This window comes from Rattus norvegicus, chromosome 15 (assembly GCF_036323735.1).
Source record: "Rattus norvegicus strain BN/NHsdMcwi chromosome 15, GRCr8, whole genome shotgun sequence".
Lineage (NCBI taxonomy): Eukaryota > Metazoa > Chordata > Mammalia > Rodentia > Muridae > Rattus > Rattus norvegicus.
This window is the reverse complement of record NC_086033.1, coordinates 12,624,909-12,696,997: the sequence shown is the minus strand read 5'-3', so window position 1 is coordinate 12,696,997 and position 72,089 is coordinate 12,624,909. Positions and strand designations below refer to the sequence as shown.

Genomic DNA, 72,089 nt, shown 5'->3' with positions numbered 1-72,089 from the left:
GTAGGGTCCCCCAGGTAGCGAACAGCCTGCTGACAGCTGACAAAGGGAGCCACCATTTTGCACTGAGCTCAAGGCTTTCTGGTAACCTTAGCATCACGATCTTCTGATAAATGTCTAGTCTGTTGTTCATGCCTAGTTCTTTTTCTCTTTGCGCTGGATGCCTCCAGATACCTCTAGAAATTTTCTTTACAGCTATTTCCTCTCATACTTACAGTTAAAGCCTTCCCCTTAATTGTACCTGAGCAGTCCTTCATTAGTTTACACACAAACCCCAGAGACACCAACATTTAGAAAAATGAGCACCATCCTGGATAGCCAGATTCTAAACACATTGCTTATGAAGGTGATAGTTGTCTAAGTTAATTAGCAAGCTGATTCTTTATCAGTATTATTCTCAGGAATTGTTGGGAGAAATTTTCACTTGGAAATGACAGAAGATAAATAGGACGGAGAGAGCACAATCAATCATGTCACAATTTGAGAGTTAAGCAGAACACCCCAGACCTTTGTTCTCTAAGACCGACATTTCCTTCATAGCTCTGTCTGTTTAATCAGTTTTCTTGCTGCCACCTAGGTTGCAGTAGGTGTTGCCACTCTGAATTTGTTCAGTCAACTGAGATACTCTAGAATCATATGTGAGCCACTCCAATGTGCATGAGACTCCAAGCTAGACATAGGGGCAAGCATTTGAGAAAATACTTTTGAGACAGGCTGACTCCATGATGGGCTTCAAATTGGTAGTTAAGGCTTAAATCTCTGTTTCCAAGAACTGGGCAATTCTAAGCAAGTCCAGGCCTCAGAAGTTACCTTACCACCTGGCCTGAGGCAAGGACAATGGATCAGTGGCAGATTCCAGACTTCCTCAGTTACTTCCTTAGTAAGTTTCCAGCAGACATGGAGCAAGATAAAGGTCACCTGCCCCAGAATTTCCTAATGTGCTTTCAATCAGGCCTGCAAGGTCGCTTGGTTGTCTCTCAATTTTGGTAATGGTGGACCCCAGCGTGCTGGACTTCTGCAGAATAAAACACTCTTTGCGATTACATACTATTTGAGTACGGGGCATCATTCTCTGGCGAATCATGGACCCTTATACTTTCTGTAGGACTTTATGAAGAAGAGAGTTTTTCATTCATTCATTCATTTGTTCACTCATGTATTCATTCACTAGTTAATTCATATTTTCATTAATTCTTAATCTATCCATCTGTGTACCTTTCCATTATTCATTTAAATTTTGCCGCAGGAGTAGTCATTGGCAAGGAGTCATAGATTCTTTCATTTGGAAGTAAAGGTCATGAAGCAGAGAGGGGAGGATTTTTATTTTCCTGTCAGAGTTTTCTGAACCACCAAGGATGTGTGGATTTCAGATCTTCTTTGTGAGGGGAAGAGGCTGCTGTGAACCACAGTAGAGACTGATATGCTCTTCCGACTACTGGGGACATGAAAGAGGTGAACAGCTGCTCCTGGGAAGGGCAGCAACCAGGGAAAACGTCCCCAAATTCTAGGTTCTCAGCATGCAGCTTTAGGGGTTCTGCATTGGACACAGATCCCCAGGATTTCTTTATACTGGCCTCCTACTGAATATTCTTCTAGGATTAGATCCTAGTGTAATGCAATGCAAAGTCAACACACACTCCTGGAAACTATGAATGTGCCTATCTAAAGTCAAAGCCAGTTACCTACAATGTCGCACACCTGAGACTTCAATCTTTATTTCCTCAAACTAAAGCATTTATGAAATCCATACTTTTATTCAGGGTATAATGGATTTATATTTATCTTGCCCAAAGGCCAGTCCTTTGCTGACCTGGTGCCAGTTGACTTGGGCTCCTTGCATGGCCTTCTTGGATGGATACGTTGTGAGTCACCTTGCAAACACCTCAGAAATAAAAAAGTAAACTCAAAAGTTCATTGTCCAGTCAGCCAAAGCATTTGGGCACTGGGAAAGGCAATAAGTAAGTCTAGCCTGAATTCAGTGGGAGCCAGGTGTGATTCCATTTACCTGAGCAACAGGAAATTCAAAGGAGAGGAGGAGACTTGGATGGTATTGGGCTTTCTAATGTAGCTGGCCATCTGCAGTCATGTCACTCCCTTCTGAAGGTAACATAGTTAGGGTATCTGCCATTTCTGTTGAGCAAGGAGCTGTCCCAGATTCTCAGGTTTCTGATATGTGGAGTTGTGTATGCAGGTAGGACAAGAAGCCTCAATGTTCTGTTATGGCTTCTTGCTCCAAGATACCATGAAACACAAGGTTTGGAGTCTCTGTCAGCCCAGATTCATCAGCCTAGGAGGGTAGCCCATCGTGTTTATCCAGTGCGGTGGAAGTGTCCATGCTCACTCTCACCAATTCCTGGACTCCCACAGTGGTTAAGAATATTTTCTGTTATTACTGATTCCCACATGCCTGCTTCAGCAGAAACATCCTCTCGTAAGATAGTTTCCAGGAAAACATCCCATGACACAACTGAGTCTCCAAAGAAACCAGAAATTTCCACTTCAGATAATTGCTTACATGAAGCAGTCAACCCAATTTTGAGTCTCAGCATGAAATCAATCCATGCTAGTTACTGTGTATATTTTGCCTCTTCGTGACATGATCTTTCTTTGTGCAAATCCTGGAATTAAAAACTCTAGGGACTGCAAGAAGAGAAATATTTTCAAAGCCACCCATGGAGGTGAGCACTTATACGGAGTGTCTGCTTTCTCTTGACTTACCTATCACAATTAGGTTACCTTCATGGTATTTAGGAACTTCAAACTCCAAGAAACAACACACTCAATGGACTGCTTATGGACTGGGACAGATACTCTTGCTCTCTTAGTGTTCCTTACACCATCATCCTTCAAGGACAGGTACTATCCCTATATGAATATATATATATATATATATATATATATATATATATATATATATATATATATATATATATATATATATCCCTATATGAATGTATCTCGTTATATCATCCTGGCTCTTCCTCTGGTTTCAACTCTAGCCTCTGTATCTTCTCTTTTAAGGTTCCCTCAAGGCAGACTGTGTATAACAGGCTCAGCCTCTGAGCTGCTCAGGGAGGACAGCTCTGAAAGGATTATCTCCTTTCCCAGAGAAGTTGCCTGGGCTGAGGGACAGCCTGTGCCATGTTTTCGGGAGTGATTCTGCATGAGCTTCCTTTTCTCATCTGGAGCATACCTTACAATAAACTTTCCTTTGAAAAAGCAGCCCAGGAAAGAGCATTCATTAACAACCTGGTTCCTCTTGCTTTTGTCTCCTTAGGCAATCACTGAAGAGAGGAGAGACAGAGCAATGTGGTTTGTTTTGTTCTTCTTTTTTATTTTATTTACTTTTATCTGATTCAAGAAAAGGTTTTAATATGGATGTCAATGTGGGCACTGATAAAACAGGAGTTAGAATCTAAGAAAAGGACATTAACTTGCTTCTAGACTGGCTGTGGCTTCTGAAGAAAAAGTCATTCTCGTGTCTTAAAACTGGTTTTTGCTAATGAGGAAGGCTTTGTGCAGCCAGGTATAAGGTCAGTTATGGTTTCAGTAGAACTATGTTTGAGCATTCCTGGTGGGTGCAGTGCTTCATGGGAAACCAAGATTATGGAGCAGGAGAAACCTAAATCTCATGGTTGGGCTGACCATGAGGTAGGTCTCCAACATAACCTTGAGCTCTTCCATTGTAATTGGAAAGCAACCATGGACATGGAAGGAGGATAAGGAGGATGGCTGTCATCCCAGGAAAGCACTATCTAAAGATCAGTCAGGAGATGGCCTGGGGCTAGTGTGTGTGTGTGTGTGTGTGTGTGTGTGTGTGTATGTGTATATATATATATGTATGTATATATATAAATATATATGAATATTTGAATATTCCAAGCTTTTTGTGTGTGTGTGCATGATGGCAGATAAATGGATATTCATATAGAGAACAATAAGTAGTAAAAATAGTAAAAATGGGTATTTATATTGTTCAACTTATCTGAACACTTCATTGAATTATGTATCTTTTTTGTTCTTTTCTATTACATATAAACTTGTGCAAAGTCCTTCTGTACAAAGGCAAATTTGTACATTTCTCATCGTATCCTTGGTAACATTTAGCTTTGAGTGTTTTGCAGGCTACACCATTAAGTAGAATGTTAAGCTTATATCAAACTAGAAAATCAAATCTTTTATTATATTAAAGTTGCCTATCACGTCAGATAATGCTTGCATTGAAATCTTTATTTTTAGATATTAAGTAACATCAAGTTGTGTGACTGTATTTGATTGGTTTACAATTCCATGTACTGAACTTCCTTTTCTGATACCTGTAGCACCCCATCATTCCTTCAGCACCCCTTTATACCTGCAGCACCCTATTATACCTGAAACACCCCATTATTCTATTTTCTATATCACATATGAGTAACATACAATGGAAGCTTTAGGGGGGCTAGAGAGATAGTTGAGAGTACTGGTTGCTTTTCCAGAGGTCCTGAGTTCAATTTCCAGCAACCATATGGTGACCCTCAACCATCTGTTTTGTTTTTTTTTTTCCGGAGGTGGGGACCGAACCCAGGGCCTTGCGCATGCTAGGCAAGCGCTCTACCACTGAGCTAAATCCCCAACCCCAATGGAAGCTTTAAAAATCAGTACAGACCTGTAAAATTCTCTAGCATGTGTATGCTTCATGTTACTATTGATGTACCTGGGGTGAAATATATCATTTTATTTTGTACTTTAAAAAATAACTTTATGTATGTACATATGTACCTGACAGGTTTATGTTTTTTTTCATATGTATGTCTGGGTACATTGTGCAAATGTTTATGTGCAGGTAGTGGCAGAAGACACCCTTGGGTGTTGGTCTTCAGAAACCATCTACTCTAGATTTTTCTTTATAACTAGACAGCATCTTTCACTGGCTCAGAGCTTGCAAAGCTGGCACTGCTTACTGACCAGCAATCCACAGGGATCTGTCTGCCTCTGGCTCACTAGATTGCAGGGGTGTGCTGCCATGCTCAGGTCCTCGTATGTTGAGTGCAGTCCAGGTCATCAGGTTGATGATAGCGAACTTTCATTTTCTGAACTGCCTTCATGCCAGGCAGAGTCAGCTTGTTTGGGAATCAGAAGTCTTAACTTGTACAGGAGCACCGTAGCCTTCAGGGAAGCAAAAGTAGATTTGCATAGCAATTAACGTTTAGAACTTTAGAAGGCAATCTCATAATACCCCTAAAGGATGTTGACAACTATTTTTGCAGATGGAGGACCCCAGAGCTAGCTTGCTTAGGCTACTGTGGATCGCAGTACAGGGAATCACACCACAGTACCCGGAACGTCTTTATTTTATTGTATGTGTTGGAGTGTTTCTACCTACTTGCATTCATGGGTGCCACGGGCGCCCAGTGCCTAGAGAAGTTAGAAGAGGGTGTTAAATCTGGAATGGGAGTTAGAAATGGTTATAAGCCACCACATGGGTGTGTCCGGGGGACAGATCCCATATCCTTTATAACAGTAGCAAGTGCTTTTAGCCACTGAGCAATCCTTCCAACTCCATCCCGTATTCATAAAGAGGGGTCTGATCCAAAGGAAAAGCCAGCATCCAAGTTGCTGCTGTTGTAGTTTAAGAACACTGCTAGGCCAGGCGCTTTGCCTATTTTTATGAATTTGACCTTGACCAACATCACTTTTGGAGTTAGGAAAACTCTAAGATTTCTTGCTGAACACACCTCTCCCTCATTACTTCTCCCTCCAACCTGCCTTTTCTCTCCCTCCCTTTTCCCCCTCACCCCTGTCCCTTCCGCTTCCCTTCCTCCCCCCACCCTTTCATTCATTCTTTCCCTCTATTCCTCTTTCCCATGAGTCAAGAGCTGTCAGTCTGGCTCCAAAATGTGTATGGACACATTTGCCTGTGTGTGGTGGTGCTCAAGCTTCTGAGTTTATTCAGAACTGTAGCATTGAGCAACACTCATCCGTTCCACATTCAGCTGCATCAACTCTGTCTGTCTTTGGAACTATTCAGTGAAACAGTAACAATTTCACTTCCTAAATGTTACCCTGGAGCCTTTTGAACACCAAAAATCCCATTTGAAATTTGGTCTCCAAGACTTCTTCCAGCCGAAAGCCTACCACGCCTTCAAGGCACAACTAGAAGCTGATCCATGTCATCCTCACACAGGACACCATTTGTAATGATAGCTCAACTTATTGGGGACTTGGAATGTTCTGGGCCTGATGCTATGAACATTTTGCTAAATAGTATTCTTTCTTTGCTTACAAATGGGGGTTGTTCATGTGCCTGTGCATATGAGGGAATGTGTGTGTATGTGGAGGCCTGAAATTGAAACAGATATTGGTGCCTTCCTTTATCATTCTGTACTTTGTTTATTGAGACAGAGTCTTTGGCTGAAGCAGAAGTTCATCATTCCCAAATAGAGTAACTAGACAGCCTGCCTCGAGGACCCTCTCCCTGCGTCTTGAGTACAAGGATTAGAAGCAGGCACCATGCCATGCTTGCCCAGCTTTTACATGGAGTCTGGAGACCCAAAACCTCATTCTTCATGTTTGTAAATGCTATCTATTGAGCCACTTCTGTAGAATGTGGCAAATATTTAAACTCTAATGTTTCAAGATTTTTAGAAAGACTTGGATTAATAATAGCCTTAGAAATAAAAAAAAGACAATCTCCCCAATGTAATAGGACTTTCTTAGGTCCATAAAGTCTAAGTAGCTTGCAGATAAGCAGACATATATGGTGTTGCAGTCATGGCGTTTCCATCTTATAAATCCATGCCTTCAAGATGAAGCCTCAGAGTGGATGGGCGCACTGTTCACTGAGAACACACAGACCCTCTGCACCAGTGATGACACATGGGAAGCTCCTGCTGGCTCCTGCTCATTGTCTAAGTGGAATCATAGAGCTGTATAACATCAACAAACTCGTGCCAAGGAAGCTGACCTGGGAAAATTTAGAAGTCCTTGCTGTAAAGATATACCTCCACAGTCATGCTCAATGTGCCCCTTCAGAGTAATATGTTCGAACTTAAACCCAACCTGAAAGGAATCTGCAGCAAGGATATTTTAGATGACTAGGCCATGAGGTGTAGAACTCCCCTGAGTAAGATTACTATCCTCACCAAGGAGGCCTTAGAGCTCCCTCACCCATGCTTACACGTGAGGTGCAAGAGGCCATGGCTTGTGAAGCAGAAAGCAGACACTCACCAGGCAGTGGCCTTCACACAGGGAGAAGTAAGTCCCTCATTTATAGGACACTAATCCACAGCCATGCTATAACTGTCTGAAAGGAATAAAACCATAATTAAAGAGGAAGGTCAATGCTGAGCTGTCCCTAAGCCCTGGCTCCTGAGCACAGATAGAAGCCCAGTGTTCTGCTGTGTTCTGAGGAAAGCTCACATCCCCAGGGTTTGCAGACTTTGGCTGGCTCTTGGTGTAAGCAGCATATTATCCTGCCTACTCTCTCTCCTGAGAAAAGGTTGACCTCAGAGTGGATGGGCACACAGTGGGCACACAGATCCTCTGCACCTGCTCTGTCCATCATCCCACTCCTGAGGTTCTTCTAATGCCACTTACTGTTGAGAGCTTGCAGATCTGGGGGCATCTTCTTCCCCTGGCCATAGTATGTTCCTCCCTCTTCAGGGACATTTTACAATAAAGTTACTTCCTATGGATGTCTGTACTTGCTTCTTATTTACTCACAGAGCTTTAGACCCAGTTTGTACATGAACTCACCTTCATATTGCCTGTATGGGGCCCTTAGGTCTTTCCAGTGGAGCAGCTGTGCCGGGACTCAGCTACCTCATAAGATACTGTGCTTTTAGCTCCTTGACTTTAAAAAGTGCTTGTGGACGTAGGATGTCATTACAGGCAAAACGCTACAAGTGTCTACTGTGCCTTTTCCCTGTGGTTCTCTCAAGGGAACTTGGAAGATGCCAGCATAATAAGTGGAAAGCACTTGAGGTCATTGCTTCAAGAGGAGGCATCCCAAATAGCCACTTGTGCAGACAAATGAATGCACCAAGCAAACAAAAGGACATAAATAGCAACCAAGTGTGCTGTAGTGTGACCTGGGCGGTGTGCACTCCCTACACGGGTACCTTCGTGCTGTGAGCCTCCTTCTTAGCACCTGATGAGTCCTGTATGGCAACTTAGGTTTATTGCCGTTTGCTCTTGTTTCTTCAAGATAAATCCAAGTTATCAGTGTTCAAGACTGAGCAATTTCTAGCATGTGGAATGAGCTGACTGTTCAGACTGAATGAAAGATCAGTCTTATTTTCAAAACATTTTTTTTTCACATAGGGAGGACAGATTTATTTCCCATGGTCATGTCTGAAGCATTTTGGAAAATTAGGCTTATCATTACTTTAAATCTCTCATCACTTTCCTTGTAACATTTGTATATTTTATGTTAAAATTTCTATTCGTATTTACAGCCTTAGTATAGATGCATTTTGCTAGTTCGCAATTTAATTTTATAAGATGGTAATTTTTGCTTGCTGTCATTTTGTCTCATAACCATTGTTTTTAATCCTCTTTATTCAAGTAGAAATGGCGTGATTGATCTGTTTGTTTTGATGTGTGCTGTTAGATATAGCCACAGTAAAAACCTCAATGCATACAGTATTTCTAGGCACTTCTTCATATCCTCTCTTTGGAATTAATTTTCAAGTATAATATGACTACACCAAAGAGTGTGAGGATTTTCACTGCTGCTGATAGATGTTACCAAATTCTTTCCAGAAGATTTGTACCTGCCGACAAAGAAATGCTGTATTCTTGCTAACATGATTAAGAATGGAACACCTTTACTTCAACTTACATAAAATATTGCCTTGTTTTACATCACATTTTGCATTACTCTGATGAGAGATGCCTTTATATTTCTTCAGTTATATCTCCTCTTGTGGATTTTCTATTTCTATCCATTTTAATCATTGCTGTACTCAAGAAGATTTACTGTGCCAAGCAGTGTGGTAGAAGATCCAGCAGAAAACAAGAAAAAGATGGCTCTGAGGGGGATAAATGTTCGGAGAGTAGAGAGAGGGAAAGCCATTGAGCAAACAAGGAAAGGACAGTGAGACTTGCCTCCATCTCAGGTGTTTTAGGTGGCCCACAAATACTCCCTGAGAGTAAGATTTAGCTGTGACCCGAACATTGTCATTGCTACTGAAGCCCTGCAGTATATGGGGTGAAGATTCTGAGTGAAGAGACAAGGAAGTATGAGGATGCTGGATTGTGGTCAGTCCTGGTGTATTTCGGAGGATTGCTGCAGTAGCTGGAACATTGTGAAAGCTAGAAATCAACTGAGATGTGCAAGAGAGGGTGTTGTGCTGGGCTAAGATAGGTCCTCATGAAGATGTGCAGAAGGGGCTGTAGTGCTGGGATGAGATGGGGCATCAAAGTTCCATAGGCCTTGGTAATAAATGATTGTTTTAGTATAGAAAGAAACAACTGAAGACTTTTAAATTCGGTGACAGAATCACACTGAATGCTGGGTGGAGAATAAAATTTGAGGGAAAACATATTAGGAGGCCACTGAAGCATCCTTACCAAGAGATGATTTCTTGTGGATTAGGATGATGATGGTGATGATGGTGATGATGGTGATGATGGTGGTGGTGATGATGTGATGATGATGATGATGATGATGATGATGATGATGATGATGATAAGAAGCAGGAGGAGGGGGGAGAGAAGGAGGAGGAGAAAAAAGGGGATCTATTTTCCTTTGGGTCATACAAGGACCAGAGACAGAGACAAGAGATAAGATTCAGAGGTAGATAACTCCCAGAGAAGGTGGCCCTAGCAAGTGAAATGGACAGCACAAGAAGAGAGGTGGGAGGATGGAGAGTCCAGAAGGATGCTTCAAATCACAGCTACAGGCTGTTCTTAATGTTTTCTGGGTCTAGGACACCTCCCATGGCTGCCTATCCAAATACTGTAGTTGATATCCTTCTTACCTGACTTCAGAGCTCAAATGGTTCTTGAAATGCCCATGTGCATCTGACATACCATAGTGAGTAGAATTGTAAAGCTTTGGGGGAAAGCCAGAGGTGAAAAATGTGGACCGAGGCAGCTGACAGTTGAGATGACACACTGCTAAGAAGATGCAGATAGCTGTCCATCATAGAGGGCTGTTAAACTGAACCTGGCCCAGTGCATCCACATGTGACACTGGAGAGACCTATACATACATAGGATATGAAAGCTTTTGACAGCAAAATTTTTTCATCATTAGGAGTAGAAATTGTTAAGAGAATCTATCTGCTTGGTGTCAAGATACTGAATTACTGTAAAATGTTCAAAGAATATTTATATTTTGTATTAAAATATTTAGTATATAATTAAACTTTTCTCCATGTTTGAAATTTTTTGTAAAGATTATATTAGTAAAAAATTCTCAAACATAAAGATCTGTAGTTCCACTGAAGACCCCTTGGAGAAGGTAAATTAATCATTTATGTAATAGTTTGATCTTTGTTATTCTAAATAGTTTTCCTTATGCAAACTTGAATCATTGATCACCCACATGAAGGCACTTGCAAAAGCAAGCCATTAGGCAAGGACTTTGCTTGATATCTGTGGCATTGGGACAGTGGTCTCTCAATGATGTCTGTCTTGAGCCCTGATGTTTGCAAGTGTGCTACCTTACACAGAAGAAAATCAGTGTAGATGCCATTGTATGATGTATTGTGGACTGGGGGATCATTCCACGTCAGTGTGGAATCATAGGGTCCTTATGGAGTGGAGGGGAGAGCATCCATCACTAAAGATGTGATGAGGTCTGACAATTGGAGATAGGGCAAGGGTTGACTGGGGAGGGGAGTAGGTTTTCCTCTCAGGCCCCTGGGAGTAAAGCCCTTGGTTTTAGCTTAGTGACACATGTGTCAGATCATCAGATGTGTCATGGGATAAATATATGCCATTTGAAGCCAGTCAGCCTTTATAATCTACAAGAAGTGGAACTGGTCCTGTCATCAGAATTCCAAAGCACTGTGGGGACAGTAAAACTGAGTGGTATAGACAATGCTTGTTGATTGTATTTTAGAGAGACTCTGGACTAAATCTATGGGCAAGGTTATGATGTAAGTTTTGGTGAATTAATTTTAATGTATAGATAAAAAAGAAAACATGGGTCTTAGCTACACCTGATGGAAACCCAGTAGCAGCTTGATATCCAGGCATTGTGGGAGCACCTCTGTGCTGGATAGTTAAATGTCAACTTGACTTCTGAGCAGTGGGAACCTCAGTGGAGAAAAGGCCTCTATAAGATCGGCCTGTAGGCAAGCCTGTAAGACATTTTCTGAATTAGTGATTGATGGAGGAGGTCCCAGCTCATCGTGAGTGGTGCCACCTCTAGCCTGGTGGCCCTGAGTTCTATTAGAGAGTAGGCTCCCTGTGGTTACAGTAAGCAAGCCAGTAAGCAACATCCCTTCAAAACCTCTGTGTCACCCTGGCTTCTGGGTTCCTGTCCTCTTTGAGTTCCTGTCCTGACTTCCTTCAATGATGGACTACAATGTGGAAGTGAAAACCAAATAAACCCTTTTTTTCTTGTGTACTTGCTTTTTGATGATGGTGTTTTATTGTAGCAACAGAGATTCCAACCAAGACAATTCCCATCAGAGGAGATTGGGGCCTATGGAATCGTGGAGCTGGATATCACTCAGCGTTCAGGGAACCATAAAGACCACACCTGACATCACCAGCAGGGCCTAACTTAGTACGCTTTTCCTATACTCTAGATTATGTCTGCCCTCCTCTTCGATGCACAGACCTTCCCACTGGCCACAATGAATTTTCATTCAGTGATCTCACCAGATGCTATAGACAGGGTGGTTCAGCTTACAAGTGGCCTTGTCCACCAGTTCTTTAGTTTCTGTTGTCTGTCCCTATAATTCTTGTTTCTCCAGGCTTCTGACATCTGCTACTCTTGTTTCTTTATAATGTTAGCCCACATAATTCCCTGTTAGTTCAGGTTTTAAGTGTGATTTTTTTAAAGTTTTCTTTGACTCCTAAGTTCTTGATTTTCAAATTGCTCTGTTGATTTCTAGAAACAAGATTCTGGTTGATTAAGTCGATCTTTGTTTGGGAAGAGCCTTCTGTTCGAAAAAAAAAATTATAACCCAAAGACTCAGTAGCTTTGGAACAGGATCTCATTTCTGGTTTGATACAAAGAATAAATAATTTGGAGAGGGGCAAGAACCTGGGGGAGCTGGGACAACATCTGTCACACCTGGCTTAGGCTTCAATGCTAGTGGGTATGTTTATATGCATAGTTTGCTCCTGTTTAATGAATATTTGGGAAAGTAAAAGCAAAATTGGAGCAAGCATATGTGCTGATGAAATCAAGCCAAAAATATGAATAGAACAATCGAAGGTGACCTCAAGGGACCAACCAGAAAAGAGCACACATTATTAAACTACTGTGTCAGTTCAGTTGCTTGATTAGAAAGGGATGTGTTTGTATGCTTCCTGGTACCCCAAAAAAGTAAGATTAAAATGTAGGCTTTGTTAGAGGAAAGGAAATGATGGCATTTCTCAGTTTGCTGGTTAGCAGCAACATTAAATAAGCCTTTGCTCCAGTTCCTGCCAGCAGAAAGACTTATTTAGAAAATATCTGTCAAGATCAGAAACTTGAAATGCTTATAGCTCAACCATCATATCAGTAAGGATTCTCTGAAGTCACAGAACCAATACTGTGTGTGTGTGTGTGTGTGTGTGTGTGTGTGCATGAGAGAGAGAGAGAAAGAGAGAGACAGAAAGAGACAGAGAGAGACACAGAGTGAGAAAGAGACAGAGAGACAGAGAGAGGGAGAGAGGGAGAGAGAGGAAGAGAGAGAGAGAGAGAGAGAGAGAGAGAGAGAGAGAGAGAGAGAGAGAGAGAGAGACTGTGGTTTTAGGAGTCCATCAATGGGAAGGCTGAGAGTCAGGTAGTTCAGTTGTTCAGTTATGAGATGAGGCTGGGTGTCTTAGTTGTCCTAGTGCTGGAGTCCTGGATGCTTCCTAGAGAGATGATGGTCTTCAGTCTATACTAAAGCACAATGTTTCTAACACAGGTGAGAGGATGCCTCAGCAACAGGGTGGCTGAGCTTTCCAGAGAGAGTGATGGCAAGCAGGCGAATCGCCAAGTTTCCTTCTGCATCCTTTTATGTGGGCAGCTACTAGAAGGTGTGGCCAAGATTAAGGGGATACACATCTTCCTGTATCAAATAATCTAAGAAAACCTCCCCAAAGGCATGCCTAACAGTTTGAGCTTCAATTGGCTCCAGTAGTACATTTATAACAAGCTAGATGTTTAATTCATTTTCTTATAACTTAAAACAAGATCCCCAGGCAAACAAGTTCTTAATAATGTGATATTAAGTGTTTGCTCTACTTGAATATACTAACACCTATGTACATAAGCTGCTCCTATCAAGCTGAGTAACCCTGCATGGAGTGACTCATTGCCTGGAATGACCGGGCCGGCCATCATGCCCTTCTCCACACAAACCCCACTTCAAGATCTTATGCAGTTCAGATCATCCTAACTTACGTAAGCAGCCAGCTCTGATGTAAGGAAAGCTCAAATGCCTCCTGTGTTTATTAACTGCCCCACGTCCAGGATCGGTGATGGGAAGACTATGCTTGTTGTGCCACAAAAAGTTTGTCAACCGCCAAAAGACCAGCAAGGAGCTGATTCCAATGCAATCTCATTAGGGTCTCTTTATTTAAACTCAAGCTTGGGTCACACCACCATTTCTGATTCAGGAGAACGGAGTGGGGGTGCTGAGCCTAGTTTTAGGCAAGCATTTATAGAGGCATGAACGTGGGGTATTTAGTCTGGTACAGATCTGATTAGGGGGACATTATGCCCTTTAACATAATTGGCTGGTGCCGGACCCAAACCATAAACTTAACTTCTGCTTTCCTCCTGATTGATGGTGGTTAGGAAGTTAAGGGTGATGCAACCTGGAGTTAAATTAAGGCTTGTTACCTGGAGGTGTAGATTTGTTGGGGAATAACCTGGAAACTGGTATTGGACACAGGTCTTGTCAGGGGTAACCTGGGAACTGGAGCTAGGTATTGGTCTGTTAGTTAACTTGAATTCAACCTTAGGTCAAGTTCTCGAAGATGGAGTCTGAACCCAGAAGATTTGGCTCTCATGCTAACTTGAGAGTCAGGGCTGTGGGATTCAGCTCCTTAGTGAGCCTTGGTGACTCTGGTTTCTCTTGTTATGATGTTGAGGAGCATGAAGACTGTATCCCTGTTTCATAAGGCATTTACTTATAAAGACACAGATTCAAAGCCTGCACTCCAGACCTAAGTCAGGCTCACTGTGAATGATATTTGTTTCTGCATTTTTAACAGATCCTGGGGTAGTTATAATCATTATTCAATATTTCAGCCATAATCTCAACTCTCTATATTTTCAGGATACATTGTAATCTTCACATGCTGCTCTCTGACTCCCATTCAAGTCTGAAGATCTTTGGTGACCTGCTAGATTCTGTCCAGCTCAATCTTATGTGAACCACGTTTCTGATGTTGTCTTTCCTCCTGGCAGAATTTTCCAACTACGCAATGCCAGAAATGGTTGCAGGGTTAAAGAGTTAAAATGGATTTTCCTGCTTATTTAGATGTATGGCCAATTCATTTTGTACATTACTTCCTCTTGAATCTCCAGGTAGCTTTTGCATTGTTCTGTTAGATAGCTACCATAATGAAATAGCTCCTGTTTGAAATATTGATCCAGTGAGTAGCTAGAGGCTTGTTACAAGGGAGCTGTGAGGTGATAAAAAGGGAGTTGTTGCCAAAAACATTTTAAAACGAGCTTCTGATATCAACCTAAACATCCACAAGAGCCATCTTGTTACATTTTGACACACACGGGTGAACATAGCACAGTGCTCCTGAGGTCATGCTTCCTTCTGCAAGCTGGAAGTCACAACCTAAAGGGATGATGACCAATGTTTCCATATACTGTTTTGTCTTCAAAATAAAAGATACACATGATCAAATGCATCAAGTACATAATAAAACTAAGAAAATGCATGGCCTACCTCTAGAGGTTTGCCCAGGTTATTGGGCATACTGTAGTAAACAAAACTTGCTTTTCTAATTTAGTTAATATTCTTTAAATCATGTGAGTACTTAGGTTTTTTTCCTTCAAAGACACAAGCATCTATGGAAAACACTGAAGAACACTGTATTACATAATTTTAATTTGTAAATACTGTAATGTTTTTTTAGCATCCACTGATGTCCTTAGTGCAGATTGAACAATAGGCAGAGGCAATGATTACAAGAACAATGTTGGGTGCTCACTGAGGACAGTCTTTCTGAGATGTGTTCACCAGAAAGCCAGTTTGTGTTGGAACTGAATACATGCAGAGTTTTCTCTTCTCTAACTGCCAGGAGATAGTTAATAGCCCAGTTCAGCATTGGAAGACAAAGCCTGTCTTCCAAGTGTGGATCTAACCTCTGAAGAAATCTGTTGTCACCACCAGCCCTGAGTCAGGCCCTGCATCATTCCTCCCCCACCTCGAGGGAACGAGAGGTGTACCTGTAGGATTTTATCTCTTTTTAGTAACAAACTGGCTTATTGTCTAAGCTTTAAAAATCCAATCCCATCTTTCATAAAGAGGATAGGGAATGAATCACAATTCGTGTAGCAGATGGGATTCCAGGCACTAAAATGTGGTGTGGAGGACTTTTCAGGATGGAATGAGTTTTCTGGTTTTCCTCAGTAAGGGTCTCCTTGGGCTCAAGTATAATTTGGGTAGAACTCTTGCGAATGAGTGAATGGATGCAGACACACCACGTGCAGCCCCAGAGGTGTCATTTTGCTCCTTTGCTGAGGTTTTAGCCTTAGCTGCAGAAGTAGGTTATGGTCACTGTTGTGTGGGTCAAGCCAAAGGAACACAATCTGCCTGTGAAAGGTGACCACCATCTCATTACTACCCTAAGCAGAGTCAATTAGAGGTAAGCACACATCCATCATTCTAGCACCCCACAAAGCTCTTCAGTAGAAAGCACTCGGCCATCTTCATGGTTTCTTCTTAGAGAATGAGATAACCATAAAACGAGAAATGGTGAATTAAAATTTCTGATGTCTAAATTGACCCCATAAAGGAAATGAGGAGATAGAGTATAATTTGAGAGAAAATACTTGATATAAAGTGAATTCCTCTAAGTTAATACCAAAATAATTATCTCCCCAGTTTAGAAAAAGGGGCAAAATATTTGAACAGTAGCAAGTTTCTCAAATGGAAACACTATTATTAGCCACCAGAAAAAGAAAAGAAAATCAAAAGTATAATGAGATTGTACTGCACTTCTCAGGCTAAAATGGAAAGATTCATAAAAGTGGATGAGTACTCGGGTGGATCATAGCCTCATGATTTTCACTGGTGAGGCTGTAAAGTGGTACAACTTTTATTAGAGAAGGTCTGATGTTTATTATAGAAGTAAGCATGCACCTCCTAACCTAGCAATCCCACGCCTATGTATTTTCCAGATTAATGCAATTATAACTCACAGAATACTTCCAAGGCAATATTCGTATTAGATTTAGGGTAGGCAGACATTCCACCCCACTTCCAAGGGAAGAGGGAACTTCATTTCTATGACAATCCTATGGCAATGGCCCTGTTTCTGTTGAAACAAAGCCCAGGAACAGGAGGAAGGGGTCTGAGTTGCCCTACCTTGTTTTTAGGTGCATTGCAATAAATAAAAATAACAAAAAGCAAATGATCTCTTTGGACAAAGCCCTTTATTTACCACCCTATGCTTCTGCAGAATTAAGTATATATAAATTAAAACCAGGTACATCATAAGAACAGAAATGCACTGCGACTAAAATTTACATAATCCAAGGTTGTCCATCAAAACAGTGAACTCCCCACATATATACCCCTTCCGACCTCCTTCTCTTTGAGCCAGTAAAGAGAGGCCCTTAGGTATACCAATGCTGTTGAGGACGGCGTGTCCAAGAGCCTACTGATCACTGTAGTGCATCTGACCTACACTGTTGCTTCGCTTTTTTTTTTTTTTTTTTTATTAACTTGAGTATTTCTTATATACATTTCGAGTGTTATTCCCTTTCCCGGTATCCGGGCAAACATCCCCCTCCCCCCTCCCCTTCCTTATGGGTGTTCCCCTCCCAACCCTCCCCCCATTGCCGCCCTCCCCCCATAGACTAGTTCACTGGGGGTTCAGTCTTAGCAGGACCCAGGGCTTCCCCTTCCACTGGTGCTCTTACTAGGATATTCATTGCTACCTACGGGGTCAGAGTCCAGGGTCAGTCCATGTATAGTCTTTAGGTAGTGGCTTAGTCCCTGGAAGCTCTGGTTGCTTGGCATTGTTGTACTTTTGGGGTCTCGAGCCCCTTCAAGCTCTTCCAGTTCTTTCTCTGATTCCTTCAATAGGGGACCTATTCTCAGTTCAGTGGTTTGCTGCTGGCATTCGCCTCTGTATTTGCTGTATTCTGGCTGTGTCTCTCAGGAGCGATCTACATCCGGCTCCTGTCAGTCTGCACTTCTTTGCTTCATCCATCTTGTCTAATTGGGTGGCTGTATATGTATGGGCCACATGTGGGGCAGGCTCTGAATGGGTGTTCCTTCAGTCTCTGTTTTAATCTTTGCCTCTCCCTTCCCTGCCAAGGGTATTCTTTTTCCTCATTTAAAGAAGGAGTGAAGCATTCACATTTTGATCATCCGTCTTGAGTTTCGTTTGTTCTAGGCATCTAGGGTAATTCAAGCATTTGGGCTAATAGCCGCTTATCAATGAGTGCATACCATGTATGTCTTTCTGTGATTGGGTTAGCTCACTCAGGATGATATTTTCCAGTTCCAACCATTTGCCTACGAATTTCATAAACTCGTTGTTTTTGATAGCTGAGTAGTATTCCATTGTGTAGATGTACCACATTTTCTGTATCCATTCCTCTGTTGAAGGGCATCTGTTCTTTCCATTTTCTGGCTATTATAAATAAGGCTGCGATGAACATAGTGGAGCACGTGTCTCTTTTATATGTTGAGGCATCTTTTGGGTATATGCCCAAGAGAGGTATAGCTGGATCCTCAGGCAGTTCAATGTCCAATTTTCTGAGGAACCTCCAGACTGATTTCCAGAATGGTTTTACCAGTCTGCAATCCCACCAACAATGGAGGAGTGTTCCTCTTTCTCCACATCCTCGCCAGCATCTGCTGTCACCTGAGTTTTTGATCTTAGCCAATCGCACTGGTGTGAGGTGAAATCTCAGGGTTGTTTTGATTTGCATTTCCCTTATGACTAAAGATGTTGAACATTTCTTTAGGTGTTTCTCAGCCATTCGGCATTCCTCAGCTGTGAATTCTTTGTTTAGCTCTGAACCCCATTTTTTAATAGGGTTATTTGTTTCCCTGCGGTCTAACTTCTTGAGTTCTTTGTATATTTTGGATATAAGGCCTCTATCTGTTGTAGGATTGGTAAAGATCTTTTCCCAATCTGTTGGTTGCCGTTTTGTCCTAACCACAGTGTCCTTTGCCTTACAGAAGCTTTGCAGTTTTATGAGATCCCATTTGTCGATTCTTGATCTTAGAGCATAAGCCATTGGTGTTTTGTTCAGGAAATTTTTTCCAGTGCCCATGTGTTCCAGATGCTTCCCTAGTTTTTCTTCTATTAGTTTGAGTGTGTCTGGTTTGATGTGGAGGTCCTTGATCCACTTGGACTTAAGCTTTGTACAGGGTGATAAGCATGGATCGATCTGCATTCTTCTACATGTTGACCTCCAGTTGAACCAGCACCATTTGCTGAAAATGCTATCTTTTTTCCATTGGATGGTTTTGGCTCCTTTGTCAAAAATCAAGTGACCATAGGTGTGTGGGTTCATTTCTGGGTCTTCAATTCTATTCCATTGGTCTATCTGTCTGTCTCTGTACCAATACCATGCAGTTTTTATCACTATTGCTCTGTAATACTGCTTGAGTTCAGGGATAGTGATTCCCCCTGAAGTCCTTTTATTGTTGAGGATAGCTTTAGCTATCCTGGGTTTTTTGTTATTCCAGATGAATTTGCAAATTGTTCTGTCTAACTCTTTGAAGAATTGGATTGGTATTTTGATGGGGATTGCATTGAATCTGTAGATTGCTTTTGGTAAAATGGCCATTTTTACTATATTAATCCTGCCAATCCATGAGCATGGGAGATCTTTCCATCTTCTGAGGTCTTCTTCAATTTCTTTCCTCAGTGTCTTGAAGTTCTTATTGTACAGATCTTTTACTTGCTTGGTTAAAGTCACACCGAGGTACTTTATATTATTTGGGTCTATTATGAAGGGTGTCGTTTCCCTAATTTCTTTCTTGGCTTGTTTCTCTTTTGTATAGAGGAAGGCAACTGATTTATTTGAGTTAATTTTATACCCAGCCACTTTGCTGAAGTTGTTTATCAGCTTTAGTAGTTCTCTGGTGGAACTTTTGGGATCACTTAAATATACTATCATGTCATCTGCAAATAGTGATATTTTGACCTCTTCTTTTCCGATCTGTATCCCTTTGATCTCCTTTTGTTGTCTGATTGCTCTGGCTAGAACTTCAAGAACTATATTGAATAAGTAGGGAGAGAGTGGGCAGCCTTGTCTAGTCCCTGATTTTAGTGGGATTGCTTCAAGTTTCTCTCCATTTAGTTTAATGTTAGCAACTGGTTTGCTGTATATGGCTTTTACTATGTTTAGGTATGGGCCTTGAATTCCTATTCTTTCCAGGACTTTTATCATGAAGGGGTGTTGAATTTTGTCAAATGCTTTCTCAGCATCTAATGAAATGATCATGTGGTTCTGTTCTTTCAGTTTGTTTATATAATGGATCACGTTGATGGTTTTCCGTATATTAAACCATCCCTGCATGCCTGGGATGAAGCCTACTTGATCATGGTGGATGATTGTTTTGATGTGCTCTTGAATTCGGTTTGCCAGAATTTTATTGAGTATTTTTGCGTCGATATTCATAAGGGAAATTGGTCTGAAGTTCTCTTTCTTTGTTGTGTCTTTGTGTGGTTTAGGTATAAGAGTAATTGTGGCTTCGTAGAAGGAATTCGGTAGGGCTCCATCTGTTTCAATTTTGTGGAATAGTTTGGATAATATTGGTATGAGGTCTTCTATGAAGGTTTGATAGAATTCTGCACTAAACCCGTCTGGACCTGGGCTCTTTTTGGTTGGGAGACCTTTAATGACTGCTTCTATTTCCTTAGGAGTTATGGGGTTGTTTAACTGGTTTATCTGTTCCTGATTTAACTTCGATACCTGGTATCTGTCTAGGAAATTGTCCATTTCCTGAAGATTTTCAAATTTTGTTGAATATAGGTTTTTATAGTAAGATCTGATGATTTTTTGAATTTCCTCTGAATCTGTAGTTATGTCTCCCTTTTCATTTCTGATTTTGTTAATTTGGACGCACTCTCTGTGTCCTCTCGTTAGTCTGGCTAAGGGTTTATCTATCTTGTTGATTTTCTCAAAGAACCAACTTTTGGTTCTGTTGATTCTTTCTATGGTCCTTTTTGTTTCTACTTGGTTGATTTCAGTTCTGAGTTTGATTATTTCCTGCCTTCTACTCCTCCTGGGTGTATTTGCTTCTTTTTGTTCTAGAGCTTTTAGGTGTGCTGTCAAGCTGCCGACATATGCTCTTTCCTGTTTCTTTCTGCAGGCACTCAGCGCTATGAGTTTTCCTCTTAGCACAGCTTTCATTGTGTCCCATAAGTTTGAGTGTGTTGTATCTTCATTTTCATTAAATTCTAAAAAGTTTTTAATTTCTTTCTTTATTTCTTCCTTGACCAGGTTATCATTGAGTAGAGCATTGTTCAATTTCCACGTATATGTGGGCATTCTTCCCTTATTGTTATTGAAGACCAGTTTTAGGCCGTGGTGGTCCGATAGCACGCATGTGATTATTTCTATCTTTCTGTACCTGTTGAGGCCCGTTTTTTGACCAATTATATGGTCAATTTTGGAGAAAGTACCATGAGGAGCTGAGAAGAAGGTATATCCTTTTGCTTTAGGATAGAATGTTCTATAAATATCCGTTAAGTCCATTTGGCTCATGACTTCTCTTAGTCTGTCGACATCACTGTTTAATTTCTGTTTCCATGATCTGTCCATTGATGAGAGGGGGGTGTTGAAATCTCCCACTATTATTGTGTGAGGTGCAATGTGTGTTTTGAGCTTTAGTAAGGTTTCTTTTACGTATGTAGGTGCCCTTGTATTTGGGGCATAGATATTTAGGATTGAGAGTTCATCTTGGTGGATTTTTCCTTTGATGAATATGAAGTGTCCTTCCTTATCTTTTTTGATGACTTTTAGTTGGAAATTGATTTTATTTGATATTAGAATGGCTACTCCAGCTCGCTTCTTCTGACCCTTTGCTTGGAAAGTTGTTTTCCAGCCTTTCACTCTGAGGTAGTGTCTGTCTTTGTCTCTGAGGTGTGTTTCCTGTAGGCAGCAGAATGCAGGGTCCTCGTTGCGTATCCAGTTTGTTAATCTATGTCTTTTTATTGGGGAGTTGAGGCCATTGATATTGAGAGATATTAAGGAATAGTGATTATTGTTTCCCTTTATATTCATATTTGGATGTGAGGATATGTTTGTGTGCTTTCATTCTCTTTGTTCTGTTGCCAAGACGATTAGTTTCTTGCTTCTTCTAGGGTATAGCTTGCCTCCTTATGTTGGGCTTTACCATTTATTATCCTTTGTAGTGCTGGATTTGTAGAAAGATATTGTGTAAATTTGGTTTTGTCATGGAATATCTTGGTTTCTCCATCAATGTTAATTTAGAGTTTTGCTGGATACAGTAACCTGGGCTGGCATTTGTGTTCTCTTAGGGTCTGTATGACATCAGTCCAGGATCTTTTGGCCTTCATAGTTTCTGGCGAGAAGTCTGGTGTGATTCTGATAGGTCTCCCTTTATATGTTACTTGACCTTTTTCCCTTACTGCTTTTAATATTCTTTCTTTATTTTGTGCGTTTGGTGTTTTGACAATTATATGATGGGAGGTGTTTCTTTTCTGGTCCAATCTATTTGGAGTTCTGTAGGCTTCTTGTATGTCTATGGGTATCTCTTTTTTTAGGTTAGGGAAGTTTTCTTCTATGATTTTGTTGAAGATATTTACTGGTCCTTTGAGCTGGGAGTCTTCACTCTCTTCTATACCTATTATCCTTAGGTTTGATCTTCTCATTGAGTCCTGGATTTCCTGTATGTTTTGGACCAGTAGCTTTTTCCGCTTTACATTATCTTTGACAGTTGAGTCAATGATTTCTATGGAATCTTCTGCTCCTGAGATTCTCTCTTCCATCTCTTGTATTCTGTTGGTGAAGCTTGTATCTACAGCTCCTTGTCTCTTCTTTTGGTTTTCTATATCCAGGGTTGTTTCCATGTGTTCTTTCTTGATTGCTTCTATTTCCATTTTTAATTCCTTCAACTGTTTGATTGTGTTTTCCTGGAATTCTTTCAGGGATTTTTGTGATTCCTCTCTGTAGGCTTCTACTTGTTTATTAATGTTTTCCTGTGTTTCCCTAAGTGTGTTCATGTCTTTCTTGAAGTCCTCCAGCATCATGATCAAATATGATTTTGAAACTAGATCTTGCTTTTCTGGTGTGTTTGGATATTCCATGTTTGTTTTGGTGGGAGAATTGGGCTCCGATGATGGCTTGTAGTCTTGGTTTCTGTTGCTTGGGTTCCTGCGCTTGCCTCTCGCCATCAGATTATCTCTAGTGTTACTTTGTTCTGCTATTTCTGACAGTGGCTAGACTGTCCTATAAGCCTGTGTGTCAGGAGTGCTGTAGACCTGTTTTCCTCTCTTTCAGTCAGTTATGGGGACAGAGTGTTCTGCTTTCGGGCGTGTAGTTTTTCCTCTCTACAGGTCTTCAGCTGTTCCTGTGGGCCTGTGTCTTGAGTTCACCAGGCAGCTTTCTTGCAGCAGAAAATTTGGTCTTACCTGTGGTCCTGAGGCTCAAGTTCGCTCGTGGGGTGCTGCCCAGGGGCTCTCTGCAGCGGCAGCAACCAGGAAGACCTGTGCCACCCCTTCCGGGAGCTTCAGTGCACCAGGGTTCCAGATGGTCTTTGGCTTTTTCCTCTGGCGTCCGAGATGTGTGTGCAGGGAGCAGTCTCTTCTGGTTTCCCAGGCTTGTCTGCCTCTCTGAAGGTTTAGCTCTCCCTCCCACGGGATTTGGGTGCAGAGAACTGTTTATCCGGTCTGTTTCTTTCAGGTTCCGGTGGTGTCTCAGGCAGGTGTCCTGCCGCTCCTGGGCCCTCCCCCACGGGAGCCCAGAGGCCTTATACAGTTTCCTCTTGGGCCAGGGATGTGGGCAGGGGTGAGCAGTGTTGGTGGTCTCTTCTGCTCTGCAGCCTCAGGAATGCCCACCTGACCAGGCGGTTGGGTCTCTCCTGCTTTGCTTTTTAATATAGATTCGTTGCCACTTTGCAGTCTTGTGTGCCTTTTTAGTTCTGTGACCAAGACACCAAGAACCTGGAAACACCCAGTGCAGACAGTGACCCCTGGGTAATAGATTTGTTTACAGTGATTTAAACCAGAAGCCATCTAAAAACATCCATCAACAAGCCACTGTATGGTTCAGCTTTGCAGTGGGATGCTTTACAGCCATGAACAGAAACAAACCATGAACACATGTGAAAATATGGATGAATCCCCAAAACGTTTGGCTGAATGAAAGAAATCTTGCACAAATGAATAGGTGGCATAAGACCTCATTTTTGTGAAACTCTAAAAGGGCAAGCGAAAGGCATGCTGGACAGGTTCACAACAATGGCTGTTGCCAGTGTGTGTGTGTGTGTGTGTGTGTGTGTGTGTGTGTGTGTGTGTGACTGTGTATGTGTGGGAATGTCTTTGTGTATTGGTGTTTGTCAGGTAGTAGGATTCCTGTGTGTAGGATGGTGGTGCCTATGTGTTTGTGTGGGTGCCTGTGTGGGGATAACTCTGTGTCTGTATGTGTGTGGTGCCAGTGTGTTTGTATGTGCCTGTGTGTGTGTGTGTGTGTGTGTGTGGTGTGTATATAGGTGAGTATTTGTGGTGAAACACTGATATTATAGTTTACATTGAAATTTATAGAAGACAGGATATTGTGCTTATAGTGAGCTAAGGATAAAAGTAGACATTTGATAAGGTAAGCACGATGCATTTTTCATTTTTATTCTGTTGGTTTTATACATGCATGTAGTGAATTTCAGTGATTTTTGCCTTCCCACAATCCTATTTTATCTCCCTTCTTTTCCCACTGAAGCCCTTCTTCCTTCTAATAAGTCCTTCTACTTTTATTCTCCGCCTCTGTGTGGTGTGGTATGATGTGGTGTGGTGTGGTGTGGTGTGTGTGTGTGTGTGTGTGTGTGTGTGTGTGTGTCTGTGGTTTTTATTGGCGTTACCCACATGAGCACAGGTGAGATGCTATTTACTGGAACATGGGCAATTTCTCAGTAGCTGCAACACTGAAAAAAACTGACACACTTCCCCCCAAGTAAACCTTAACAATCTGCAGCCCCTCAAATAGGGGGCGTGGCTTCATGAGCCTTCTTCCATGATGAAAGGCTGACAGATCCAATTGTGTGCAGGCCTTGTGTAACCACAGCTGCAATGAGTTCACGTGGGCTAAAACCATGTCAAGTCCAAAAGACTTCTGCTTACAATGGACTTCCCATCCTTTTCTTTCCTCTTTCTCTCTCTTCCTATTTCTTCTCCCTCGATGTTCCCCAACCTTACAGGGATGGTATGGGTGACTCACTAGAAACTGAGACTCCACCTTATTCTTCGCTTTTCAACAAGTTGAGTCTTTTCTATAACTGCTACTACCACCCACTGCAACACGAAGCTTCTCTGACAAGGGAGCAAGCGGCACTTGTTTGGGTACAAACCCAAGGATTTAGAAAGTAGTTCAGCCACATGTCCATGTATGAGTTTCCTCTCTGGTCTGTGAATCCAAACCGAAATCAATTCATTGCCCACTTAATATCTATGCTGCTGTTGCACCAATAGGCAAAACTTGATATGTCAGTTATTAATGCTCACAGGATTCAGAGTTGGGTAAGACCATAGATCTAGCACCTTCCAATATTTTGAAAACTCACCAGCAGGGAGAAATCATGGTAAAGCTTAATTGTAGATTGAAGGGAAGAGCATATGGTATTCAATCCAATATCTTTTAGTTTTTCTATAGGCTTGAAATTTTTAATAGAAAATGAGAGGTGAAACGCTAAGTTTATTAAAGCTGAATATTTAAATACTTAGTTTTCGTTAGCACTTTTAGTTTGGTTTTTAAATATTTATTGTTAAATGTTGTTGATTAAAAATCCCATTCAAAAGGGGCTTTGTATGACTACTGTAGTGAGGGTAGGCTCTGTTACGTTGCAGTAACAAATAAGCCCCCAACCTCTAGCACAGTGGTTCTCAACCTTCCTAGTGCTTTGATATACTTTCTCATGTTGGAGTGACCCCCAGCCAATAAAATTATTTTGTTGCTACTGCATACCTATAATTTTAACTGTTATGAATCAATGTAAATATTTGATATGCAGAATATCTGACGTGCGTCTCCTGTGAAAGGGTTGTTTGATGAGACCCACAAATTGAGAACTGCTGCTCTAGTCTGACAATGACAGAGCTGCAATTTTTACAGCTGTTTTAGCCTGCGACAAGACAGATGGCTTTCCTGTTCACGCCCTGTGCCAGGTTGAATACCAGACCTCAGCTACTTTCTTCTGGCTATTTCAGAGTACCTTGCTTCAATTCCGAGCCTTAGCCATCGTATGACAAATGGAACATTCCTGGAGGCAAAAGCCAACACCAGGATCCCGTCTCAAACTCATTACTAGTAAGTTGGGAAATAAAAACTCCCTGAGTGTGTATGAAAAAGCAATATCATAGTAAGCATATATTATGGCAAATTTTTTAAATTCTCTTAATTAAACATGTTTAAATATTTTAAACTGAATCTATGCATTTAATATACACTATGTTCTCTTAAGTACCTCAGTTAAGTATTTAAGATATTCTTAGGAATTCAATAACTTAAATTTCTATGTATTATGACTCTCAAATGTTATCTAGTAATCTAATAGCTCAGAATAGTTTAGTAAGATCTTAATTTATAATTATTGGTTTATGAGTATATTAATAAAATCTTAATATTTCTTCCTGGGAATGAAAAACAAGGTTGGAGTAAAGAATAAGAAGATTGGGAGAATATTATTTGTTAACATATTTATTTAGTCAGGTAGAAGCTATCATTTTTATAAAAAATAAAATTTGCAAGCCAATAAATTACATATTAATTTTTTAGTTAAAATGACAAGTCAAAGTTATTACTTTAATACACCAAAATCTGTTCATTGTAAATTCTCATATATATCAAATATGTAAATTAAGAAATAATATTGAGTTTTGTTTTCTTAAATCTTTCTGCATTTAATTCCATTTCTTCTCTATGTTGAAAGATGCAACCAGCCAATGACATAATTATGCTAGAAGAAAATATTTAGGATAGTTCTTTCAAATAATTCTTGCGGTTACGCTTGGGCTGGCTGAGGTCTTTGATGAACGTTTCTATCTGGGCACTCAGGTGGGTGTGTTCCAGACTTCTGTGGCCTGCTGAGCTGGTTTGCACTGGTTCTCCAGTTCACCCTCCTTCCAGATTCACTACCACTATGTCTCCTTTTGTTGTCCTCACGGTGCTGCCTGCCACTTAGACTCAACCAATTCACTGCCTATCCTTCACTCTTTCTATGTGGTAGTGACCCAGAACCCTGGTGTTTAAGTTCTCCACACTTAGTTCACTCATGTAGCTTCCATGTTGAGCAATATGATGAGGTGATTACCAGTGCCGTGCAGATTCTAGATACAGACTGTATAATCCCACCTAGTTCATTTATCCTTACCAAGAACCATACTTCATCCAATATTCTTACTTAAAAGGAATACCTACTTTTCAAGGTTGTTGAGATGGCTGAGTTTACAAATATTTTCATGGTCATTGTTATTAACATTACCATTTGTATGATCTTATGTAAGTAGCACTCAGAGACTGGAGAGCAGAATCTCTCATCCATTTTTGTTTGTTTACTTGCTGCATTGTTTTAAGACCTTCCTGGCCTAGAACTTGGTTAGTAGAACAGGCTGGCTCTAGACTCACAGAAATCTGCCTACCTCTCTTTCTGTCACCCCGGTGCTAGGATTAGAGGCATTTACCACTATGCCATGCTTGACCCATCAGTTTATATCGTATTACAGTTATCTCTCAGACTTTGTGGGAGATGAGCCCTGGCAGAACCAGAAATCCACGGATCTGAAGTCTTACACTGTAAAACAGCATGGATTCTGCACACAGCTCACATCCCTGGCTGTACTCTAGCTCCTCTCTGAGCGAATTTAACAATGGCCATGAGAATGTAAATGCTTAACAGGTTTTGAATTGTTAGAGAATAATGGCAGATAGGCAAGTCTACCGCTCATCTCTGGTGCATTCTCCCCTCTGTTCATGATCCATGGCCTCATTGTGTCTGTGGACACCGAGCACACAGATAAAGAGGTCTTCCTGTGTCCTGTCCTCTTAGTTCTCAGTGTCTAAACCAGGTCCATGTGTGCTTATCATGGTTCTAGTGCTTATGCTCGATTCGGGAACACATTTGACGGGGAGAAAAAGTTCACAGAATCTTCAGCTCCTAGCCAAAGCTCCTGAAGTGCTGCCACTGTCTAGTCTACCTGCCTGCTCTCACGGAAATGTTCTGGAAAGCGCCACTGAGTAATTCCTGCAGCCACTGCTCAGCTTCTGGAAGGGGCACTCATCTTCAGCACAGACAGACACCTGGAAACTCCCCAGGTTGGTCTGGAGCCATGTGCAGACAGAGTAGGAAAGCTAGGGTGAACATGTCTCCCATTCCTAGCCAGGAGGAAATGCTAAGATAGCCTGCCTTCTGTGGGGAATCCAGCTCCCAGTCTTTGATTGGACATAAGACATTTCCAAGTTACAGTGCTTTTCTTCCCAAAACAAAACAACATCTTTAACCCAGCCCTTAGGAGGCCTTACCCAATGAATGAAGTCAGTAGTTTGAAAGTCAGTTGTTTATTTGCTTAAAAATACTATTTTGCAATTTTAGTACCTTAGAGACAGATTATTTAAAATTATTACATAATGTATTTTATATAAACTTAGAATTTTTTTCGTGAATAACCTTTGAGATATGTGATGTGTATTATTAAAAATTCCCACAATTTCTGAGAGAATTAGGTAAGACATGGCTGAACAGCTGCCTCTTCTTAACATTCCATGAGTGTCACTTGACATCACTGGTGCATCTTTTTACTCTTTGTTTTTTCTCAGAGGAAAGTTTGGCACAAGCACAGTGGCTGAACATGAACCTCACACTTCTTCACCCTGAAGACTCCAACAAGGTCTCACTGGTAGACCTAATAGATCTGTCCCCAGTTTGGGTTTCAGGAGAGACTACATTCATTCATTCGTTTGCTTCTGCAGTTCGCAGGTGCTGCCTGTAGCTATGGGTACTGTGATCCTTTCTGTATCCTCAAAGCAATACAGTGGCATTCATCTGATAATCCTGTGCACGTTTCTCTTTAGACAGGAAAGGGTCTTCATTCTCCCCATAACTTGGTTAGATATGGCCCACCTGGGTAAAGCAGATAATTTTCATTTCAGTACCATCAAATACACTATCAAATTTTCTATTCCCTTGGTCTCATGTTATAGGAATCTGTCCCATCGTGAGGCCTTACTCTGCTGACTGTAATATACATTGAAATTTGTAATCAAGAATATTAAAGAAATATCTTTTAGGGCTTTATTTAGGCTGAAGGAATGATTCCAAGTTACCTTGGAGGCAGGCATTCTTGTTTCTAGGTCTGCCCAGCTTGACTGTCACCATGGAGCTACTGTGTTCTGTGACTGTCACCATAGAGCTACTATGGTCTGTGACTATCACCGTGGAGCTACTGTGTTCTGTTATTGTCACCATGGTGCTACCATATTCTGGTCCTACTCTCCAGAGGGCAGTGGTGGATTTCTGGCTGGCTTCAGAGGCATTTGGTGCAGGGACAGAGTGTTCTGCTGCACCAATTCAAATTCATAGGCAGACTGGGAGTTGACAGTTTCACTGTCTGTTCTCAAATTAGCATTCTCATTTCTGAACGTGTTTTGTAATCTTTATCTGCTGACACTCCCGAGGATTGGAACATCAGGGGAATGCTGACAGGATATGAATTTTCTAGCTTCTAAGCCAGGTAAATGATAAACCATGAAGCACAGCAAATGATTTTTTAAAATGTTCTTTATAGAAATTGTTTCTCAATGGGCCCTCCATATGGTATTGTATAGGATTTTTCTAAATGACTATAATGGTTAGTTTTAGATAACACCCACTTGCTATAACCCAGAATCACTTGCCGATAGAGCCTCAGCTAGGAAATTATTTCGGTTGGGTTTGCTTGTGTACATGTCTGTGGGGTGTTGTCTTGGTTGTTAATTGATATAGGAAGACCCACCCTGGTGTGGGTAGCACCGTTTCCTGAATCACGTTTGACAGAAAAGAACTGGGTGATGTCAGCAGGCAGCATGGTCCATTCCTTTCTCTCTGCTTTTCTCTGTGGTTGTAGCTGCTTTGGCTTTCTACTTTAATTTCCATCCAATCATGGACAGTGCATAGACTTGGAGTTGAATAAACTCTTTCTTCATCAAGTTGCTTCTTGTCATCAGAGTATCTTGTCATAATAACAGAAAAAAACTAGACTAATGTCCCATAGACACACTTTTTAAACATTAAAAGCACTCATTTAACATGTATTACAAAAACGAAACTAACACATAATGTCTCCTTTCATCGATGTTGGGATTTAGTTTGCAGTGTTTTAAAAGGGTGGATTATTTCAATAAAAAATCAAATCAGCAAATGAATGGCATGTGAATGAGTGGCATATGAATGACTGGCATGTGGATGAAGGAAAGGCATGTGGAAGTGACAAAAGCAAGGAGAAGCAAATCCATGGCAGAAGCTCTTGGGTGCCGGACAGGGTGACACTAAGTGCTGATGAGATGGTGGCCTCAAGGCTTACGTATTGAAGCAAAGAAGGAAAAGGGCAGATACCAGCATTTGTGTATGTACCTATCTAATTAGTGTATCATTTTAGGAATTAGGTGTGAGTTTAATGTTAGGGAGAATGATCAAAAGGGACCACACTAGTCTTCTGTTACTAACAATGAATTTGATTGGAGCTAGTTAGATGGGTTAATTTTGTGAAAATCCATGAACATGGACACCTTACTGCTACAATTTAGATATGATGTTCCCATGAATTCAGTTGCAGAATCTTAATTCCCCATTCAGAGACAGAGAGAAATAGTGGACCCTTTAGAAGGCGTGTCTTAAAGCAAAGTAATGTGCTCATTGGGTGTAGCTCTTGGCATGCATCAACATTAATCTCAAGCATCAGATTAGCTCTTTCTCATGAAGGTTGTTGCAAGGCAAGGCTACTCCATGTGCTTGGCTCCATCCATGTGTTGTTATATCCCTTTTAGTTTCTTTACCATTGTGTGACCCAGTGAGGGGTCCCCAAGTCCAAGACTGAACAGATGGAATGAGCCAGTCTTAAAGTGTAAGATACAACAAGTACTAGTGGATGTGATGCCCTTTCCTGACCATCATTGGTGCCAGTCATAGACATGGTCAACAGACATGCATGTGAGTAAAGCACTCATAAATGAAACAAACAAAAACCTAAAAAAAAAAAAATTAAGAAAAAATAAAAGCAAATGAAGAAAACTTGCAAGTGGATTCCTGTTTTACCTGGCACATTAATTACTTTTCTCATTACTGTGAATACATTCCTGAGAAGCAATAACTAGAGAAAATGGGAGTCTAGAGTATAGTTTAAGGGGAGAATTCATCCTGGCAGGGAGGCCATGACAACAGGGACATGAGGCAGGTGGTCAACCCGCATGTACAGTCAGACTGAACAGAGAGAGATGAATGCTGGTGCCCAGCTTGCTTTCTACTTTCTATTCATTCTGAGATTCCAGACCACAGGATGGTGCCATCCATATTTGGGGTGGGCCTTCTCACCTCAGTTAAATCATATGCCAGATGTATGTCTCTTCGGTGATTGTGATGATAATGTTAGCTTTCAACTTAACAGACTCTAGAATCACCTGGGAGAAGGGTTGCTGGGCAAGCCTGTGGGGGGTTGTTCTCTTGATTGTGCTAATTAGGAAGACTGTCCACCGAGGGTGGTATAATTCCCTGGCTTGAGACCCAGGCCTGTGTAGGAAGAGAACTTAATAGCAGCTCCCAAGTTATCACTCTATGTTTTTGTCTGTGATTATGATGTGACTATTTATGTCATGCTCCTGCCAATATGACTTCCCATCATAACAAACTGTACCCTTAACTGCTATCCAGAGGAAATGCAGTGTCTCTTACGTTGCATTTGCAATAGTGTTTTATTGGCAACAGGAGAAGAAACTAAGATAGTAAAGAGATTCCAAATCCAATCACCACACCCAGCAGACATGGGCATCTCCTTACAAATATTAGTTTAGATTTTTCTCTGTCAAAAACTTTTTAATATTTGGGAACTTTTAAACACTTAAAATGTGGTCTTACTTTTATAGAGGAAGGAAAACTAAGCCAGGAGCATGCTAACTGTATTAAAGTTCAAGAAGGAAACTCTTCTTGGAGTACTGTTGAACTAGACTGTCTTGGGATATCCTTATGCCAAAAGCAAGTATAAGTTTTGAAAGTCAAGGTAACCTTATCTTTCTCAGCCCTCAAGATGATTGCTCCAAAGAAGAAGACCATGGAGAAACTGAGCAGAGTGTTTGACAGACTCTTGGAGACAAAAAGAAAAAACGAACATTTCGGGCCTATCCTAGGGAAAATAACAGATGTTTTAAAGACTTTATTTGGAATTCCCAAGGGTTTTCTTCAAAAGTTAGGAGAAGTAAACACCAGAGCTGAAAGTGATCAAGTCACTACTGGTCTGATTTGATTCACTCAGTTTCCCTGTAGCTGCCAAACAGAGCAGGGGGCTTTGCTGGAGGAACATAGTTGACAGACTTCTAATTTCTTTGTACATCATAATGTAGTTCAAAACCCAACCAAAAATAAATAACCAGGGGCACATGGAAACCAGGTGACAGCAAAGGAAGCAGAAACCGAACCAGGTATGAGTAGGTGACATGTAACTCCTTGTGAGCATTAACTGTGATCACGGTTCACTGAACACACACTGCATCTCAGCTGAAAATTTGAATATGATAAGAATACAAAATATGGTATAGAATACATTTGAGAAGTAAAATTGTCTAAGTGGAAACTTACAAATTCAAACATAGGCTTTAATGCAAGAACCACAGATAAGAAAAAGTTAACTAGAAGAGAGATTGTTGCCAACAGTGAGGAGAGGGTCTTTCTCAAGGAAACAGGAGCAGGTAAGTAACTTATTTGTGTTTGGGCCTGAGGTGATGTAACATAGGGTTAGAGAATCACACACACTGGGCCCCAGCACTGTAACACCGAACTGTAATGGAGAATTGTAACACAGCACTGTAACATAGTATTGTAATGCAGCACTGTAACACAACATTGTAACCCAGCACTGTAACGCAACACTGTAACATACCACTGTGATGGCTTCCGTTTTGCTGTTTGATATGGATAACTGATATGACAAGCACACTTCCTTAAACTGCCTAGACTCCAGCATTCTTGTGAGCTACCAATTACAGGACCTGAAGAAAACACATTTAATGAACCGGCTGAGCTCCAAGTTCGATCTGATCCTAACTAGATTCATTCCACTCCTACACACCAAAGGGGCTTTGAGCCCTTGCCACAGGGCTCCTGATGACGAGAAAGTGGATTTTGGATTTTGAGGGCTGGAATTAAATCTCAGCTGCAGAGTGTATAATTTCCTTAGGAAAATCAATCTTCTGGAATTTAACTCATACAGAACAGGCGACTTGGGGAAATCAATTAAAAGATTGCATTTGAACCCACAACGTGTGTCCTCTGGATAATGACTCTTCCATTTTCTTTTCTTTGTGGGGCTGTGGAGTGTATACCTTTTTTGCCTCAGAGAGAGCATATGTTCTATACATTTTGACTCACATACCTGTCACTAAATCAAGGTCCAGTTGCTTGCTTCACAGAGGCTAGCAGATGTGCCTGAGATGAAAATAAAGAACTAAGTGTGTTGCACATGTGACACTCTTCCCAGAGGCTGAGGTAAATGACAGACACCAAACACTGCAGAATGCCATGAAATGATGGTTCTGTACTGCCATCATTTTCTAGAAGAATTGGGATGTGCTGAATTTTAGATCATTTTCTCTGAGTAATAATTGTATGCAAGCTATTCAAGGTCATTTTCTTTTTTGGTAAGAGCAAAGCACTCCAAAACAATATAAAGGAACTGTTGCTTCAAGATAGAGCACCAAACACAGGTACCCATCTCCCCACATTAAAATAACGGAAAGGGGATTTGAAACTGAAGTAGCCTCACCCAGTGGAAGCTGTTAATGACTTCTCAGGTCTTGGTAGGCACAGAGTGCCTGCCCTCCTCTGCTGTGAAGGCTACTGGGGTTACTGTCTGGACTGTCCAGGTTATTGGTGCTTTATTCAAAGGATGAGAAAGTGCTCACAGAAGGAAAAGTGACAACATTGAAAAGCAAAGCCATAGTGAAGATGAAACACCTTGGAAGCACCACCGTCAGGGGTGGTGGTGGTGGTGGTGGTGTCTCCCTTTATGGGGAGGAGCTAATTGTCAGAGGTGTAGCTTAGTTGGTTCTCTATTTGATTGACAGGTTAGGTAAGTTTTTCTCTACTGCATGTCATTGTTAGTTCCTATCATGTATCTGATTTTAGTCATATGTGTGCCCTATTAATCTACAAGAATAAGAAGGCAAATAAGGAATTGTGGTGGCTTGAATGAGACATGTCTCCCATAGGTTTGGGTGTTTGAACACTTGATAACTAGCTGGTGAGAAGGTGTAAATGGTCCAGTCTTGCAGGAGGAAGTAAATTATGGGTGGTGGGCTTTGAGATTATATAACCTCACCCCACTTCCAGTTCTCCAGTTCCCTCTCTCAGCTTGATGCTTGACGTTGAAGATGTGATCTCCCAGCTTCCTGCTCCAGCTGTCTTGCTGCTGGTATGACAAGCCTCACCATTATGGACTCTCTAGTTCTCTAAGCCAGAATCAACTCTTTCTTTGAAAGGCAACAAACAAGCTACATTTGCTCACAGTGTTTATCATAGCAAGAGAAAAAGTCAAGAGCACGTGGGTCTTTATCTCCTTCAGAGAGCAATTTGCTTTACAACACATGGACCCCAAACGAGTCAAGACTCTAGATGCTCATCGTCCTTATACCTAGGACATATTCTGGAACTATATATGTTAATTCTGAGAAAAAAACATTTCCACTATTTGAGCCAAATTTGAAGGAAGCTTTTAAGTAAATACTGTCAAGAAGAGAAGAGTGGGCTTTGGTCAGGGTCAAGGTTACTCCTTGGAATTCCCAAATAAGTGGCCTCCAATATGTTTTGTCTGTTTGATTCATTTTGGGGTTTTGGTTTTGTTTGTTTGTAGGAGCCTCCCACCCCTCACACCTTTTCCCTTATACTCAGTCTGTGGCCTCAGCTCATGAGCTGCAACCACCCAGACTCTGATGATATTTTTACTGTATTTAATTCTCTCTGGAAATATCCTCCCAGAGGGTATTCTAGATCCAGTCAAGTTGACAATTGTAATTACTCATGTTTTCTTAGGTCATCAGTGGATGACAGCTTCTAATAAGGTTCTCAAAACAGAAAGTAAATTAATAAACCAAGGCAGTTGAAGCCAGCCCCAAAGAGAGAGATTCTGGGTCTCAATATTCCCTGGAGAGGAGTTGTGAGAGGAAAATTCTCACTTGAAAGAACTGAGTGAGTGGTACTCCATTCCCATCGAACTTTCCACCTGTAGCATCCACAGAATTAGGGATATTTGCATTTCTGCCTGGTCAAAAACCACAGGGTTTCACCAGAAACAGGATCCTTCACATAAGACCCAGCCCAAGCTTCCTTGCTCCTTGCCTGGCTGGCAGCTGCTTCCTGTCAATTCTTGATTATGCTAGTAACTGAGTCCTTTACTTTTAGACATGATTGTACAAAGATCATCAGACATCAAAATGAGCCAGTAAATAAGTGTAAAATATGACTACAAGAAAATAATTGGAGCAGTAACGTTGGTCCCTCCTGGGCCCCCATGTTGTTTACCCTCTGCTGAGCCTTACTGATGCATGTGAAAGTCTTTGTTCTTTAGAAAGGAACATCCTGGCCTTTCTATTTGGCTGATGGGAGGTAACACCTGGGCGGTAACATCATTGAGTCAGTTCCTGTTTTTTGTTCCTGTTTTTTCTTGAGGGCCTAATCTTATTTTTCAACTGTGCTGGAAAACCCGGTGGATTTGGGGTATATGTACTGTGAACCTCAGTAAAGCTTTGACATTCTCTTAGCATAAATGACCCAAGTCTCTGTCTTTTCTTAAATCCCTCAGGCCTACGCCCAGTTCTCAGTACTCAGCACCATCACAGTGGAAACAGAACAAAACCTGTCTTCAGTATGTGCAGACGAAAGGATCTGTTGGATATAGTAAACAAATAGTATAGTATCGAGGGATAGCATCTAACATTTTCCACCTAAAGGTAGCAGCAATACAACAAAAATATTTGAGTGACTTCAAGTGATTACAAAAATAAAACAATCAGAAGGATGCATGGAAAGCAAACCTTTGATGGTTTTCTAAGTGTGAAAAGAGGACAAAATTCATGAAGAGGAAGCTACAGTTTGTGTCTGTGCCAAATGCATCTCATACAAATATGGGGTCATCCCTCAAAATACTTCAATTTTAGAATATTTGTCAAAATTTAAAGCTTTAATACAAAACTTAGAACAGAAAATATATTATTTTATATTAAGTGGTGACATAATATCTTGGATAAAATTATTTTAAAAAACAATGTATTAAAATGACATGCCATTAAAATTATTTTTGCTCCCCTCATTTTGCATGATGAAATATGTTTATAATCCCAGTAGTGGGGGGACAGAGACAGAAGTTTGAGCTTGGCCTGGACTACGTAGAAGCTCCTGTCTCAATAATCCAGAAGAAGAACAGAGCAAAGGAAAATTTGAAATTCCATATGCAACTCACACTTGTGGTCCACATCATTTTCCTTTGGAAATCATTGAGGGAGGGATAGGGAGGAGGCAATTGCATAAGTGGTAAAAGGCAAGTTTCTCGGGCTAATTTAAACTATCACATTGGAAAGTTAAAAGGTCTTGCTGTGGAGGGGTTATTAAAATACCGGCTTCTTATCAAGCAAGAGACAGGCAACACCAGCACAACCACAATAGAAAAAAACCAGTTGCAATGGCTTCAGCCTCGCTTCCTTCTAGAGCCTGACAGAAGAGGAACCACCAATTTCAAGTCACAGAGAAAATTCAGTGAAACTTTAAAAATTGCCTAACAGTATGTCAAAAATGAGAAGACGAAAGATGTGCTTAGACATGACAAAGGTTCAGGAAGTTTCTCACTTCAGGTGATTTCCCAGGGAGCTATGTAAAGATAGATGTAACCAAGCCAAGAAAGGAGAAGATCTCCCATGATAGAGAGGTGTGGGAAAAGAAGAGCTATGGAATCAGATCAGAAGCCCACTTGATGCAGCTGTGAGCCTCTAAGTTAGGACATGGGACATAACACTGAAGTAAAAGAGTAGATTATCTCCGAGGCGTTAGGGACCAGGAATTGGCTCACAAACCACACAAACACTGATCTCAGTCAGACAGGATAGTTGATTGAGCATTTGTCCCAGGACTGGTCAGCCAGGGCCACGGTCCAGATATAGGAACTGAATCATGACCCCGAGTTGAGACCCTACAGGGTATTTAAGCCCCAAATCCACAAATATCTGTGCTAAGTTATTTCACCAATCAGGATTTAAGGGTAGGGGATTTCTTTAGTAACATGTCTTTGTTGTACATTTATCCTGCTCCCATTGTTTGGGGTATTCAATTATGGCAGGGGACTTGCCTTGTCTAACATTTATAGCTTAACTTGTCAACCAGGATGTCAGTTACTGATGCACAGGTCTCCTTCTGCCAAGTAGGATGTCAATTCCCAGGAAGGTCTTGAGAACTTAAACTTTACTCAATCACTACTCAAAATGGAAGTCTTATTCCAAATAGTTTCTTATATTGGTACCAGTGTCTCTCTCTCATGTTGGGTCCATCCCATGGGCACCTTGTACCATAAAAGCTTCTACACAGGTGCAGAAGTGCTGTTTGGGTCCAAGCTAATTGTGGGTAACTACACAAAATAGTCCTACTGATTTCTACCATGGTTGTTTTCCAGGGGCAAAGAATATAACAGAATATATAATCCATCTTGGCATTAGAAAGGTTCCTAGTAACAGCAGAAACATATGAGAAAGTTTTATTATAATGGCAGGCTATCTAGGTAACAGTTAGGCCTTAGCATTCCACCTAGGCCTTAATATTTTATCTAGGCCTTAACAGAGGAAGATCAGAATGGATTTGAAATTGCCAATACAACACAGGAAGAGATGAAACCAGTTCTGTTCTAGAGTGGAAAGCATGCTTTTACTGAGAAAGAAGGTCAAAGCACATACATACATATACACGCACACACACACACACACACACACACACACATACACACACACATACAAACACCACACATACATACACATGCACACACATACACACACATACACACACAAACACCACACATACATACACATGTACAAACACTACAGATATATACATACGTGCAGACACATACACACACATGGATACACATACCAGACCTACATGCACACCCCCACATAGGCATGCATTTACACACATGCACAGACACGTACCAGACAGACACACAAACACTCCACACAGACATGTACATACACATACTCATGCACACACATACATGAACATACACATACACATGCAGAGAGAGAGAGAGAGAGAGAGAGAGAGAGAGAGAGAGAACTATGTCATTTGTTAGGTCAGAGCAATGAGAATGTCCTAGCTCTTTGCGGGAAGAACCTCTTCCCCTTCAGCTGGATGATACTGTACCACCTGACACAGAGAGAAGGAACTGCAGCTTTAATTTTCTACATAACTAAGTCATAGTGATATAAACAGCATTAATTAGTTTTAATTCTAGGACTCAACCCCTAGGCTCTACTTCAAAGACTTAGTCATGGTGATTGCATGGATTCTTTCTGTACTTAACAATACAGAAGGTGATATATCAAATGGTCCGTGGGAGTTAGAAGGAAAAATTAAACTGTAAAGGAAGAATGCAATGACTGAAAGTCAGAGTGTTAAGCACTTTTCTTGCAATGATGACCTCATAGTCTCTCTTGAGGGACCATCAATGTTTCATTGCCAAAGCTAATCCAGGGCTGGAATGACGACTTCAAGGATGCTGGGTTGGTCTGGAACCAACAGAGTATCCTTCCAGGAGAAAATCAGCAACTCGATAGCCTTTCCACTCTAGCCCAAATCTCAGCTCTTCAACCCATCTGTGATTCTTATTCATCATTACAATTTTGACTCAAGAGCTAAAATGCCATTAATTTAAACCCCGGGAAAGCACAGAACTTCCCATCCGACTCTTGTATGGCCCCTGGAGTGATGGCACTCTCAAGCATTTCAGCATTTCTAAACTCCATTTCCCTCTTGAGAAAAACATAGCTTCACAGAGCAGGGGCCGCTAGTATAAGAATCAGAAGAGTTTTATGAAACCCCCAAATGCTCAATTGCAGGGTGGAGCGAGGTGGTTTTATTTGGGTGATTTGTATTCACTTTGATTCTCCAGAATGTTATTTTTATTTCTGGAATGAATAGCTTTCTTTTAAAATAAGCTTTTGTAGCCCTGAGACCAGGCATTTAACAAAGGGCACATCTGCTTTGGTCACTGCAGAGCATCAACGCTGTGTCTGCGAACCCTAAGAACCCAGCTGCTATTGAAATCCACAAGATTTTATGTAAATCAAATCGTTCTCCTTATAGCTCTGCAGCCCTATTTCAGACTCAGATTGCTCCAGGGTCTCTCCCCCATTCTCAAGGTACAAAGTTCAGACTCTCCACTTGCTCTCACAGTCCCTTAGGTAACAGTGATGTACAGGCCTTGTCTTCATCACGCTGCGAGTCCTCCCTGTGGTTGGTCCCACCATGTGTCTTCAGTTGCCCGAATCATGCTTCTACTCCTAGGACGCATGTATGGCTGCTGTTTATTGCTTCCCTCATTAAGGAAAAAACTGAGTTCTGTTTGTTAGTGCTGTTTTCCTCGTTAGGCATTGTTGGAAAATCTAATTTTTTTCTGCAGTTGTTTACTCCCGTATCCCTTTCCTCAACCATCATACATTTTTCAGTGGCTGGACACCTAATGAGACAGTCAGAAGATGTCTCCGAGCGATCTGACTTCCCAGGCTGTGACATGCCTGGCTTGGATTTTCAATTAAAGGAAAGTTGAAAAGAGAGAGAAGAAAGCAAGCAAGTAATTAAGTAGCACCAGGGTCTGGGAAGAAGTTGTTAAATGAATTATTTAATGAACCAGTTTGATGCAAGAAACCTGGCTCCCCATGGCTTTCTGCTTCCTGTGCAGCCTGGGTGGCAGCTTCATGGGGTTTTGGTGTGCCCACAGGAGGGGCTGCTGCATCTGAAGGGACAGGAGAAAAGAGGGATTTGAAAGACAAATGCTTTGAAGGAAGACGTGAGCTGGGCTAAGGCTCTGTGTGGAAGGACCTCTCTGTAGGAAAAGGAATCTGCCTTGAGATAGATACAACAGCCCAAGGGTGGATGTAGCAGGAGGAGTGGCTTTCTTAGAGACAAACAAAACCCCCTCAAAGATCTATTTCTTGGGTGTGTGTTCATGTGTGTCCATTCTCTGTGTATGTGTGTATATGTATGTGTGTCTATGTATGTATCTGTGTATGTGTGTGTATGTTTGGGTGTGCATATCTATATGTGTGTACGTGTATGAGTGCATATGTGGGTGTGTGTATCTATGTGTGTGTATGTGTATGAGTATATGTGTCTCTCTGTGTATGTACATATGAGTATATGTGTGTGTTTGTGTGTGTGTATCCATGTGTGTATATGTGTATAGATGTGGGTATATGTGTGTGAGTATATGTTTGTGTTTGTGTGTGTCCCTTCTCTCTGTGTATAGGTCTCTCTCCTTTTGTGTTTCTCTCTCTCCCCCTTCCTCCCCACAACCAGGCCTCTGTGTGTGTGTGTGTGTGTGTGTGTGTGTGTTCCTTCTCCCTGTGTGTAGGAACACAGGTTTGGGGTGCTTGTGGGGGGTCAGAAGCACACTCCTGAAACTGGCTTTACAGATAGCTGTGAGCTACTGGATGAGGTACAAACTGAGCTAAGATTCTCTGCAAATGCAGTGTGCACTCTAAGCACCCAGCATCTCTGTAGCACCCAGGGATGACTGTCTTTAACAGACAGCCTGATATGAGTCCAGGGTTTCAAGGTCTAATAAATTCACAGTTAAGCAGCTTGAAATGAATAAGGCAGCATCTGGATTTCAGTATTTCATGTTTCATCTCCCTCTTCTTTAGTAACAAGTACAAAACATATTATCATACTTTTCTGCCTGCATTTAACACCTGAGCCACCTGTTTAATTTGGAACCTCTTGGGTCAAGCATGTAACTAGAAGGCAACAGGAAAAAGAAATAGAACGGACAAGAATCAGAAGCTACACAGAGCTGGGTTTGAGCAACAGGACCCTCTGATTCAGAGTCTCAGCTGCTTTACCAGCAGCATCACATGTGTGACAAGACTTGCTGTAACAGAGAATGTCCTTATAGTGCAATGGGATGCCTTATGATGAGGGAACCGAGGCAGAAGTATGTGGGAAGCACTTGTGTCTGCATTTGTAAGCCATATTTCTGATCCAAAGGGGTGAAGTCTATCATGCAGGGAAGAGAAAGAAGCAAGAGAAGGGAAGGCGTGATGCCAACAGTGCATAGGTGCTTAGGAGGCATAGAGAGTAAGTAATAGGTAGTAGGGCTGTAGCACCTCAAGCCCCACCCACAATGGCCCAATTCCTCCAACAAGGCTTCACCTAGTAAAATTCCACAACTTCCCCAAACACTACTCCCAGTTAGGAACCAAGTGTTCAAACATATGAGTGTATGGAGAACATTTCCCGTTCAAACCGGAACAGGCCTATCTTCCATCTTCTAAGTCATGTAACTTTTGATTGTGGATTTCTGCAGTTCCGGTCTCAGAATCACCTTGAGCCCTTCTTATCCTTCTCAAGGACTGGCTTCAGCTACAATGTAACCACCAAATAACGTAAAATCAAACTGCACAAGGTCTCCCTGTTGTTAGCTTTGCCTTGCTGTGGATTCTCACTGCCTGGAGGCAACTCTCTTCTATCATAGCACCTTCTGTGCTAGTATAGTAGCCCGATAGGCCCCCTGCTCCCTAGGAGGCCATTTCCAGTGCATTTTGCACCCCTTAAAAGTCTGTGTCACCCCAGATAACTCAGATGCAGACTTTGAACAGTGGCTGTAGCCTCAGTCCTTCTGGTTACCCAGCTGTCTTTGCAGTTCTGCCCTTGCTGTCAGTTGCTTATGCTTCCTGGCAAATACACTTGAAATTCAAGCTGTTTTTCTTTCTTAAAACACACCTTAAACCCCCCCTTTTGAAATCTTATCTCCCAAGTTCTCTTCAATATATCAGGTTTTTTGCTAGCCCCATTTTACCTTATTGTAGAACTATCTCCCTGGAGTCTGAGCTTTTAAGATTATTCTTTCATAGCCTTTTAAGAAAATATCACCAAAGAGCCTCTTCCCCAATCCAGTGTGAAATGATCCATTTAAAGTTACAATAAAAATAATATACTGAAAAATAAGATGAAGAGACTTACAGGACATTAACCCCTGGTACTTTTTTTATACTCCTGGTCTCAGAAACCCTGCTCATGGGATGCTACACCATCACCAGGTGACATCAACCTTCTTACACAGTTGTTCTCAGACTTTATAATTTCTGATTGTGGGCAGAAGGCAATAATGCCAAGACTGGTCAGTGTCTACAGACTCTGCTCGGTGAAGGAGTCCTTTAAGACCAAATCAGCCATTTATTACTGAGTGACAGGGTAAACTAAAGTTGCATCTTCTGTATGTTTTATTGGATAAAGCATCTAAAGTGACATGAATTAGGTCTTAAATTTTTTATTTTGAGAAAGTCTCCTTGTATAGTATAAGCTGGCCTTGAACTGGTGATCTTCATCTCTCTAGCTCCCCAGTGCTACCATTTACAAATACCATTTACAAATGTGCATGAGCACACTTGGCTCTTAAACATCTTATATATCTCATGTAATCTAGAAAAATACCTCCGATCAATATTTTGTGAGTTATTGATAAAAAAAAGTAACTGAAAGGATACACATATATGTATATATATGTGACATGTGTGTGTGTGTGTATGTGTGTGTGTGTGTGTGTGTGAGTGTGTGTCAATACCTATTATTTGTCACTGACAAAAATCCAAGAGGTATTTTCCACTTTTTCTGATTTTCTTTTCTTCTCTTGTTTTTTTTTTAACCACTATTCCCAGCCACAATATATAACCAAGTTTTTATTAGAAAAACAAATTTGAGTAAATAAACTCTGATTTCTCTTAGAAGTAGCATGTAGTAGTTATTAATATCAAACAAGATATTGTCTTTGCTTGGCTTTGAATCTTTTATTTTCAACTTCTATTATTTTCCTATAAGGTTTGTAATGGATTTGTGTTGCACACGTACAAACCGACATTCTCGTGTACTCTAAGCAAGCATGGGATGTTTTAATAACCTTTTCTGGTAGTGTAAAAAATGCTTGGGAGTTGGATGTACTTCTTTCAATGTTGCTGCTGCTAAATGATGAAAAATGACATGCCAGAATTTTGGGAAAAGATGGTTTGAATCCAGTTTTAAAATGCAAGGCATGGCAAGAAATGTACCCCTAATACTTCTTTCACATCTCTAAACCAAGACAGTCACAGTCATAGAGATTTAGAGATTTTGCTTGGTTCATGGAGTAAAGCAAAAAGAAAGTCCAGAGAAGCATGATGATAAAGAGCCTTAGAGTCACAGGGCAAATAGTTGTCTTCTCCTTGGCTTTTCTTTTTGTTGTTTGAGGAATGCCCTCCCTGTGTAGTGCACCTGAGTCTGAGGTCAGTACTTCTGCCTTAGATTCTCTGGTGCTAACACTATGAAAGTATACTGTTTTGTCTGTCTCCTTCCTCTTTTCTTTTAAAATTTTTTAAATGGAGTTTTCAGCTAGCATACAGATTCATGGGTTATGAACAGTATGCGTCATCATTCATATTTGTTATTATTCCTTCATTTTCTTTGCCCTGTATTGCTTACCCCTCTGCCCCTTCCCCATTCCAGCACATTTCCTGCTTTCAAGTAGTCCCAACTCCACCTTTGTTTTATTCATGTACTGCATCCCCATATTGCCCATTTTACTTAAGACTTTCTCCTCTTTCTTGAAGCCCTTTCTAGTTTTGTAAGAGTCCGTCAGAAGACCCCCACTCAACAAGGCCACAGAGACCAGAATCGCTGCAATCCACAAGAGGTTTATTGATGTACGTTGGGGCCCCACAGCAGGCAGGCAAGAGGATACCCGGAGCTCACAAAGCGCACACTTTTTATAAACATTTTGGCAGGGAGTTCAGCAGTCACCTGAGTTGGACTGCTGTGATTGGCTACCCTGAGCAACATTTAAAACTATTGGTCAACTTGAATGGGAAGGTTGTCTCCTTCATTTGGCCCTGTCCTGTCCATCTTGTGGAATTTGTGGTATTTCCTGGCATTGTCTTTTCTCTGAGTCACTTCCCTCTCTGTCCTCACCCTAGGCAGGATAGTTCCCTGTTTAGGCCATTTCCTTATCTGTCCTTCCCCCAGGCAGGGTGGTGACCCACTATTTCTAACAGGGTTCTCACATTCCCCCCTTTTTCTTAAGACCATTTCAATTCTGAAATGAGGTCTCATTCTGTCCTAGTTCTTGGTACTGTTGCCGCAACATTAGAACTCGTACAGTGCTTATGCACTCTCTGATAAAAGCTAGCAAGTGGTTAAGGATGCAGGAGCCAATAGTCACCAGCAATAGAAGGATAATAAAGGGTCCTAATAATTTTGATATTCACATAGTAAGCCAAGGGGAAGAATAAAGCCATGATTTGAACCAGCCCTGACTCTGTTCTTGCTCTCTTTCTTTTGGCTAGTCCTTCTCTGACTTTGGCTATCATATCACAATTTGTACAACCCACATCCCCAACTTTTCTCTTTAGTCATCTCATTGGTTCTTTACCTTTCTGAGTGAATCTGATTATTGGGTTATAGGTAGCATTTGCTCAGAAAGTATCTCAATACCTTCAGTTCCCCTGGTGGGGCCCCTCAGTAGTGAGTGGGGGGGTGTCTCCCACAAGTGGCACCTCTGTGCAGGGAATGCACACCTATTGCATACCCCATCTCAGCCCAGGGTCCTCTTTCTCCCTCATGGGCAGTTTGCTCAGCCAGCACTCCTGCCCTGGGTAGGGATATCCTTCAAGTCAAGTCCTGTTGCCAAGTAACACAGGTCGAAAGTAAGATCAGGCCACCAGGTGTTGAGGGATTTGGAGGTAGTTAGAGAGGCAGTCTCATCTTCAGTTCCAGTAGAAACCACAGTCCAGGTGTAGCAGACTGGCACATGGGGGGGGGGGCGGCAGCAGGAGTCCTGAGGGAATGAGGCTTCTGTAGATTTCACATGTGATGTATGCAGCAGGAAGGGTTCCTTCCAAAGGGGTTCCAGTGACCTCTCCCAATGCCACTGGGGGGACCCAGTCACTAGTCTGGAATGGTGCGGGGTCTCTGGCATTCCTGGAGCATATAAGGCAGATAGTTTGGGCCAAATCTCATGTTGTATGGACTGAAAGGCTTGAGCCTCAAGAAGAGGTTCCTATCAGTGAGTTGGGATACCTCTAGGGGTGTGGCCCAGTGGACACCAAGGGAGTTGGGGTACCAAACAGGATCTCAAAAGGGGTCAGGTTAAAATGGTAGGGGGTATTCTGGGCTTGGAACAGGGCCAGGGAAAAGAGCACCACCCAGTCAGCACCAGTCTCCAAAGTCAATTCAATTAAGGTCTATTTTAGGTTTCTGTTCATTCTCTCTACCAGCTCTGAGCTCTGGGGACAGTATGTACAATGGAGCTTCCAATTAGTCCCCAATATCATTGCCAATCCCTGACTTACCTTAGAAGCAAAAAAATAGGACCCTTGTCCAATCTAATTACCTTGGGGACCCCAGACCTTCTAATATCTTTGTGGCTGTTTCCTGATGCTTGATGGCAAAAGCCTCAACCCATCCAGAGAAAGTATCTACAAACACTAGAAAGTATTTATAACCATATTTTACAGGCTTAACTTCTGTAACTTCGACTTCCAAACAAACTCCCTAGGTCTCTCTGCCCTGTTTGCTTGCTAAGCATTCACTTGCTGACATACCTTACACTGTTCTACTGTCTGTCTGGCTAAAAACCTAGGCTATTACATATACCTTAACTACTTGGATACACTTCTTGTCCTCTGAATGAGTCCATTTGTGTATTTGGCAAAGTGAGTCTTTTGTTTGTTCTCTGGGGAGTATAGCTTTTCCCTCAAGTGTGCCATTGTCCTTCCTCTTCTAAGCAATTTGGGCTTTTTCTTCTGTTGTACATTCTAAGTGAGGCCATCCCTTAGTCCGATCCCAGTTCCCAGTGGCTGTCTCTTGCAGGCCCACAACCAGGATAGGCTCCTGCATAGCCATTTCTTGAGCCACTTGACCTGCTTTGTTATTGCCCAGTGCCACTGAATCTCTTCCTTCCTGATGTCCTGGGCAATGAATAATACTCACAGTTGCTGGCTTCATCAGGGCATGGCAAAGGCATCTGTGCTGATGTGCTCAGGGTTAGAGGTTCAGCCATCCCAGATGACATTTGTGTTGCCCACCATAGCAGCACCTACTAATCCCTGACATTCATAAAGAGAACTGTTCCTGTCTGTAGACAAGGTAGCCTTGACTTTCAGCAGGGGTCGATTGGTCAGTCACAGAGGTCTTCCCTCCACCCAAGGACTTCTGCCAGTACTTGACACTTGTGCTGTGGTTGCTCCAGGTTAGGATTGGGTAGCAAGGTGACCGGATTGCCTCCAACCAGTGGAGAATCTGATCCATGTCAGCTCACCAGTGGTCCCATCCTCTGGGTCATTCCATTCAAAGGCAAAGTACTTTTGACTTTGGGGTATCTAGCTCAGGCAGAAGAAAGCACCTTTCAAGTCTAAATGGTGTACCAAATTCTGCAAGGTGCCAAAGAACTCAGAGTATAGGGGATAGGCACAGTAGTGCAGAAGTCAGTCACTCTACCACAGTTTATCTTTCCAAATTCCTAGACTGGGTGATAATTGTTAGTGCCCGGTTGGCAGGAGTGGTGTGTTCCAGGCACAACGGCAATAAGACCACCCCAAGCTGGAGGAGCTGGGAGATGTGTGGCTTAATTCTTTCTTATGCCTCCCCTAACAACAGGTACTGGTGTACTGAGACAGGGTCAGCCTGGGTCTTAAGCTCCACATACACAGCATGCAGATATGCATACACATGGCCTCACCTAGCCATTTCAGTCCATGCAAGCCATTTTGGAGAGCAAATCTCTCCTAAGCAAGGGATAGGGACACTCAGGGATGACCATGAATGAGTGGGATACCCAGCCCATGCTCAAGTCTCCAATTCTTCTGGTAGTCCATGAATTTTTTTTCTTTTATGGAGACTGGTCCATCAGCTTGGAGAACTGAGTGTTGGGCCTCAGTATTCACCAAGACTTTGCTGGGTTTCCCTTCCACTTTCAGAGTTACTCTGGGTTTGGAGAGGGGGTCAGAACCCCGTTCTGTCTTCCCCAGGGCTAGCACCTTTGTGGTTTGGGGGAGTGCTTTTCCCAAGACCTGGGATTTCCTGCCCCCAGCTTCTGTTTGTTAGGACACTCTCGAGCCTGGTGATTCCTCTCCTTGCAATAGGCACACAGGTCCTTTTTGATAGGTTCCGTCTCTCTTCTTTGTCTTCCCTAACTACTGTAGCCAAGATCCCAGAGCAAATTCCTTTCCTGTCCCTTTCTTCTTGTATCTCCCTTTCATCTTCTTCCTTTCTATTTCTCTGTTCCTTCTCCTCTGTCTCCCTGTTATGGCAGACTTGCTCATCAGCTTGCACTAAATCCCTCATCAACTTATCCTGTAGTCCCTCTTGCCTCTGAAGCTTTTTCCTGATAGCTCTACCAGTCTAGTCTATAAAAGCCATAGTCACAGTAGCTTTGTGTTCCTATCTGCTGGGGTCATAGTGTGTATATCAGCAGAATGGAACCTCCATGAACCGCTGTAGAAAGGCTGCAGGTGACTCATCTGGTCCTTGGTTAACCTCACATACCTTGGTCAAATTGGTGAGTCATCCTGTAACCCCCTTGAGACCTGCCAACGAAGTCTGGGGTTAGACCTCTGGTGCTCTTTACCCCCTGCTGTGTTAGTAGTTCCAGTCAGGTCTAATCAGGGAAAATCCGCTGTTGATGACAGCCTGGTCAATCGGTGGTGTCCCTGTGTCTGAGGGTACATTCTTTCCTGATTGCCATCCTCATCCAGGTCCCCATGGCCCGTCCCAGTTCTGAGGGTCCCTCCCCATGTTCCCCCCTTGCTGGTGCCTGAGGAGGGGCCATGGGAACTGGAGCTGTGGTAAGGGGGTGAAAGATCCATCAGCAGCAGATCCACAGTGGAAGACTCCTGGGGGATGTTCTTTACAGACTTGTTGGGTTCTTTTTCATGGCTAGGACCTGCAAAAGTCTTGGAGACAAAAAAATCTTTTATACAAGAAGGGAGGCGGGGTTCTCTACTAGAACCTCCAAAGTTCTCATTTGAATATTTGCTACTACCACCAGGATCTGCACCTGGGGCCGTTCCACCCAGTCCCACGCCCTAGGTTTCAAGGCAGGGCCCGATGCCACAAAGAGGGGAACGGGGGTGGGTGTAGCAGCCAAAGCTGATGCGTAGACCCCAGGGTCAAGCACCTGCGGCCGCTTCCATCCTGTTCTGACTGCCGGTGATGGCTGGGTAGGGGCCCAACGCTCCAGTGCCATCCAGATGTTAATTTTCAAATATTTCCCTGAAAATGTCCAGAACCAGCCCTCCAAATACCCACTGTCATTCTCTTTTCCAATACTGGATTGATTTCCAGGCCAGTCAGTCCACGATTGAGTCGGAATAACTGGTCACATTAAAGGAAAGAAAAGGGTCATTATAACAACTTCTCAATTTGATTAATTTTTGAAGGCAGTTTTCACAGTCTCCATGTTCTACAAGGTCTAAAATCAAGGTGGCTTGTCTAGTCTGGGATATAAGCCAGCAAAGGTGGGTCAGGAACATATATCCATCATAGCTTCCTTGCTACCATTGTCAGGGCACTCAGCAAGCTCACAGTCAGCATCATTCTTTGTCCCAGCATCTGCAGGTCTCACCAATCACTCTGGCAGTCATCATGCTCCTTTAGTGTCTTGAAAAACAACAATGACAACAACAACAACAACAACAACACGCCACAAACTTGCCCTCTTCCCCATATTAATACCTTATTGAAACCATGCCATATGCCAGTAAGTGAATCAATCCTTCCATTTCACCTTGGCATACATATGCTGAGTTGGTGGGTGCCACAGGAATTAAGTAGAAGAGTCCCTTGGCATCCAAATTTTAAAAATTTAAAATAAAAAGAGAATTATTTAAATAGTTTTGAGGTGTACTTGGATATATTTCCCCTTTTTTATCTCATGAAGAGATTGTTTTGTTTTAAAGTTCCATGGGTCCATTCTTTAATAACTTGTTCATGTAGACTATAAGGAATACCAGTAATATGGGTAATAATAAATTGCCAACAGAACATCTCAAATGTTTCATTATCTGTTTTAATCTAATTTGGAACACCCAGCATAGAGAAACAATGTAGACAATGAGTAATTACAGTTTTAGGTGCTTCTCCTGGTAAAGCAGTTGCAACAAGAAAGCTTGAGAAGGTGTCAACAGTCACATGTATATACATTAATTTCCCAAAATCAGAAATATGAGTAACATCTATTGATTAATTATGAGTCCTTAAGGATTAGCACCATTATGTAGTATAGGAGAAAACTGAAGACATTGAGGACAAGTCTTTGATGTGCACATTTTCTAGAAATACTAAATTACGTCCAAACTTGTCCCCACCAGTGGGGACCCAGTTATTCAGGGTCCCGAAGGGGCGCTACCCTTGGGCCTAAATGGGGGGCAAGAGAAGAAGGAGACCAAGCAAAAGTTCTGTTGTCAAGGTCTCATTTATTGGGGTTAACGTTACAGCTTTTAAGGCTTTCAGGTAGGGGGAGTGTCCTTTGTGAAACACAGAGGAGGGGGAGATGAGGATATAGGCAGTGATAGCTGGAGGCAAAAAGGGCAGGCAGTAGACGATGAGGTCAGGTGGTAGACACCGGGTGTTGACTCAGGAGATAACTGGTATCTGCTTGAGCTGAGGCATCCCTTGAATGTTATCTTCCTGTGCCATAAATTCATGGGAGAGGCTTTCGTCCAACAATCTTAAGACTTTTGGCAGTCATCTTAGGGGTGAGTCTCTGTGACCAAACAGTCGAGAGTCACCTAGCCACTTTGAACCATGCAGTCAAAAAGCGGCTAGGCCCAAATCCAATATGGCTCCCTACACAAACTATGATTACTTTGATGATGTGAAGAATGATATTGTTTAGCTGATTGTTCCTGTATAAGGCATATAATTTTCCTAGTATACAATCTACTGTGGCATTGCCCTCACAATGGGGTCTGAGCAATCCAGCATATGCTCTTAATTGTCTTATAAAGTAAGGGACAGTATGTTTTCTTAAATTGAGTTGTGTTTGCATGAGTAATTGCAAAATTTGAGAATTAGCGGTATTTAAAAAAGGCACAATTTCAAGTAATTGTAAACCATGAGCTATGTGTTGGCTTTCAATTTTCAAGTGAAAAGCTTAATTTTTCAACATTTCAAAAACAATGGCTACAGCACATAATTCAAAAATCTGTGCTGAAGCTGGGGAGAGGGGAGAACAAGAGAATAAACATGTGATCCAATTACACATGCTGCCTTTCCATTAGATGAGCCATCTGTAAACACAGTAAGTAATTCTCTATGGGCTACATGTATACATTTTCAGAAAATTCAAAATCATGCATACAAGCAAATTGTAACAACTTGTCTTTTGGATAATGATTATCAATTTTACCTGAAAAGGTTGCACATGCAATATGTCAAATATCAGTGTTCTGCAATAAGCAATTTAATTGATGTTTGGAGTAATAAATAGATATTTCATCAGGTTCTTGTGATTGAATTGTAAACTGCCAGAGGTCCATTAGCCTTATATACATTTAACTATAATTTTTAAAGGTTTCTTTTGCAATATCATAGCATAACCATAATTTTAGAATGCTAAAACAACTTTTAACGGTGTAAACAATCCAGTCTCTCTAAAATCAATGCCAAGTGCATTATTTTCATGTTACAAAGTTTGGTTGCCAGTTCTTATATATGAATGCATGATGGGGAAGCTTTAAATACCTCATTAGAGAAACATTGCTTTAAATCCTATCTTTTATAAGTCTGGTTTCTAAGATAGGAATTACATAAAGTATTATCCCAATTTAGAGGTATCTTCAGGAACCTGGGTTGGCTCCTGCCATGTGTTGTTGCCCAGAATGATTCCAACGTGATTTACCAGTTTTATGACAACTTTCTTTTACCAATGTTACAAACTTTTAACCATACCCAATGATTTATAAACCAATAATCTTTAACCAAGACATTCAGAACATATTTACACATTTACGACCAGAAACAAACATGAAGTAGATACACACATTTACTTATTTAGATTAGACAGACAAATTTTCTTAATTTTTCTAGCTATAGCTTCAAGGGAGGAGCATCTTGTCACCTGCTGAACTCAATAACCGCAGTCACAGAGATTTTTGTTGGAGAAACAGCCACTAGCTTCCTGTTCAGAGAAGCTGAGAACTACTGGCCCCTTTAAGAGTGGATTATATTGACAATCAGCACTTAACAGGGCTTTTTGAGCAGTGCTGGACTCCTAGTTAGAAGTGAAGAGCTCCAAAAGCAGTTTTATCAGTTTTTGTTGTATCAATTTAGACTGTTTCTTTTTTGAAATGAGTTAAAAGTAAATCAAAGGGTAAATGGCCAAAGCAACAATCAAGCAGCAACATGAAGTCATGTAAACAGATATGGACAGACTAGCATACCAAGGACACACAATACACAGAGGGAAGAATACCAGATGTCCTGCCAAAGAGACCCAGAACCAGGACTAGGCATTCACCCAATGGGACCTAGAGAGGAAGCAGGATGTCTCCCGAGCTCTTCCTGACTTGAGCATATCTCTAAGCATATGTACAAAAAGCGTTCTACCATTAAGTACTCTGTGCCATTTTTACAGCGTTTATACACCACTGGCCAAAATTTTCCTTTGTGAGCACTTTGTTTTCCTGCACTGTCCTTTACTGTACCTCATACTCAAGCTCCAACGTTGATGGCACCATCTGACCAAGCCAGCTCAGACAATTAACAGGGTCTCAAGGGAGGGAGTGAGAATTAAAAAACAGAGAACACAATTAGAAAATGTTATAACATGACTCCAGACAGTGCTGAAGCAGGTTTTGTTTCTCTAGTCTGCTTTTATACCATTCTAGATACATGCAGAGAGTAGGGTCAGTTCTAGGTCAAAGACAAAGTAATCAAGAAGCAAACAAGGCATAAACAGAGTAGTTAAGGGGCAAACAAAGCATAAACAAAGGTCCTATGATTACTGTATTCAGAAGTTTTGAGATATGATCAAGACATAAAGAACACATTCCTCAGTTGTATTTCTTCGGAGGCTTGTCCTAGCCCAATGTCAAATATTAGTCTGAGCCTACTCCCCTAACCTAGCCCAATGTAAATATTCTTGCCCATATCATTGAAGCAGTACCCAGAGCTCTCCACAATTATTATGTTATACACACACACACACACACACACACACACACACACACACACACATATATATACATATATATATATGGAGAGAGAGAGAGAGAGAGAGAGAGAGAGAGAGAGAGAGAGAGAGAGAGAGAATCTATCCATCATTAATTCTCTTCTCATAAAGCTTTGAATTCTAGAAAATTTGACCAGGTAACCTGTTTGTATGAGCATATTTTTTGTTTTTGTTTGTTTTTGTTTTGTCTTTACTATTGTTTTTGTTTCCCAGTATTACTAGGCACAACTCCTCCTATTGTGGCTACATGAGGCAGCCCAGTAAGGGGAAAGGGTCCCAGAGACAAGCAATACAGACACAGTTCCTGCTCCCACTCTTAGGAGTCCCACATGAAGATCAAGCTATATAATTGTTAGATTTGTGCAGAGGGCCTAGGTCAGTCCTATTCATACTCCCTGGTTGGTGCTTCAGTCTCTGTGATCCCCTATGAGCCCAGGTTAGTTGACTCTGTAGGTTTTCTCATGGTGTCCTTGACCCTCTGACTCCTATAGTCCTTTCTCCTTCTCTGTCTTAGTTTGGGCTTCTGTTGCTGTGATGAAACGCCATGACCAAAAACCAAGTTGCAGAGAAAAGGATTTATTTGGTTTATAGTTCCAGATCATAGTACATCCCTCGAGGAAGTCAGGACAGGAACTAAAGTAGGACTAATGCAGTAAATGTTCATATTCTATACTTCTAAGTGGTTACTGTATGCTATCGTCCCAATGTTCTGAATTCCTGAAAGACACATATACATAACCTTATATTTTAAATACTTTAAACATCTCAATGGCCTGGCCTCTCCCTAGCTCATTCTCACACATTTTCACACACATTCTCCTCTGATGAGTTAATACTTAATAAATCTACATTTTATCTTTGCTGCCCTGGACTCTGCTGGGCAGCCATCTGGGGCCACTCCTCTCCCCATACCTACATGTCAGCTGTGTCTCCCTTCTGCACCTTTCCAATGAGGTTGGCATGTCTTTCTCATGGTAGAATCCCGTTTTCCTTCTTCCTCGTTCCCTTCCCGGCGAATCCTAAATATTCCAGCTCTGTCTCCCTGTCCAAACATTGGTTGCCAGTAACTTTATTGACCAATCAAAAATCAACTGATAACAGGCTTCCCTTTGTCCTATGTGTGGTATACTGCAAACAGGTATTTGGGTAGCATAATTAGCATGAGAACACAATCCACTACACAGGGTATGAACCGAGGTAGGAGCTGATGCAGAGGCTATAAAGAGTGTTGTTTACTGGTCTGTGTCACATAGCTTGCTAAATCTGCTTTCTTATGGAAACCAGGACCAACAGTCCAGGGATGGCACCATCCATAATGGGCTGGGCTCCCCCATTAATCACTAATTGAGAACTTACAACTAGATCTCAAAGAGGCATTTCCTTAAATGAGATTCCTTCCCCTCTGATGACTTTAGCTTGAATCAAATTGACACACAGAGCCAGCCTCTTCTGCAGGATTCCCCAAGCTCTGCCTAATGTTTGACTATGGGTCTCTGCATCTGTTTACATCAGTTGCTGGGTAAAGCCTCTCAGATGACAGTTATGGTAGGCTACTCTCTCCAAGTATAGCAAGTTATCATTAACAGTGCCAGGGGTAGGCTCCCTCTCACTGCATGGGTCTCAAGCTGGACTAGCTATCAGTGGCCACTCTCTCAATTTCTGCTCCATCCTTACCTCTACATATCTCGAGGGCAGGACAAATTGCAGGTTGAAGGTTCTGTGGCTGGGTTGGTTTCCCAATCTGTCCACTGGAAATCTTGCCTGGTTATAGGAGACGGCCAGTTCAGGCACCATAGCCTCCATTGCTAGGAGTCTTAGGTAGGGTAAATTAGGTAAATTCCTGGCAGTTTCCAGTCCCTAGGTTTCTAGCTCATCCAAGAAATGTCCACTTGTCTCTCCCAATACTCACCACTTCCATTCTACCCCCACTTGATCCCCCCTCCAGTCTCTATCCCCATTCTACTACTGTACAGTCACCTCACTCCATCCACCCATGATGTCTTTTCTATTGCCCCTTCTTAGAGAGATTTATGCATCTCACATTGAGCCATCTTCGTTGTTCAGCTTCTATGGGTCTGTGATTATAGGCGCGGTCATCCTGTACTTTATTGCTAATGTCTACTTATAAGTGGCTGCTGCTTACCATGTTCGCCTTTCTGGGTTTGGATTACCTCATTCAGGATAATCTTTTCAAATTCCATCCATTTGCCTTCAAATTTCCTGATGTCATTGTGTTCAATAGCTGAGTAGTATTTCATTGTGTAGATGTCGCACATTTCCTTTGTTCATTTTTCAGTGGAGGGACATCTAGGTTGTTTCCAATTTCTGGGTATTGCAACTATGAACATGGTTGAGCAAGTGTCCTTATGGTATTTTGGAACATCTTTTGGGTATATGCCCAGCAGGGGTATAGCTGGATTTTGAGGTAGAGATATTCACAATTTTCTGATAAACTGTCAACTTGATTTCCAAAGTGGTTGTATAGCTTTGTACTCCACCAGCAATGGAGGAGTGCTCGCGTGCTCTACATCCTAGCCAACATGTGCTGTCCCTTGAGTTTTTGACCTTAGCCATTCTGACAAGTGTAAGGTGGACTCTCAGGGTTGTTTTGATTTGCATTTCCCTGATAGCTGAGGATGATGAACATTTCTGTAAGTGTTTCTCGGCCATTCAAAATTCCTCAGTCAAGAATTCTCTGTTTAGGTCTACATTCTATCTATCTATCTATCTATCTATCTATCTATCTATCTATCTATCTATCTATCATCTATCTATCTATCTATCTATCTATCTATCTATCTATCTATCTATCTATCTATCTATCTATCTATAGGATATCAGCTTTCTGTCAAATGTGGGATTGGCAAAGATCTTTCCCTATTCTGTAGGCTGCCATTTTGCTTTTGCCCTATTGACAGCTTATCAGTTTCATCGGGTCCCATTTATTAATTGTAGATCTTAGTTCCTGAGCTATTGGTGATCTTTTACAGGAATTTGTCTCCTGTACCAATGCATTTAATGTTATTCCCTACTTTCTCTTCTAATAACTTGAGTGAATCTGGTTTTATATTGAAGTCTTTGATCCACTTGGACTTGAGTCTTGTACAGAGTAATGAATACGGATCTTTTTTTCATTCTTCTACAATAGGAGGCCAGTTAAACCAGCACTACTTGTTGAAGGTGCTTCCCCCCACATTGTATAATTTGGCTTCTTTGCCAAAACTGAAGTGTCTATAGGTATTTGGACTTGCTTCTGCTTCTTTCATTCCATTCCATTGACTAAGCTGCCTGTTTTTATGCAGATATCATGCAGTTTTAATTAGTATTGATCTTTAGTATAGCTTGAAATCAGGGTTGGTGATCCTTTAGAAGTGTTTTTATTATACATGATTGTTTTAGATATCCTGGCTTTTATTCTATTTCTCTATGAAGTTAAATACTGTTCTTTTAAGTTCTGTAAAGTATTACGTTGACATTTTGATGCGCATTACATTAGGTATGAGGATTGTTTTGAGTAAAATGGTTATGGTTAATATGTTAATCCTACCATTTCATGATCATAGGATATCTTTTCTTTGGATGTCTTCTTCAACTTCAATTTATTTCTGAGACTTGAAGTTTATGTCATATAGGTCTTTCACTTGCTTGGTTAGATATACCAAGATTTTTATATTATTCGTATCTATTGTGAGACAGGTTGATTCCCCAATTTTTTCTCAGATCATTTTTGTTTGTATATAAGACAGCTACTGGTTTTTATCAAGTTAATTTTGTGTCCAGTTACTTTGCTGAAAGTGTTTGTCAGGTGTAGGACATCCCTGGTAGAATTTTGGGGGCACACACACACACACACACACACACACACACACACACACACACATATATATATATATATATATATATATATATATACACTACCATATCATCTATGAACAGCAATCATACCTTCCAATTTGTGCACCCCTGATGTCCTATAGTTGTCTTATAGTTGTAGCTAAAACCTCAAGTACTATATTGAATAGATATGAAGAGAGTAGTTAGCCTTGTCTTGTCCCTGATTTTAGTGGAATTACATTTATGTTTCTGTCCATTTAATTTGATATTAGGAATCACCTTGTTGTATATTGCCTCTATTATGTTTAGGTATGTACCTTGCATCTCTGATCTCTCCAAGACTTTTACAATGAAGGAGAGTTGGATTTTGCGAAAGGCTTTTCAGCATCTAGTGAGATGATCATGCAGTTATTTTCTTTCTGTTTGTTTAGGTGAATTACATTGATTGATTTTTGTATCATGAACCATCCCTGCATTTCTAGGATAAAGCCTACATGATCATAATGGATGATCTTTTTTAAGTGTTCTTGGCTTCTGTTTGTGAATATTTTTGCATCAATGTTCATGAGTGAAATTGGTTGAAATTCTCTTTCTTTGTTGAGTATTTGTGTGGTTTAAGTATCAGGGTGATTATGGCCTCACTAAACAAATTTGCCAATGTCCCTCTGTTTCTATTTGGCAGAATAATTTGAGGAGTACAGTTATTAGTTCTTCTTGAAATTCTGGTAGAATTGTGCACTAGAATCTTCTGGTCTTGACGTTTTTGTTGTTTTGTTTATGTTTTTGTTTATTTTGTTGTTGTTTTTTTAGGATATTTTAATGACTGCTTCTATTTCCTTAGGGGTTAATTTTATGGAGTATAAGTTATTAAAGTAACACTGAATGATTTTTTTTTAATTTTCTCAGTTTCTGGTGCTATGTCTCTCTTTTCATTTCTAATTTTGTTAATCTGTGACTTTTAGTTTGTTTGGCTAAAGGTTTGTCTATCTTGTTGATTTGCTCCAAAAAAAAAAGCTTTTAGATTTTGTTGATTCTTTGTTTCTATTTTGTTGCCTTCAGTCCTGAGTTTGATTATTTCCTGCTGTCTACTCCTCTTGAGTGCATACTTTTTTTAAAAAAAGAGCTTCCACTATGACGTTAAAATTGCTAGTATGAGATCTCTCTAATTTCTTATGAAGGCACTTACTGCTCTGAACTTTCCTCTAAACACTGCTCTCATCGTGTCCCTTAGGTTTCTAAATGTTGCCTGTAGCTTTTTCTACTTCGCCTATGCTTTGAGGATGGTTTGTGCTACCAGCCCCCCACCCAGCTTCCCTTGAATCCACAGTTAAAAGGCAAACATACAAGTTCCTCATTTCAACTTGCCTTCTGACACAATTGCTGGAAGCTACAATCTCCTGCCTGGAAAAAACATTTCCTTAATCAATATTTTCTTTCTTTCTTTCTTTCTTTCTTTCTTTCTTTCTTTCTTTCTTTCCTTCTTCTTTCTAATAGGATATTTTATGTATTTACATTTCAAATGTTATCCCCTCTCCCTCCACCTCCCCATCTCTCATACCCCCAGATGGAATATAGTACTTATTACTCAGGGTTATTGATAGAGAAGTAGACATAATAGCATGGTAGGTAAATACATGTCCAGTTTTAGTGCTGATTAAGTGTTATTATAAATGTTAAAGTTGTGTGCCTTGTATCCGGAAACTGAATGATGTAAGGTAGGGTAGAAACCTCTGTTTCATATTAAATATTTATTACAACATATTGGTATCCAATGTTGGGTACCAAACGTGGAAGGAAATTATAATTCTAACAAGGCTGTATAAAAGACACACAATCCAGGTATTTTATTTATATGCTATAAACCTAGATTGGGCGGATCTAGAGCTATACTAATTTATTCCCAAACTATAAATTTCCTTGTTACTTACTGTTCCTCTGGGTTATGTGGTTTTGGTTCATGCCAATATCTTTCTTCTCTGTATTCCTCTCCTGTTTCTATCTGCAATCCTCTCATTTGAATCTTCAGTTACACCCCTTTTCTTCCACTGCTCTATCACAGGCTCTAGTTTTTTATTGACCAGTTATATTGGGGAGAAGTTTCACATAACATCACTGCATCACTGTGAGTATGTGAGGATCTACTCATTTGGGGCAACCACACTTTGAGAACACAGTATCTAGTATTAGTATACAATGTCAGACCAACCCATACACATCTGAGTCACAGCATTTGTTAGTGCCATTATTTCTTCTTTTCTCTTTTCTTCTTTTCTTTTTTTTATGTCTGGATGTCCTGTTTATTGGTGAGAATCAGGTGATGAAATCTCCCATTATTGATGTCTGATTTAAGCTTTAGTGATGTTCCCTTTACCAATGCAGTTACACCCCTTTTCCTCCACTGCTGTATCACAGGCTCTAGTTTTTTATTGACCAGTTACACTGGGGAGAAGTTTCACATAACATCACTGCATCACTGTGAGTATGTGAGGATCTACTCATTTGGGGCAACCACACTTTGAGAACACAGTATTTGCCCTTGCATTTGGGGTATAGATATTCAGAATTGAGATATCATCTTGGTGTATTTTTTCTTTGATGATTATGAAGTATCCTTTCTCATTTCTTTAGTTTACTTTTGGTTAAAAGTCTATTTTATTGGATATTAGAATGCTTACAACAGCTTGTTTCTTGGGTCCACTGGCTTAGAATTCCTTTCTGCAGCCCTTTACTTTGAGGTAATATTTATTATTGATGTTTTGGTGTGGCTTTTTGTTTTGTGTACAGCACATTTATTCTATTAGTCTGTGTCTTTCTATTGACAAATTGAGTTCATTGATGCTGAGAAATATTAATGATCAATAATTGTTAATTTCTGTTATTCTTATGTTGGTGGTAGTAGTGTATTCTTATGTTGGTGGTAGTGTGTGTGTGTGTGTGTGTGTGTGTATGTTATGTTTTCCTTATTTCGGTTTTGCTGGTGTAAAATTATTTATTTCTTGTGTTTTCTTGGGTGCAGTTCAACCTCCTTCAGTTCAACTTTTCCTTCTACTAAATCTGCAGGAATGTATTTGGGATAGATACTGTTTAAATTTGGTTTTGTTATGGAATATCTTGTATTCTCCATTGATGGTCATTGTCTGGGCTGACATCTGTAGTCTCTTAGAGTCTGCAAGACATATACTCAGGCCCTTCTAGCTTTAGAGTCTTTGTTGAGAAGTCAATTGTAATTTGAAAGGTGTCCCTTTGTATTTTACTTGACCTTTTCCTTCTATAGCTTTTAATATTTGTTTTTTTCCTGTTCATATATTGATTAGATTATTATGTGGCAGGAGGATTTTTTTCTGGTCCAATCTATTTGGTGTCTTGTAAGCTTCTTCTATGTTATAGGGATCTCTATCTTTAGGTTAGAACATTTTTCTTCTATGGCTTTGTTGAAAATACTTTCTGGGCCTTTGAGCTGGGAATCTTCTCTTTCTATTTCTATGAGTCTTACATTTGGGCTTTTCATAGTGTCCTAGATCTCCTGGATGTTTTGTGCATGAAACATTTTAGATTTAACATTTTTTGACCAATGTATTGATTTCTACTATCACATATTCTATGCCTGAGATTCTCTCTTTCATCTTGTGTATTCTGTTGGTGATGATTATGACTGTAGTTCCTGTTCATTTACCTAGATTTTCTATCTTCAGGATTCCATCAGTTTCTTTTCTTTTCTTTTTTTTTTTTTTTTTTTTTTTTTTTTTTTTTTTTTTTTTTTGGAGCTGAGGACCAAATCCAGGGCCTTGTCCTTGCTAGGCAAGCGTTCTACCACTGAGCTAAATCCCTAACTCCCAGTTTTCTTTTCTATATTGTTTCTATTTCCATGTTCAGTTCTTGAACAGTTATATTTATTTTATTCACCTGTTTGGTTGTACTTTTCTGTATTTCATTAAGGGATTTATTCATTTCCTCTTTAAAGGCTTCTATCATTTCCATAAGATTTGATTTAAGGTCATTTTCCTGTGCTTCAGATGTGTTGGAATATCTGGGGCTTGCTACAGTAGGATAGCTGGGCTTTGGTGATACCATATTGCCCTAGCTCTTGTTGATTGTACTCTTTTGCTGGCCATTAGTTACCTGTGATTTGGAATTATTACAGGCTTAAGTGCTGATTTCTGAGTTTATCTTTTCTTTAGATTGGTGTTTTCTGGGTGTTTTCCCTTGGTTTCTTCTTTGGTTTTCTGGTCTGAGTGGCCTGGGTTTCTGGTGATCAGTGAGTCTACAGGTCTAGTAGGGTGTCTACACTGGGGTTTAGGTGGCCCATGTGACCTCTAGGGTTTTTGTTGTCAACATTGTTTCTGGAGTCCTTAGAACCAGAGAGACCTCTGGAAAAGCAGAGTTCCTTCGCCAAAGTTGTGGGCTGGAATAGGGAACCCAAATAATAGATGCAGTTTACAGCTTTTAGGTGGACTTTAAGAGAAGTTGATGGGCATAATACACAGGGCAGAGTTTTAACTGGAGTCCCTGGTGCCTGTGTGGCCTCTGGAATTTGTAACTTTTCTTTCCTAATACAGAACTGTTGATACGGAACCAGGACGCACATTTAGAAGTCTAGGCAGTGCTAGCAAGGTTAGCCTCCAACCCTGCAGTTCCACTTCTATTTTCCCACGGCTCCTTTGTTCTTTAAAAAGGCTGGGTAATGGTGGCCAAAGCTGGGATCCTTGTACCCCATATCCCCTTGGTGCCCATATCCCCAATCTCTGAAGTACTGCTTTCAGCTCACATATTCAGTACCACTGACCTTTTTAAAATTAACTTTTTGATTATGTACCTTGAATACATAAAATGTCGTATTTTTGACCTTCTAAATTTTGATTTACAAATAGCTTCTGAACTAGAACAACTGTATAATTTGGGAATTATTGATGCGATATTAAGTCACATAGTAAACATGGCTAGAATATACATAATTTTTAGTGTTTTGGAAATATAGAAGAAGATAAATTTAGAACCCAATGTCAAGTGGCCCAGGCCATTCTACATGGCATACAATGTGAATTATCTGTTCAGCTCTTGGGGAAAAGTTGAAACTGACAGTGATGTATGTATATATATTTTCTAGATATGGTGAATATTTTATGAGAAGATAAAATTACTATATATTGACAGAATTAGGTTCTTTTTATCCTTGGGAAGTTAATTCAGTGCTGATGAATAATTTTGTATTTTTGGAAGTTATTTTTGACTCTGGCCTCCAATAAAGACATATCGCCATTAATTATTTGCCAGTTTCAGAATTAACATATTGTTCAACTTGCTTTCAGTCCCTGCCTCACTCTTCATATCTTACTTCAAGTGCTTGTCAAATTTTCGTTTCCTTTGTGTTTAGGAATGTTGTAAAAAAAAAGGCCGATTTTTTTTTGTTTTGCTTTGTTTTAATCATGCTGAATAAAGTTTATTGTGTATAATATTGCTGTCAATTCACCCCGACATTCAAATCGGTCATTGTACATGTGATAAGCAAAAAGTGTAGAGCTCCATGAGCCAGACCAGAAAATCTTTAAGGTCATTAGCTTAATCTCTTATGACATTACTCCTAAACTCTTATTACTAGATTCAGGACTAAATCCTTAACTTTAGGGATGAGAGGGAAGTTTTGCTGTGTTCTGAAGTTGCTGGGAGGTTGTTCTCAGTTGTTGTCCCATGTGTCACAAAACCATGTGCCTGCTGTCACAGTACAGCTTCGTCCAATATCCACATCTCCCTATCCCACTTTTTTTTTTTTTTTTGGTGGAGAAAATAGTGTCCCTCAATGTCTGTGTCTTATTTTATTTAATGCTGGTATAGCAATGGTTAATTTCTCTTCCATAAGTTGATATACATACTTACTTAAAGAAATAATTGAGAAATTAGTGATAATTTTGCAGTGATACTTGATTAATGATAACATAAATATACCCAAATTAAGAACATTTTCAACACCATTAAAATTTCTCATTTGCATGAATAAAGTTGAAATTTAATAGAGAAAAATTAAAGATTAAAGAAGCCTATAACTTCTAAGTCATCTTCTACAGATTGAATCTAAAATGTGCTCCCGCAGGCTCAGGTATTTATTCTACATCCCCTCTATAAGCTGTTATTTGGATAGCTATGCAACCAGTTGGAGGTGAAGTCTATCTGGCAGAGATAGTCACTGGGGATGGGCCTGTGAACATTGTGGCCTGGTCCTGATGCCATTCCTCTCTCTGCTTCCTCAACCTCCAACATGTGAGTCAGTTGTGATGCCAGTTCCTGCCATGCGCACTCTCGCCCAGCAAGTCTACCCAACTGTAGTCTCTGAATTGTGAGTGAAAATACACCTTTCTTCCCTTAAGTTGCTATCATATTTCAACAAGAAAAAAACTAACTAATTCAATTTGAATCACTTGTTGACAAGTGTCAGAGTTAAAAGATAGATTTTAAAATTCAAAATCGACAGCAATCCAAATACACTTAATAGAGTTATTTTACTTGGCTCGTGTAGAGGCACGGAAGAAGTAACATGGGTCACTCCATTCTGCACGGTTTGCACACATGAAAGGGGACCACTGAAATTCTACAATGGTCAAAATACGAGAACTTGTTCACTGGGCTGTGTATGGTCAAATGTTCTCTCTTCCTGCAGGGAAGATTGCCTTGTGTTGGCCATGTGCAGTATTTAGGAGAGGGACACAGTGGGAGGACCTGCAAACCCCCTCCATCCAGACCACAGTATGTATCTTTTTATGTTAAAGGGTTGGCTAGGGCATTATGGTAGAAACATCACAGGAAGGTTCTGAAATGCTTCCAGGCTTCCAAAAGAAGGAATGTAGAAGACATAAAATGAATTGGACTCTTGGAGCAGGTATAGAATATTGACTGACAAAGAAGAGAAGGAAATGTCTTCTAAGTAAAAGTCGTATGCAGACCCTTCTATATAGATTAAACCCTAGACTGTAGGATGTCCCATCAAATTCACAACCTCTCCTGAGAGGTGGCTGGCAAGAAGCTGTAATGATGTTTTCATCATGTCTGTTAAGATTTAGGAAGTTCTTTATAAATGGTGAAGAAACAAACTCATCTTGGAATTGAATCACGTGGGATAAATTATGTGGCATAACCTAATCTTCCCAGCCCGCGGACCTTAGCAAGTTATAAAGACCTTCGTTCCCACGGTGACCACAGCTGCTTTGCATACTTTCAGCACTCTCCCTTGCATCTCATCATTCAGATCTTGGTAAAACAGAGACTTCAAGGGGAGAGCACTCGATGGAGGGAGTGCAGCCTAAAGACTCGGATGGATCCAGACATCTTTCCTATGTATGTTTCACCGGACGAGCTGGAAAATTCAGTTGTGTGTGTATCTTCTAACTTTAGAGGGAGCCAAAAAGTGCCAGCCTCTTATCCATCCAAAGCAGAATTATTTGATACTGATGAATAGAAGGCATGAGTACCATGTTATAAAGATAAATATTGCATCATTTTGAGTACGTATATACTACGTAACCAAATTTATATATTTATATACATTATTTAAAATATTTTATGTAATATAAAATGTTTATATATAATATAACATATACAATAAAATATAAATATATAATTATATATTAATATAATATAAAGAGTGAAACAATGGCTTTTCTATTTGCTTTTCATATTTTTGAATTTCATTCTTAACCACTGTGCCATATCTCCAGCCCGAATTTCATTCTTATTTATATACGTCAGTGGGTTTTTTTGTTTGTTTGTTTTGTTTTTTTTGTTTTTTTTTTAACTTTTTAGTTGCCAAATGCTAAAATATATTGTGTGGACGGACAGTAACTCACAAGTACTCACCAGTTTAAGATTGCTTAGGTTATTTTCATTTGTAGATTTGGAGGCTCTTAGGACTAAAGCTGTCTGAGTGGGTTTAACAATTCTTTCTGTGAACATAGTTGTGTTTTTGTTATCCTTCTTATGATTGAATACCGAGGAATTGAAGTTTCCATTCTTGTTGAAAATGCTTAGTTTTTAAAGAAATAGTCAAATGTTCATCAATTGACTGAACTAGATTTTTCACCCACATTTGTTCTCCTCTTTTTCTGTTGATCACATTATTGTGTATTTGAATAATCGCTGCTATGGTGAATTTGAAATTGTATCTCATTGTAAATTTGTGTTTCCCCTGTGATAGCAAAGTTGAGCTTCTCAGCAGTGTAATTTCCTTTTTCACATTTTTATAATAAGTTATCTGTGAACTTTCACTATATTTATTTATCATGATGTCTGTCTACTGATTGTTGAGTTAGGGGAGTTCTTTGTACATTGTGGCAAGACATTACTGGTAAAATACACCTGCTGCTCTTACTTTCTATTTTTCTCAGAGACTACTTACTGATCTGCAATGAATTAGTAATTTTTTTCTCTTATGATTTGTACTTTATATTTGTTTGTTCATTTCCTAAAATGCCTTTACCTTTATTGGGGCATGAAGGTTTTTGTTTATTTTCTTTTAGCATATTCACATCTTAAAGTTTGTATTCTCTTTCCAGATAATTTTTAAACATTGGGTGAAATAAAGTTGAATGTTCATTTTCCCTGTTATTTCAGCATATTTAATATGACCATTTCGATTGTTTTTTTTTTTAGTATCCATTTTGAAAACAAATTAACTGCACACAGAAAGAGAGAGAGAGAGAGAGAGAGAGAGAGAGAGAGAGAGAGAGAGAGAGAGAGAGGCACACACATGTACATATACCGGCACCCAAACACACACATATCTGTTGTATTTTTGTTTTTCTGATCATTAGCCAGTATTGCAGTTACTATAACTTTATAGTAAATGTCAAAATCAGCAATATAAGTCCTCAACTTTGTTCTTGTACAAAATCATTCTATTGGAGAAACTGGGCTTAAAAATAACAGTTCCTTTTGTTATTTTGAATACTAATGTCACAAGTACCTATTATCTCTGAAATTTTATGAAATTACATGTCTTTGACTCAGATTTGATTAATATTAACATAAGGATAGACTTTAGGAGTGAAATTCCTTAAGCAGCTCTTTTTTTCACTTAATATTACAATATAAATGTCAAGTATTACATTTCATATTAAAAGACAGACTAAAACAGTGTTCAATTTAGTAAGACTAAAATAATATTAAATTTGAACATCATAAACTGGTCTTGAATAAGCTAAAACTATTCGTTTGCAAGCCTAAGTGATTTGACTGTTTTGAAATTTAGTGCATACATGCCAGGTGGAGATAAACGCTGCCCCGGTGCGTGAGTATTGAAAAAGAAATGTGAGTGCCTACGTGCTGCTATTGCAAAGGGTCAAACAGTGGTTGGGCTGCTAAGAGAGCATTGTGTGGGAATGTCCTGCAAGGGTAAACTGTCATACAGCGGTGGTCTGTGACTGTGGAGCATGGCGACCTCCTTTATCCAAAGCCCTTGGTTATAGTCTTGGTCTTGGACTATTTGGGAAGATACATTTCCCTTGGAAAAGGAGACAGGCTAACCTGTGGTGCTGTATTCCTGCTCTAGAGACCGCTGTCTGGAGAACATCAGTGGTTGGTAGAGAACATTTTGCTGGATGCATTTTCCACACCTGTTCCTCCTTGTAGAAGTCAGCAACTGTCTGCTCCTTCCTTCTCCCCTTTATTCTGTTGCTCTCAGCCATGCCTGACTGATTCCCTGAGGCTGAGTGTTCATTTTGGTGGTTGAAAATTGAATATCCCTTTCAGCTCACATATGAGTATGTATCTATTTGGCCATGAGAGCACAAAAAGAATGAATTTCATTGTAGAAATAGATTAAGAAGAACCAAGAATCAGCCATGTCTAATTATATATATCCATATATATATACACATATATATATATCTCCATATATATCTATATCTCCATATAGATATATATCCATAATATAAACATTGGATAGAGAGAGGAATAAACATGATTGAAATAGCCAAGAAAACAACAAAAGTCATATGACTGAAAATCCATTAGTATGTTATCCCTAAGTATGAATAGTCTCAACTTGACAGATTGGTGAGTAGATTAATAAGCAGTACACTTTTCTCTACAAAGAAACATCTCACTGGCAAGACACAGTAAGTCTAAGACCACATGGGTGGAGGTCCGCTCCTATCAGTGGTACTTAAAACTTGCAGTTCAACTTGTGCCCATCTCCAAAGAGCAAAGGGAGGCACAGAAGTCAGTTGAAAGTGGGGCCCAGCTAGAGCACTCAAGGCCTACCTCTTGTGATTTATGTTACCCAAATGCACCCTATTTTTCACAACCTTCCCAGACAGTGCCCGCAGCTGGACAATAGATTTTCCGACATGAGCCTGTAGAGGAATTTCCCCCTAATTAATTGATTGGATAATAAAGAAGACAAGAAGCCAATTGCTTGGTGAAAAGGAGGCCGGGTCTTTCAGGTTCAGGAAAGGAAGAGGGCACACAGGAGGAAGGAAGTAGCAGCCATTTTTGTATTGTGAGCAGAGATCGAGTGAGAGGAACAAGATGTAGAGAACTGTTAGAGCTGGTGCTGGGTTCTGCCACCAGAAGATTTCTAACAAAATAGTTGATGAGTTTCAAATGATAGATTCCCCAACCAGTGGCTGTGTTATCTGTTGCTTCTAAACTAAGATTGTCTGGTGTTTTTCATTCAAGGAGACTCGGGTGGGCTGAATGGAAAGAATTAAACCAGGGTGGAATTCAGGCAGACTTTGGAACGAGAAGATTGGACAAGTACTGAGTTCCAGGTGAGGTAACTGCAGCAGAGTGCATGAGTGTGCCTGGAGCTAGCCTTAGGAATTTGGGTGTGTGGACTGGTTCAGCAGCAGCTGTCAGCCTGGGGGTTGTGGGGGGCATTGAGAGTGATCTCCGAGCTCTGGAGAAGCAGAGCCTGCATTTGTGGGAGAGGCATTGCCTAGGAGAAACATATGACCTTAGTCTCGAGCTATGTACTGGGCTGGGAACGGACTGAGACTGCAGGTGTGGGTGCCTAGCCGGCCTTAGCATAGATTGACCTTATAATTACACACTACATAAACCTGTAGGAAACATTTCAACAGTCAAGTCGTAACTGATGCCAAAGTCAAGATGTCAATCCTTGAGGCAAGAGTATTGCAAAATAATGTACTGCTCTGTGGTGGGGAGCTGTGAGGCCAGGGCAGGAGGAGAGAGCTACCTGGGAAGGGAAGCTTCGGGGAGAGGGCATTAGATGAATATATGCGAAGGGGGGCTTCCTCACTCTCACATTATTGGAGATTTAAAGGAAGCTTTTGTCCCCCAAAACATAAGAGGCAGACACGAGGGTAAATGCATACTTGTTTCAAGAACTGTCACTATTCAATCATCTCCAGTGCTAACAGTTGTAAGGAGCAGAGAAAGCCCCAAATGTGTGTAGTTTAGAGTGAACTTGTGCAGCTGACATGTGGTATGACCAGGACCCCAAAGCCTCACACAACAGGAGGAATGGGGAAACCTTTCCTCACTCTGGGAATGAGGTTCAGAGGGAAGTGGCAAAGCCTTCCTTCAGGTATCAAGTCCCACTGTTGGCAGTGGGTGTGGAAAATGCCCACCATGGCTTCCCTCTCCCTGGATGTTTACCTCCCAAAGACAGTTCCCTTACAGAGGCCTGAAGACAGCCAAATTGGTCTTCTTGATCTGGCTGTATCTGGTGAACCTTGCCTGTGTACTTCTGTCTAATAAATGTGCTGAACTTCCAGGGTGCTGTGGTTTCTCCATCAGAAAACTCAGTCCATCTGATCTCAGCTTTCCTGTCTGTGTCTGTGTGTCTGTCCTTTATTCATGTCTCATTGCCTACTGCCCAATCCAAATCTATAGAGTCTGGGCAAAGGTTGCCAGCACCCAATTAATACACCCACTTTTCTGTGTTCTCCCCTGCCCATATCTCTACTGTACATTAAAAAAGTAACTGTTCATATTTTTTGTTTTCTTTTGAAAAGGGAATCACACCTTGATGATAGTTAACGTCAGTTAATAATGCCTAAATGTAAGTCAGAGGAACTTTAAAAACAGACTTATTTCCTCTTTAAAGTTAGTTATCATGTGTCTAGGGAGGTGGTGCGCAGCCTGTGGTGTGTGTGGAGGTGGACAACCCTTGGAAGTTAGTTGTCTCTGTCCTGTGCCCGCAGGCTTGTGGGAAAGTGACTTTAGTTGTTGAGTCATCTGATCAGCCTGAGTGTCCTGTTCTCTTGGCCCCATCCCACTGCACGTGAAGTGTAGAAGGCATTTTTAGGGATAAAATTGGCTTCACAGCAGGCAATGATACCTCACCAGGCTTCACAACTGAATTTGAGGAGAGGTAATACTAATGGCTTCTGAGCAGATAGCACCAGGGGCTTCTGCCCTGAGCTCTGTGCCACTGTGCTAATTGGACCTCTCCTCTCCCCTTCCTTGCCTCTACAGTTCTAAGTCCGGAGGCTAACTGCCTACAAACACTTGACAGCGAATTTTCCAGTTTCTCATGATACTTGGAGCTGGTAAATTAACTGTTCTTGGAGGGTCTGTATTTTGTGACCAAATCACGGACATGACTGTGTATTTAATTAAACAGGTCCTACAGTTTGACTCATGTTAAATACTGGAAGGAGAGCCTGAAACTCCTGAGCCCAGTTTAGGATTATTTCCTGGGGCTCTGATGATGTGCTTGCCTTGTTCTTCCTTCTGCTTGCTTTGACAGTATGATGGATTTTAATTGGCTTCTGCAGACTAACAAAGATCATCATGCAGGAGAAAGTCTGGGTAAGAGAGATTATGCTTCCTCTGCAGGTCCGTATATCTTTGAACATCCAATTCAAGTGTCTGGCAGCTGAAGGGAAAAATAAGTCTTCCAGGACAGAAAGCAACTTCTCAATTCCATCTATGTTCCCCCTTGAAGGGCTTCACACTATGTTTCTCAGAGATATGAGGAGAAAGTCTTATTTTGAGAAGAAATTTGGTTTGCAAAGAAAAGCCAGTACCGAGGAGAATTTAGACACTCAATGGCCAAAACTCAAATTTCTAATACTATCTGAGCAGTTTCCAAGTGTGAGTACTGTGGAAAACGTGTACCTCACAAACTCTCCTTGCACTTCAGTGTGTGCTCTGGAGAATGAAGCACACTGTAAAATGTTTGCTGATCCATTGGTGTGAATCTCGGTGGGGTGTTGTCAGGGGATGGAAGTTGTTTTTCTAAGGATCAGCTATGCAACATTCTCTGGCCAGAAATGCCTCTGTACATGGAGATCTAAGCTACGTGAGCTCAATGACCCTGGGGTCTGTAACTCAGTGAACACAGAGATGTGGTACCCTGGAGTAATTAAATACCAGTCCATATAGAAAAACTGCTCCAGACCACAAACACAGGGGGCAGCACTGATGTCCTGATAGACTCAGTAATGTCTGTTCATGGGGGAAAATGATATTATGACAGTCTGTGCAGTGCCTGATTATGTTCATATGACATTCTTCAAAGGTTTCACATGCCCACTCTCCCTTTCAAGAAAGGGATCTTGATGCTGCCTGGACTTAGAAATCCCATTTTGATAGACAGCAAAGTACAAGTAACAGGGTGCCACTTGGAGACACAGCATGAAAGGCTGGAGTTAAATCAGCTATGAAGAACAAAATTATTTCCTTTTCAAGAAATATAGATGGAACTGAACATTATCATGTTATGTGAAAGAAATCAGACCCAGAAAGTCACACACTGATTATTGCCTATGGCTTGTAGAATCAGCTTTTAAAATGTAACACAACCCCTCTCCCTGTCTTTGTCTCTGTCTCCCTATCTGTCTGTCTCTGCCTCTGCCGCTCCTTCTCCGTCCCTCCTCTCTGTCTCTCTTTTACATAAACATGAACGTGTGCACACACACACACACACACACACATTCTCTCTCTCTCTCTCTCTCTCTCTCTCTCTCTCTGAAGAAAAGAAGAAGGCGAAAATTTCAGAAGAGAAAAGAAGCTAGCAGAAGGAAGCCTGGAGGTAGGCGAGGATACTAATATGCATGCCCAAAGTGGATAAGTGGATGATAGATAAAAATGTTGACACAAAACATGTTATGGTGCACAGTGAATATATACTAATGAGATTTGTTTAAAGCAACGCACCCCAGGATACGCTTGTCCAGAGGGTCTTAGGTAGCTCAGGTGGAGGATGAATGATGCATTTCCATTAGAATATCCAGGAAGCCATGTTCTAAGCCAGGAGTCAAGATAGGCTGTAAAGCCAACTTACACATGTACAGAAGTAGTCTGAGGTTAGACTTGAGTGATGTATGTTAGTATAGATATTTTCCCAAATCCTTCAGGTATTTCACCTCAAATCAGTAAATTTATTGGTCTGAAATTATTTTTCAATATAGTTGTGCAACGTTTCAAAGCAGAATAGTGATATGTTTGACACTAATTCAAATTAACGCAAGTGAGGGAGTAGGAACATGGCCTAGCCAATGACTGAGTATCTTGAAACCTTGAGTCAACATGAGGATGTTTAATGTGGTCCAACCTGGGGCTCCTGTTCAGTTACTTAATTCCCACTAAAAAGAGGAGACTTTTGTTTCCTGGCCTCTGTTTGCTGGATTCTCTACTGTTGGTATACAGTCCTTTCCCTTTCCCTCCCACAAATCATTTGAATAGTGACTGAGTAAGGATGGGTAAAAGTGTTCAAGGGGCTAACTGGTCCTAGTTGGACAATTTGTATAAGGAGTCTGAAATCCACACTTTGTAGTGTTCAGGAGCATGTGGGCTTGTTGACAAAAACAAGGCTGAGAAGAGCAGTGGTCAGAGGATCAGCAGGCAACCGTGGGCCTAGGTGTGCCTGAGTAAGGGTGACCGATGAGGGACTAATATCCTGCCTGAATGTTAGTGTTCCAAGACTGAAGGAGATTTCCAACTGTCTGTCAAGAGTGGTTATTACTGCTTCCAGAAAGTATACAGAGCTCAAGTCCAGAATTAACTTGAAGATGGATATTCAGAGTGAACTGCTTGGAGAGCTTCTTCCAGATTGCAGAGTAGACAGAATTTAGGATTTATGGAAAAATAGCCAAGCATCTTTAAATCAAGAGATAAATGGAGATTTGTCCACAATTACGCAAACTGACCTACAGCCTTTGCCAGAATCTTCTCAATCGTGTGTGTGTGTGTGTGTGTGTGTGTGTGTGTGTGTGTGTGTGTAATCAGAAGGGACTTTCTGGAGGAGGAATCAGAAGAGAAACTTCAGGCCCCGAGACCAAGGAAGAAGCATCATCTTCCCTCCATGGGGAAAGTAGTGAAAGCCACAATGATGGGACCCTGGTATTTGGTCTGGGGACATCATAGCCATTGTTCACATGTCACCGAATATTTTGGAATAAAGACTAGGATTCATTATTGTGATGGAAACATAAGAAGATAAATTAGTAGTAAAAGAAATTAAGACTACTGGTGATTAATGGTAAAAGGTAAAAATGGTAAAAATTGAACCCAGAGCCTTGTACCATTAAACAAATGTTCAGCCAAAGTTTTAATCTTCTAAGGAGATTTATTTCAAAGGAGGCAGAGAAAGTATGCAGTTATGTTTTGTAAAGTAAATGATATAAAAAACGGGAGGTCACAGGGTTGCAAACAGCAGGGGTCTGTCTGAACTTCTACAAACAGTAGAGGTCTGTCTGAACTTCCTGCCAGCTGAGAAGACTGTCTTGAGCAGAGCTTTTCCTTTGGTTTAGGGTTTTCTGAAGAGTTCCTTCGTCAAGGCTGGATGCCCAGTTCTGACAGGCCATAGCAATTAAACCTGATATAGCAAGCTGTGTTCTGGATGGTGGGTCCTAGCTGAGCCACTTTGAGCTGCATAATCAGATGCCCACTACCTAGTTAGCGCTGCAAGAGTCAACGTCCAAGCAGAGAAAAGAGACACCATCAGATACTTAAATAGAATGGAATGTGTCATCTTACTTTTAAAACCCTTAGCAATAAAATAAAACATGGGTTTTGCAGACATTGCTGGAAATACAGACATAACTATTACTGTTTTTATTACAGACACAATTATTACTGAGGCAGTT

General features: G+C 40.9%; 1 long non-coding RNA gene across 1 annotated transcript; it reads left to right on the top strand.

Moving 5' to 3' along the window:
• Positions 1-28,984: 28,984 nt before the first annotated feature.
• Positions 28,985-31,985, top strand: LOC134481946 (uncharacterized). The gene is made up of 2 exons (XR_010057871.1): positions 28,985-29,250; positions 31,787-31,985. It is a non-coding gene; the product is annotated as an uncharacterized LOC134481946 (long non-coding RNA).
• The last annotated feature ends 40,104 nt before the right edge of the window (positions 31,986-72,089 follow it).